The 72,089-nt window shown below is 37.1% G+C and overlaps 4 protein-coding genes and 1 long non-coding RNA gene across 7 annotated transcripts in view; 2 read left to right on the top strand and 3 right to left on the bottom strand.

Moving 5' to 3' along the window:
- The window catches only part of noc2l (NOC2-like nucleolar associated transcriptional repressor), a 33,075-nt gene extending 24,616 nt beyond the window's left edge, over positions 1 to 8,459 (bottom strand). The window contains exons 1-12 of the mRNA XM_065285854.1: positions 8,401 to 8,459; positions 7,781 to 7,918; positions 7,443 to 7,638; positions 5,373 to 5,504; positions 4,944 to 5,058; positions 4,766 to 4,859; positions 4,598 to 4,676; positions 4,399 to 4,509; positions 4,189 to 4,302; positions 3,227 to 3,415; positions 3,002 to 3,141; positions 2,374 to 2,485 (exon numbers count right to left, since the gene is read on the bottom strand). Of these exons, the coding sequence (XP_065141926.1) occupies positions 2,374 to 2,485; positions 3,002 to 3,141; positions 3,227 to 3,415; positions 4,189 to 4,302; positions 4,399 to 4,509; positions 4,598 to 4,676; positions 4,766 to 4,859; positions 4,944 to 5,058; positions 5,373 to 5,504; positions 7,443 to 7,638; positions 7,781 to 7,918; positions 8,401 to 8,420 (1,440 nt within the window). The 5' untranslated portion in view covers positions 8,421 to 8,459. The remainder of the gene's footprint in view (positions 1 to 2,373; positions 2,486 to 3,001; positions 3,142 to 3,226; positions 3,416 to 4,188; positions 4,303 to 4,398; positions 4,510 to 4,597; positions 4,677 to 4,765; positions 4,860 to 4,943; positions 5,059 to 5,372; positions 5,505 to 7,442; positions 7,639 to 7,780; positions 7,919 to 8,400) is intronic.
- Positions 8,460 to 8,685: 226 nt separating this feature from the next.
- On the top strand, positions 8,686 to 28,304 carry klhl17 (kelch-like family member 17). Of its 3 annotated transcripts, none has more exons than XM_065285855.2 (13): positions 8,686 to 8,913; positions 13,771 to 14,032; positions 14,351 to 14,416; positions 15,037 to 15,158; positions 16,570 to 16,791; positions 20,242 to 20,358; positions 20,448 to 20,661; positions 20,743 to 20,887; positions 21,499 to 21,666; positions 24,204 to 24,292; positions 25,592 to 25,665; positions 25,775 to 25,956; positions 26,374 to 28,304. In XM_065285855.2, exons 2-13 carry the CDS (start codon positions 13,819 to 13,821, stop codon positions 26,600 to 26,602), a joined length of 1,842 nt encoding a protein of 613 aa, XP_065141927.1. In that variant the 5' UTR covers positions 8,686 to 8,913; positions 13,771 to 13,818; the 3' UTR covers positions 26,603 to 28,304. The 3 variants fall into 3 exon arrangements, with proteins under 3 accessions (XP_065141927.1, XP_065141929.1, XP_065141928.1); XM_065285856.2 differs by lacking the exon at positions 8,686 to 8,913 and adding an exon at positions 9,635 to 9,775; XM_065285857.2 differs by lacking the exon at positions 14,351 to 14,416 and having other exon boundaries at positions 8,703 to 8,913.
- Positions 11,150 to 16,657, bottom strand: LOC135775555 (uncharacterized). Its single transcript, XR_010543905.2, has 4 exons — positions 16,517 to 16,657; positions 15,017 to 15,126; positions 14,261 to 14,403; positions 11,150 to 11,497 (listed from the first exon to the last, which is right to left on the bottom strand). It is a non-coding gene; the product is annotated as an uncharacterized lncRNA (long non-coding RNA).
- Positions 28,305 to 42,627: 14,323 nt separating the features above from the next.
- Positions 42,628 to 57,387, top strand: plekhn1 (pleckstrin homology domain containing, family N member 1). Its single transcript, XM_065285849.2, has 16 exons — positions 42,628 to 42,831; positions 44,615 to 44,705; positions 44,792 to 44,953; positions 47,157 to 47,237; positions 47,720 to 47,810; positions 49,770 to 49,903; positions 50,272 to 50,424; positions 52,655 to 52,735; positions 52,834 to 52,909; positions 53,083 to 53,228; positions 53,330 to 53,488; positions 54,560 to 54,793; positions 54,932 to 55,093; positions 55,374 to 55,595; positions 55,722 to 55,782; positions 56,534 to 57,387. Exons 1-16 carry the CDS (start codon positions 42,758 to 42,760, stop codon positions 56,716 to 56,718), a joined length of 2,112 nt encoding a protein of 703 aa, XP_065141921.1. The 5' UTR covers positions 42,628 to 42,757; the 3' UTR covers positions 56,719 to 57,387.
- Positions 57,388 to 58,250: 863 nt separating this feature from the next.
- perm1a (PPARGC1 and ESRR induced regulator, muscle 1a) lies at positions 58,251 to 67,498 on the bottom strand. Its single transcript, XM_065285848.1, has 4 exons — positions 67,357 to 67,498; positions 61,862 to 66,883; positions 59,127 to 59,240; positions 58,251 to 58,963 (listed from the first exon to the last, which is right to left on the bottom strand). Exons 2-4 carry the CDS (start codon positions 66,855 to 66,857, stop codon positions 58,869 to 58,871), a joined length of 5,205 nt encoding a protein of 1,734 aa, XP_065141920.1. The 5' UTR covers positions 66,858 to 66,883; positions 67,357 to 67,498; the 3' UTR covers positions 58,251 to 58,868.
- Positions 67,499 to 72,089: the final 4,591 nt, after the last annotated feature.

Raw genomic sequence — 72,089 nt, 5'->3', positions numbered from 1 at the left:
ATACGTATAAAATGTAATGCTTAAAAACTACAATCTCATTGGCTGATGACAGCAGGTAATTTATATGATCAATGTAACCATTACTAGATTGTGGCATAATCACCCTCATGGTAATTTCAAGCAAGTTTGACCAATATCAGTCCATTTTGTGTTTGTGACATTATGGGGTGGGGTTATCTGAATTTTATACTAAAATCACAATAATAGCTCAATAACAGGCCAACATGGAAATAATAATCCAAATAATAGTGAGGTAGTCTAGTCTCAGTACACAAAGCGTATATCCTTGTATATCCTCAGTAATCAGAATTTGCATCGCTTGCATAGGCTGTACAAATATAGACGTAGTGTCCGTGATGTCACCTACAGGTTTGTGAAGAGCTTAGTCGAAGGAGCCTGCCGCCGCCATCTTGGCACCACGTCACCACTCATGGATAACCGAAAATGGACAAAGAGTAGGCGGGACATGCGTGTAGCTAAGGTGCCTGGTTGCTAAAACCACACCCACCTAGCTCGATGGTAGTGACAGCAGTGGCAGTTCACCTGTCACTCAAGTGGCCACGTCCTTAATTATGCAGAACTTTAAGGCTTAAAGGATTAGTCCATTTTCTTAAAAAAAATCCAGATAATTTACTCACCACCATGTCATCCAAAATGTTGATGTCTTTCTTTGTTCAGTCGAGAAGAAACTATGTTTTTTGAGGAAAACATTCCAGGATTTTTCTCATTTTAATGGACTTTAATGGACACCAACACTTAACAGTTTTAATGCAGTTTAAAATTGCAGTTTTAAAGGACTCTAAACGATCCCAAACGAGCCATAAGGGTCTTATCTAGCGAAACGTTTGTCATTTTTTACAAGAAAAAAAAAAATGCACTTTTAAACCACAACTTCTCGTCTATCTCCCGTCCTGTGACGCGCCAGCGCGGCCTCGTGTAATTACGTAATGCCGTGGAAAGGTCACATGTTAAATACATGAAAATATTTTTTAGTTTTCTTGTCAAAAATGACAATCGTTTTGCTTGATAAGACCCTTATGCCTCGTTTGAGATCTTTTTGAGTCCTTTGAAACTCCGTTGAAACTGCAATTTTAAATTGCATTAAAACTGTTACTTGTTGGTGTCCATTAAAGTCCATTAAAATGAGAAAAAACCTGGTATTATGTCCTCAAAAAACATAATTTCTTCTCGACTGAACAAAGAAAGACATCAACATTTTGGATGACATGGTGGTAAGGTAAATTATCTAGATTTTTTTAAGAAAATGGACTAATCCTTTAATATAATTTAAACAGATAAGTAACAAAAAAGTGTACCTCCTCACAGTTGTCATGAAGGGCAAAATTGGCTATATATACCAAAAACATTTATATATTACATATTGCAACAGATATTTATTTAAGCTGTAAAGTTGGCATTTTAACATGGGGGTCTATGGGATTGCCTCCCTTATGGAGCCAGTCTATAACAGCCAATCGATGAATTGCAGTTTGGCTTCACGAGAGAAACCGGAAGTGTGCCCTTTAGTATTATATGAAGCTTGATAATTAAATACCTTTGAAATATTTTTTTGTGAAATAATGATAACCTACTGACCAGGTTTGTCTAAAATGTAACATTATGCATCTGGCAGAAGCCTTTATCCAAAGCGACTTACAGTGAATCCAAGCTATACCTTTTTTCGTAAAAAACAAAAAACATGTGTTCAACGGGAGTCGAACCAATCACCTTTGCACTGCTAGCGCAATGCTCTACCAATTGAGCTACAGGAACAAACTCATCATCATTATCTATTTTATAAAAATTGCACACAAAAAAACAGTACTAAGCTAACATTGACAACACAAACAAAATATGCTGTATCATTAGTAATCAGTATGTAGGGTTTAAATTTTTAAATAGTCTTCAAATTTGACACAACAAATATGAAACATTTTGGCGCATTCAATTGTACTCGGTCAGCTCTTCTTATAAAGTGATCTTTGTATCAACCCGTTACCTTTTCTATACATTTTCTAGGTGGACTATTAAAAAACAAGTGTGCCTTCTGAAAATTACATAAAGCAGCCAATCAAATAGGAACTGGCGATTTCAAGAAGCACTAGCCATTTTTGTGTGCAAAATGCATCAGGCAGTCAGTAAATGGATTGGTGGTGAGCCATGGAAGGCTAAGAGTTGAGAAGGCACAATAAAAAAACAATCTTTTTATAGCCAAAGGTTCGAAAATTGACGACTGTGATGACAAATGGCGTGGGTACAGTGTTTACTCATACCCAAACCATGACCACCCACATACACAAAACACCTGCTTGTTTCCTGCCTGGAATTAGACGGCGACTTCAGAATTATAGTGTTATGTAGTGCCTCTCTCACCTCTACCAGAAAGGGTAAAACAGGCACAAATGTCTTGGTGTTGGCAGACAGCAGGATGAGAGCTCTGGCGCAGTGCAGTCTCAGAGGATAATACCGAGAGATGGGCACAAGTCTGCAAAACACATAAACAAACACATCATGGAAACACTGATGACTTGACTTAAAAAATAAACTGAAAACAGTGCAAAATAGCTTAGTAATAGTGTGGTGTTTTATACAATTTTAAAAAGTTATATTTCTGTACTTTAGTGCTGTGGAAAAGTAATGTTGTTTTCTGAGTTTAAGACGGCATTGGATGCAACTGATCAAGCTCAGATGGACTATAAAATAAATATGAGTAATTGCTGCCACCTGCTGGTTAATACAGTTGTTGCATCAGTAACTAAAAATAAGTATTTTAATAGCAAATCATTTCAAGTCAGTTTCTTACAAAATAAGCTCCAAAAGACTTTGCATAGGGTTCACCATCTCAAATCACTTTAATTATATTTTTAGTGTTTTTTCTTCTTCAGAACCAACTCATTATAATGTAATTCGAAAGATTTGGGTTTGGAACGACATGAGGGTGAGTGAACAATAACCAAATTTTATTGTGGAGTGAATTACACCTTTAGGGGAAAAAACATACTTGATACAGCCGATGATTACTTGACACAACGGGTAGATCAGTGGCTCCAGGACCTCACTGGGATATAAAGTGCTCAACACCCGACACCATAGATAAAGACAGTGCACATACTGCCAGTTATACACTGACTGATATGTTTCCTGAAAACAACACGACATAAAAAGCTTAAAATCTCTTCAAGTAGTCTTTTCAATGACAAATCAACAGCGTGAATCATCTGATTACCTTTTTCTTCATATTCATGGCACTCCGGAGGTGAATGGCCAGCTGACGGATATAGATGAAGCAGTGTTGGTAGGACACCTGCGTGTCTAGCGAGTACATCTCTGTGAGAGTCCTTTGCATGAAATTAATCATCGGAAGAGCGTTGGGTGACGTGAACTTACAGTTCTTCACATAGGCGATGTACATTTGCTGACAAAAAAACACAACACCACCATAAATATTAAATAGTGTTTGATCTTTAATATTCAATTGCAAACCTCAGACTCTTTGTTTAAAGGGACACTCCACTTTTTTTAAAATATACAAATTTTCCAGCTTCCCTAGAGTTAAAGATTGGATTTTACTGATCTCCGGGTCTGGCGCTACCATTTTTAGCATAGCTTAGCATAATCCATTGAATCTGATTAGACCATTAGCATCACGCTCAAACATAACCAAAGAGCTTTGATATTTTTCCTATTTAAAACTTCACTCTTCTGTAGTTACATAGTGTACTGAGACCGACAGAAAATTAAGAGTTGGGATTTTCTAGGTCAATATGGCTAGGAACTATACTCTCATTCTGGCGTAATAATCAAGGAATTTGCTGCTGTAACATGACTGCAGGAGGCGCAATGATATTACGCACTGCCTGAAAACACTTCCCTGCTATTGAACGTTACTAAGGGTACTATTTTCTGTAATATCATTGTGCCTGCTGCAGCCATGTTACGGCAGCAAAGTCCTTGATTATTACGCCAGTTTGAGAGTGTAGTTCCTAGCCATATCTCCCTAGAAAATCACAACTTTTAATTTTCTGTCTTAGTACACGATGTAACTACAGAAGAGTCAAGTTTAAAAATAGGAAAAATATCGAAACTCTTTGGTTATTTTTGAGCTTGATGCTAAATGGTCTAATCAGATTCAATGATTCAATTCAAAAACCCATATATCTAAAACAATATAGATATGTTAAAAATTACCTTTAGAACCGTGTTTAGATAGAAATCCGGTTTGTGACGGCAGATTTTATTAAGACCCAGAAAGGCCAAAACCCTTACAGTCTCCTCTCCTGTACTCCATTGTTTGATCAGGCTCTAGTGTAACAAACAAGATCAGACACATCATAAACACTGTGAAAATCTTAAAAACTTTACCGGTTTCAGTTGAAAAAATTGCCTTGCACTGCTTACCTTGAGCAGGACTCTGCACTGTTTTGGCAGACACAAGTAGTACGGCACCATCTGGTTGGCATGGCGGAGAACTGCAGCTGTGACCGTGGATTGAGTTAAACTGGAAAGAAGCTTTGTAGAAAAAGAAATTCTCACACCACTGCATGTTCAACTTTACAACACGGAGAACCACACGAGTAAAACAAAAATAAAAGTGTACCTGGACAACACCAGCTATGTACATCTTAATATCAACCTGATGTTTCTGCCACCTGGGACTCGAGGATGGAAGTATTATTCTGAAATGCAGGTGGACACAAAGTTATATTAAGACTTCTGATAGACTGAAACGTATTGAAATACACAGGAGGAGGAATTGAGCTCATACTTCTTTTGATCTTTCTCTGGAGCTTTGAGATTTAGCATTTTATACAGCACTGCATGCATCTCCTTTATACAGAACAGGATGAGGGCATTGAACACTATAAATAAATACAAACAATATGAGCACATTTACAGCATATTTTATGTTGTGTAAGTGGGTGCCATTATTAAGCCACTCTTACCTGAGCTGTCTGAGATGGTGTAGCGACACTCAGCATCTGTATCACCCTGTGTTGTAGCCACAGCAGCCTTGAAGGCTTGTGTGATCTCCCTAAGCAAACGTGACGTGGGCTCTTTCTGGATGAAGAAACGTTAATAACACAGATCAGAATTCAAGCACAATAAAAACTGGCCAAAAATCCATTTGGTAAAAATGAAAGCATCAGTCACATAACAAAATTGTGATGATCATCCATATTTGATATTTTGAGTTCTTTGCATTATAAAACAGTTTAAATCCATGCATGTATACAACAACTATCATAAATACTTTTACAGAGGCTTTGCACCTAGTGATGCAAGCAGTTATACGGTAATTGCCAACAGCTCCCCCTTGTGTCTAAAAAAAACAAAATGCTGGATGCATCAGCAATACAAAGAGAAGTTTATACCCTCAGTCCTGTTCTCCAGTTCTCAATCATTGCTTCTGTGACTCTGGTGGCTTCTTTAGACTTTCCTTTCACCTTTTTCTCATCTAATACCTTATCATCATCATCATCATCATCATCATCAGAGTTGGCTTCCTAAAACACATAACACATTGATTGTTCTTATGGCAACACATACCAATAAATGGTTAAAAACAATGAAATAACAATAAATGGGTCATTCCTGTTATTCAGTATGTTTTATTTTCCCCATCATATATTCTTTAAAGGTGCAACCTTTAAGCTAATGGTCAGTGATTCACATCTAAATGTATGAATGAAAGTGTAAAATGTGTGTCACAAAACGATGCTGTTACGCATCATCACGCTTTTAAACGTGGGTGTATGGAAATCCTTGACCTTTCCTAGTGGGTAAACAGCGTATACTTGCGTATCTCGTAGACTACACCACTGGTTAACGGTTACCTTGGTGTCGTCGTCAGATAATAAATGAAAAATAAATGGAGCAGCGGGTCACATTGATTGTGAGGCCACCAGGATTTCTTTCTGTCAGTGCCGTTTACTTTCAAGTAAAAAAAATTCCACTGGGTCGGACCTTTCTTTAAAAAAAATTATTTATGCACGTCGGGTTTGGGCAAAAAGTGATTTGGGTCATTTTGGGTGAGGTACATTGCTTTGAAGCCGAAAAGACCTCTAATGTGGACTGAGCTGTTGGTTGCAATTCACAGTCTCACAGCTAGATGCTGCTAAAAGTCCCACTTTGCACCTTTAACATGGTGCATACACTATTTCAAAATTTAAATCACTATTTTAAAAAGAGCATCACATTTAAGTAAACATATATAATAACATATAACATATAAACAAATACCTCTTCGAAAATAACAAATGTTTTAGTTTCCTTAAAGGGGTGGTTCAATGGTATTTCAAGCATTCTGACTTATTAACACAGTTATAGAGTTGTTTCCTCATGCTAAACGTAGGCAAAGTGTCAAAAAAAGCAGTTGGGCGTGTTACAGAGTATTTCTGTGCTGAATGCACTTCGCCAGGGTTTGTACAAGTTTCGGAAAGTTTTTTTCAATTACTGGTCCAACTGACGTTTCAGAGGTTTTCTATACGTATCACTTCTTTATATGGGCACTTCCCCCGGAAAACCCCACCCACCCGTCAATCAGCGGGAGACGCTAGAACTTGCAAACATCATATCACGCTACACAGCTTTTTTTAATTTCAAAACTCAACAATGGCACGAAAGAAGAGGTTTGTTTTTGGATGCAAGGAGAAGAAAGCCAGCCTTATGAAAACAATGGATATAGTTTATTATTTTGCTTGTGGTTTTGATGCGCTCATTGCGCTGGATTTTCCCAAACCGGGTCATGAGTTGCATGCGTTAAGTAAGACTTCTGTCTTATGCTGGAAATAGGTGCGTGCATATTATATAAATGACACGAACATGTAGTGAATCATAAGTTATAAGTGTTGTATAGTGTTGCAAGACTCGTACTCGCTCCTCCCGCGGTAGTAACTCCTCTTTCTTCATTTTTGCATACATTATCGGAAAGAATCAATAAAGCTAATCTTTCTTTTATAAATCTGATTAAACTAAAGACTCTTTGGAGATATAAAGGATGTCATACTACTCTATAGGTACTCCAGATTAACATCAAAAATGCAGAAACAGCGTGTGTTACATGAGCTTTAAGACGAGGGGAGACGGCGATCATGGATCGTAAAGGAAGGTTTGGCAGCCAATCTGCATTTAACTTTGTATACATTAATTTTACACAGTAATGTTAGCTCAGTGTAGTTTTTGTTTTAGCCATGATTTAAACTAAGGTAATCTACTTGTTATTTATTTTTCTTGTTATCAGAAATAATCTACTCTTAAAGGACTCTATTGTTATTAACTGTTTGCGGAAGTTTACCGCAAGTTACGTTTGTTCAACAAAAGCCGTTTGTTTATGTTGTTAGCTGAAAACATCTATAAGCAGCATCCCTAATAATGAATGATGTTATGAATTACATAAAAATCAATCATTTGTTATATTATTACACAAGCAGTAGAGTACTGACCTCTAGCTTAGAGGGGAGTTTGTGGTACATCTTTTCCTCTTCATTATCCTCCTCATCTTCATCACTATCAGAGTCATCAAAGTTCAGGAGAGTCTGGTCATTTTTTTCTAAGTAGTTATAAAACTCTGGATCTCTGCTCTTGAGGTCTGATAGCTGATCCTTGTGCTCTGTTGCTTTGCCCTTCTTTTTAACAGACCTGAGACATAGATTATCAAAGTTAGAAAAACATCTCATATTATACTATTAATTCAAAACAAGGTGATCATTTGTAGCATTGGACAAATAAGACATTGTGACACTAAAATGACCATTAAAAAGAAACAAAACGTCCTTCTTACTTTTTCTGAGGTGCAGGTTTCTTACTCTCTTTCTTCTTATTCTGTTGTTGGGTTGAATCTTCATCCTGAGAATCATCATCCTCATCATAATCAAATCCTGACAACAGGAACTCATCCACACTCAGATCCCCCAACTTCCTGTACAGAGGCACATAACACATTTTATGAATACAGTATTATGTTAAAGCTCATGTGACATTCAATCAGATATGAAGATAGATCTGTTGCCAAATACTGGAAGTGTAAATTAGAAAATGTGTTTATTTAGACGCAATAGTTATGATGTTTAAGTTAACTCACTCTTTGGTAACGTTAAGCACTGGTAATCTTAGTACACAAAAACCATATATAGTGTGATCTACAATGAAACTTCATTACTGTTTATCACTGTTTTTACATTGTCTTTATTAATACAAAGCGATAAATCAATACTGAGATAACTTTAGCCCTTCGTCAGTGGTTCAAACTAGCCAATCGTTTTCAAATAATACACACGTAATAGAAAAGTAAAGTAAAACTACAGTCTGACAACTCTTCTAGAGTAAAATAAACAGGCACATAAACAAAATCCTATTTTATTGTAAAACGTGAGCTAGTTTAAATCGCTAAACATAACATACCTCTTATTTTTCCCTGCCATGCTGGATGAGAAACGTGCATAAGGACGCAATACCCACAATGCACCGGGGCGCGCAGCTCACTAGAGTTGATCTTGTGTTTAGCGTTACTCTAATCGCGGAACAAAACCGAAAAGTGGCATTTCTAGTGAGTAAATGGTTAGTTATGTCTACATTTCTGTTTGGTTAGGTCTTATCGTTTGATTTTTTCGTGTGACAGCATTTATTGCAACTTTGTTGGTACTGTTGATCTTCACTTAATAGTGTCACGACAAAAGGCACGAGCATTTGTGTCAAGCGTTACACGCTCAACAGCATATTAAAAGATTAGAAACGCCGATGTGTGCGGCGAGACAGACGTCTGTTTTGATGCGACATGTGATGTAGCATGTCAACCCACCAAACACGACAGAATAAACCCCCACATCAATCAAAATTAATCACAAACAGACAAAACTGGAGAGAGCTTCACACAGAAAGAAGCGAGTCTTGTCAAGCAGACACAGACGACGACAGGTCAGTTTGATCTCATGCAAACCAAAACATCTCAGATGACAATAAAGGCGACTTTTATTTGCATATGCTTATGTTTCTGGCTTTATGAAAATGTACGATATGCATACAAATGATTGCTTTTTTCCAAGCTGCAGTGTTATGAAATTGCTTTATCGCGATGTGCTCTTTGTGCAGACAGTATGTCAATGTATCTGAAAGTTTCAGTTAGAATAGCATTGATCAATCCTTCCTGTCTGATGTTGTAGTTTTATTAAAGCGTTTAAAAGATCACGTGTCAGCTGTCAATGTAGCTGAGCCCATTACGAAATTATAATACCATGTATTCATATGTAAGTGATTACATTAATTGTAATTTAATGTGATTTGGAATTAAAAGCTTAGTTCTATGTGTGATTGATACTGCACATAATACTGACAATTTAAGACTGAACCTCGTGATTTATACACACTTCGAGTGGTTTTTGTTGCGCTCGAAACAGCAGACAGATTTCCTGACATACACAATGAACAGTTTTTAAGGTGAGCCGATTTAATCGTTTTGAAGGTAGCTTTAAAACATTGCAATAACAGTATTATAATAATCCCCTGCGATACCTTGTGTATTACTGTTTAATTTAAGCAATTTTAATGATGCTTTGTTTAAGAGAAAATTGATTTCGATCGCAAAAATCAGGGCGACCTTAAATTGTGACGTCAGCGTTCAGCCCTCATGCGGCTTTCATTTACGTCAACACACAAACCCCCCATAACTGAGGCGTTATGCATGTTTTAAATGCGCTGATATCCTGGACCGCTGCACTGTAGGGCCAAAATAGCACTAAAGGAAACTGTAGAGAGACACGACTACAGTCCATCAGTTCAGGTAATGCAGGTTATATTTGCTGTTAATGTGCTGGATAATTTATATGGATAACGAGAGGAGGGGTTATAGAGATGCTCTGGATGGCACACAGTGTGCTGAGTCAGATTTAATGATACTGGAGCTGTTTGTAAGGATTGTATTTAACTGTACTGTAAGAATAGGAGAGGAAAAGCATTTCTATATTACTGTCTAGTACACTTCCAAAGGCGATAATGGTTTTTGCCAAAAATGCCATGGTTATTAAACTTATTATTATTATTGTATTAATACTGTATACAATATTAAGGGACCTTGAAATTGTTCTAACATGCTTTTAGGGTGTTTCTGTTGTTTTGATCTCTTTAACTGTTTTAAGGCAATTCTGTATCACAATTTTATTTATTATTTTATTTTTGCAGATGTTTTGCATATGTAAACCCAATGCATATGTTTAAAGTATATATGTTAATGTTAGTATGCGTAGTTCGATTGAGTACTATACTCTTAAAAGTATATGTAAAGTATTTCTGTAAGGTATATTTAGTTATATTAAATATAGTTGGACCATTCAGTAGGTTATATTTAGTTAGACCATTCAGTAGCTATGTGTAAGTTTATGCATGTTAAATGTTTAGCAAGGGGTCCTGTAAGGCACAACATTTTGTTCCTGTTGTATGTCTTCACATGTAGCGTAATGAAAGCTCACCTGAACTTGAATTATAGTAATAACACATATACATTTACATTTATCCATTTGGCAGACTATTTTATCCAAAGCGTTACAAGGTATACATTTTATTAGTGTATGTAATCAATAGGAATCAAACCCATAACCTTTGCAGTGCGCAATAAGTATACTGAGCAACGGTAACATTATACATTACACAATAATAGTTAATAACGGTTAAAACCTTGGTTATAATTTGGGTATATTTTTTGGTTATTTTTTTTTTTTTGGTTAAGCATCTCCTTGCAAAATACTGTATAACTTTTCAGCAATGCTGAACATCTCAGCTTGTTTTTTAGTCAGAGGCAACTTAACCTGAGGGTTTACCAAACTACAAACAACTATGTGTAACAGTTTCATCTCTTCTGCACGTTTTAAACAATTCATTAGTAACCTCAGGTTTCAGACCGCAGTGTTTGCTTTGTATAACTAAAAGATTTATACATCCGAAACCCTGTTGCCATTTTGTGGGTAGCCACATGGCTTCTGGCTGTAATACTGAGCCCATTACTCCATGGGCTTTCTGCGGTCTTTCACCTGTTGTCTGTTTTGTGGAGTAACATGAGTACTGCTGTACAGCTGCGGGGGGAGTATTTTTAGCTAAAACAACCCTTTATAATCAATTTATTTACAAAACCATTCCATTGTGCAATGTTTTATTTGCTTGTTTAAACAGTATCCACAGCTACACTTATTTTGGGCCACGCTTTTCCGGGAGAAGATGTGGCATTTTGTAATTCCATCTTTGTCACCCGTGAAACGGATTGCTATTTATCGCCCGCTTTAAAATGTCTCTCATATCCCGATCCAATCTTCCCACACAAATTGTATGACAGATATGAGCACACATGTTACCGTGGGCACTGTGGTTTCTATAGTGATGCTCTTGATGGAGGAATCATTGTGTACAGCTGGTTCTCACAGGCCTGGTTCCAGTCATACCATAGGACCCTTCAGCTGGAACATAGTTTCATTCTTGTAATAAATCTGTGCAGTGAGTTGGTCTATTTGCCAGCCTGTATGAATGAGAGAGATCAAAATTAAAAAGCATTTCAGCCCTCAGGCCAATCAGAAAGGCCATTGACTTTTAAGTAGAAAGCCCTACATAGCGATAAGCCGTGAAATGAGTGAAAATGTATTAATTTGTGAAGTGTTGTTTTTCATATTTAATGCTTGAGAGGTTCGGTCTGACTTACTTCCCCTATTATGATTCCCTAGCGTTCGTCTGTTTGTTTAAAATGTCGGTCTGTCTAACTGGCGGTCTCCATTATGCTGTATGGAAGGAAATAATAAATAAGCAATTAATTAATGTCTCAGTCTGTTTAATTGATAACATTTTATTAGTCTTACTGTATAAGTATTTAAAGATTCAATGAAATCGAGCAGTTTTTCTCCTATTTTTACATATTAAAACTTTTTTATAGTCAGTCCTTTTAAACCTTTAGAAGAAGATAGGAAGAGGCATCGCATTCTAGAGAACATTTGATTGTACAAAAATTGTTGTATACACCTATGTGTGGTCAATATTTTTGGTCCATTTTTCAAAAAGGTTAAAGAGCACCTATTGTCTGATTCACATTTTTAATTCTTGTTAGCATTAAATTTTGACGAATCTTTCAAACATGGCAAGGAGCGTCACATTTCCTGCTGACATCATGGTATTCAGGCCAATCACAATGTACAGATTAGCTGGCCAATCAGACACACATAGCTCTTAAAATTCGTGAGTTTAAGGAAGAGAGTAAAATTTGGAGCTACAAAAATGTACGGTATTTGGAAAATAATGTGTTTTTTTACCATAAACCATGCAAACACATTGTATTATACCAAATACACAAAATAATCTTGTTTTAAGCAATGAAATAGGTGCTCTTTAATAAATGTCAACCCCTGCATCCAAAATCGCATACTATGATAAGATAAAGTATCTACGTACTACATACACCATGTTGATACATCAAGTGACATACATCATCATAACAAGTGAGCTGTTAACTTAAACACAATTTAGCCACAAGGAACAACTGTTTTCCTTATGCATTTATCATTGTCCCAAAATATAAGACGACCCTGATAATAAGAAGACCCCTCCTTTTCAGAGTGTACCTTTTTGAAGACCAACTCTTGTCTTTTATAATGAAATAACAAGTCAAAGGGGAGCAGTTTGGTTCCCCACATTCTTCAATACTTATCATGTGGCATACCATTTATAACCTGCAGTCCATCTGGATGTAAAAACAGCTAGCCTAGGCGGTCCATTTTATTGTAAAAAACATGTAGACTATTAATATTTAATTAACAGTAATTGATCAGGTTGCTTCAGTCCAGGTTAACTTGTTTGTGTATATTTGGCGCCACGCCGCCACTTCTTTTACTTGTTTGATTGACAAGTAAAAGTCTAGAACTCGAATAAAAGATGACATTGTTTATTGAGCGGCATTTCCATAAAAAAATTATGAAGCCTTTCCTTCTTGCCAGTGATTGACTGCTGTCCTGGGGATCACGGGATAGTAAAGTGTCCATCGAAATTTTGCCATAAGTAGAAGGTCAATTGGGTACTATTTGCCTACTATTTTTCGAATCCTATGAACTTGTACATATACTACTCCCCTCACCTACTGATTTTCACTTACTATGTACACTCTAAAAAAACAAACGGTGCTATATAGCACCAAAACTGTTGATTTGAATCGTAACCATAGAAGAACCGTTTTTAGTGCCATATAGCACTGGTGAAGAACCGGTGAAGCACCTGTGTAGAACCATATAGGGGCCATATAGCACCACATTTGGTTCTACATAGCACTATATGGTTCTACACATGTGCTTCACAGGTGCTATATGGCACTAAAAACGGTTCTTCTATGATTACGAGCAAAGAACCACTTTTGGTGCTATATAGCACCGTTTGTTTTTAGAGTGTAGTATGGAAGTAGACTATTTTTCGACACAACTAAAATTTAGAAATGCATTAGCATATACACTCTTAAAAATAAACCATTCAGTCAAATGTTCTTAAGAAAACTATTTCTTTCTTGCCTTGTTGTAGTCTAAAGCAATTTTCCAACTTCAAACAACCTTTTGTGAAACAGAAAGATGCTGTAGATATGAAAGGTTTTTCATGATACCATTAATCCCAAAAATAGTTATTCTATGCCATTTTATTTTTAAAAGTGTGGTCTCAAAGCTAACCATTGGTGACTAAAAGCTACAAAACTTTGTTTCAGTTCTTTAAGAATGTGGTTCCTGTTTAAACACTGCTGACAGATGTGTTTCTTTCTCACTGAAGTTTCATAGAGTGAGGCCCAAGCATCAGCAGGCCTCAGTGAGCAACGGCATGATGGAGGGAGGTATGCAACTGCTGAACCGAGATGGCCACAGCATCTCGCACAACTCCAAGCGGCACTACCATGACTCCTTCGTGTCCATGAACCGCATGCGTCAGCGTGGACTGCTCTGTGACATCGTGCTCCATGTGGCCAACAAGGAGATCAAGGCGCACAAAGTGGTGCTGGCCTCCTGCAGTCCATACTTCCACGCTATGTTTACAAGTAGGTTGCAGTTTATCAATGAAAGTGATGTGTTGCAGCCATTATAAATTGAAATTACAAATATAGTTTACAAACCGAAACGGGGAAAGTACTTCACCATAAGAAATTGCAAATTTTACCTTTCATATTTGATGTATTTTTTTGCTCTCGCACTTTAAGTTTCTCACTGATTCCCAAGCATTAAGGTGTATTGTGTAGCTCAATGTTTGTTTTCTATGTGTACATTACCTCAGCTTCCCGTTCAAGCTTTTCCTTCCTGCCTTTTGTCATCTCCTGTTGTGTTTCCATGCTTTATTCTCTTCCCTGTCCTGGTCTCAGGTCAGCAGGTGCCTGGTCTTTCCTATTGCTCATCAATCCCGCTTCACCTGAGACTAGAGTGTGATGGTATGTGTCAGGACAGTGTGGGCTGGTCAAAGCCATGACTATTCTGATCTTACCATACACTACACTAACACCAATTAAACCCATTGTTTATGTCAAAACTGAGTTGCATAATCTACATCACATCTGGACTTATCTGTATTGACACCGAATAAGAGTCATGATAGGGAAAATGTTTGTTACAAAAACACTTTCGATTTGAAAGTCTGCAGATGAATACTTTTGGACCAGCATATTCAAAGCAATAATATATAATCTCTTTATAAAACAATGTGGGAGCAAAAATCTGATGTTTTACTGCAGGCAGACAGGACAAAATGTGTTTAAGTGATCACTTAAGTGCAAAATCAAATTGAAGTTTATTTCTGTGTGGGTAACTTTACAGATTAAAACTGAAAGTGAGTTCGAAGTCTCTTTATCTTTTTAGCTGTTGTAAGTCTGGGCATAACTCAATATACAGTGATTTAAAGTGACGACATTAATAATCTTTGCACAAATGCAGAAAAAAATGCCAGTTTATAAGACAAGCACAGCCACTTCACAACCTCTAAGAATAAAATCACTGTGTGTAAAGTACTGTCAAACCCAGAACCACTTGCTTACCTGAAAAATGTTCTGTGCAGATGAAATGTCAGAGAGCCATCAGACCCATGTGACCCTGCATGACATTGACCCTCAGGCACTGGAGCAGCTGGTGCAGTACGCCTACACTGCTGAGATCGTGGTAGGGGAAGGAAATGTGCAGGTACATCACCTTTACTGTCTTTTGAAAAACATAATGATTGTTTAGGTTTATCCACCTTATTTTTGAACGCGAAAGTAAGAGGCGTATTTCCCTTCTTTGTGCGAGACGTCCGTTAAACGCGCATTAAACATGATTTAAACAGTTATGGTAAATATTTACTACACCTGCCATGTATAAACCAGTGTATGGATGAAATTAAGAAGTGCCTTGAAATCATATGAAGAGATATTCAGTCATTTCGTGTTTCTGCCTGGGTGACAGGTCTTCAGTGTTGATCTGTAACAGCACAGAGGCATACCTTTACAATGGAAAAGTTAATTGACTGTTTGTACATGGAATAGACCAAGACTTTGTGTTTTTAACCTTTTCAGGCGATGGTTTAAAATGTCACAACTGTCCCTCTGGTGTGAGGTTTTTTAAATGGCAATTTTTATCAACTTGTTTGAGTTTTTATGGCAACGCATCAAGCTTCACACGGTCCAGCAGTCAGCATCATCTTTATCATTCAACACATTGTAACTTATTTGAACAAACCTTATTAAACATATTAAACTATTACATTTATTCAGTATTGTTTTCGTTTTATGAAAATATTATTACATTGCTTCTTACGCACTAGATGAAAACAAGAGCTTCTTTTTCATTTAAAACATAACAAATATATGCAAACACATTAAGAACTGTTATGAACATTGACTAATAAGCAGTTTATGTCATATATATTCTGTACTCTAATCGCATTTTTTAAATAGTATATAGTAGAAGATTAAATAATCCAGCTAAATCGGCATATTTTTTAGCATAATATTATTTTTGAACCATTATTGTATTTATTGTTCACTGGTAGTGTCTATGAAAAGGTTTACTGGATGGATGTGTGGATACAGATCATGGCTGCGTGTATGCCATATACACATTCATCTCTTGTGTTAAAAGAAATGTTTTGTAGAGATTTACTGCATTTGTACCAGCTATTATGTCAACCCCTAACTACACAAATTATATATAATATAATAAACATTAAAAAGCCATTCAAAACCGCACACTCTGGTCCCCCGCAATACGACTACCATTAGCTATAGTTGCTTACCAGAAGTCTTACTGTGGGGTCACACCAGATGCGAGTGCAACGTTTTGCGCGAGTAGATTACATACAAAGTCAATGCAAAGACGCGATCAGACGCGTCCTCGCGTTGTTTTTATCCAAAGTGACTTACATTCAAACAACACATTTTTATGAGTATGTGTGTTCCCTGTGAATCTAACTCTTTGCACAACTAACGCAAAGCTCTACTAATAGCTCTAATGACTGGCAGCTAGTTTACTATAATTTATACTTTAATTGCCACGCTTTCTACCTTTCTCCATCTTTATTTCATCATGTCCACTGTCTTGTTTTCACCCCGAGCAGACTCTGTTGCCGGCAGCAAGTCTTCTGCAGCTCAATGGAGTGAGAGATGCCTGCTGCAAATTTCTCCTCAGCCAGCTGGACCCCTCCAACTGCCTGGGCATCCGCGGCTTCGCAGACACTCACTCCTGCAGCGACCTGCTCAAGTCGGCCCATAAGTACGTCCTGCAGCACTTCGTAGAGGTTTCCAAGACTGAGGAGTTTATGCTATTGCCCCTGAAACAGGTCAGTGATCCTTATTAGGGCAGTAACACAGTGGAGAATTTACTCTTTCCCCGCCATTGGCGAGTAATCTCGTCAATTGAGAGAAAACACTTCCCTGCCAATGACATGTTTTTACGGCAATCTATATTTTTTGCTCTTATTCACTAGGTGGCGCTCTTCCCCAACTTATAAAAGAAGCATCTAAAGTTTTAAAAATAGTAAAAAAGCCTTTTTTTAAGAAACCATATCTGAAAGGTGATACAAAGAGAACAAATAAAGATAGGATAAAACGGGTTTTGTTTGAAAGCAGAGGTTCTGTTCTTTCATTGATTTGATATATTGTGTGTTTAAGAGGAGCATTTCTGGAAGGCATTACACTTTTGTAAAACTTTTTTTTTTTATGCTGGCGGGGAAAGAGTTAAAGGGATAGTTGACCCAAAATTGAAAATTGTTGTTACAAACCTGTATAAATGTCTTTGTTCTGATGAACACAAAGGAAGATACTGTATTTTGAGAAATGTTTGTAACCAAACCTTTCGTGGACCCCATTCACTTCCACAGTAGGAAAAAATACTATGGAAGTTAGGGCTGGGTATCGATTCAGATGTTCCAGATCGATTCGATTTCGATTCACAAGCTATCAAATCGATTCGATTCCGATTCTCGATTAAATTTTCGATTCTGGTTCTCGGGTAGGTTTTTATACTCGATTCTCGATTCAACTCAATGAATATAGATTTAATACACATACTATATTAATAAAAAAGAACAGTGAACAGCAGTTTACAAGTGGGTAATTAATAAAAAGAAATTAAACGCCACAACACGTCTTGCTTGCAAAATCTAAAATGCTTCCATTCCTCCGTTCAATGTTTGCGGAAATAAATTGGAAAAAAATCGATTCTACTCTTTGAGAATCGATTTTTAATCGACCACGTTTTAAAAATCGATTAATCGAAAAATCGATTTTTTTGCCCAGCCCTAATGGAAGTATATAACTTCTGTGGAAAAGTGAATTTAGATAAGCTCTTTTGCAGATAATGAATGGTGACTGGGTGTGTCAAGCTCCAAAACAACAAAGAAGTCACCATAAATGCAATCCATTTTTCCTTTTGCTGTAGCTGTCAAAGCAATTATGCCAGCATTGACGTCAATGAGATTTGAAGACAATACACTCTATGGCCAAATGTTGACTGTTGTGTGAATTTTTACAGCTTTATGAGCAACAGCTTAGGGCGCACTCATATTATCCAAACCATGCCCCAGCGCGATTGTTCCTCCTCCCTACTCCCCCAGATGCACGCACTGACACTGTACTTTTATTGATCTGTGTGTTTTATCGTTCTGTGTTTTTTATTCAGAGGCGTTTGGTGCGCAATGACAATCATATGCTTAGTTGACATTCACATAACCCTGCTGCGCGCATCATAAGGTTTTAATGAAGGCAGATGAAGGTGAGTGGTGGCGCAATTGAATATATTAGTGATATCTGTCCGATACTATTGTAATTAAATGTGTATAGTGCTTTCTGCTACATCTAGTATCATTTTAAATGTTAAAATCATAGACTGTAAAAAAAGATGGACGACGCGACGTCGCCTCCCACCATTGTAATAAATTGAAGCCAAAAATGTCCGACCACGGTCACCGCCATGTTACGTAAAAATGTCAGTTTGGAGCCAAGGCATGCGCAGAAGGAATCGTCCGTGGAGCCAGAGGCGGAGCCGCGGTATCAAAATAAATTAAATGGTGAAAGAAAATAGCGTTTCACTAAATGCGCTTCCTGATGCCCGCGACTTTAACCTGGTAAAATGTTTATTTCACAACAAAAGACAAACGTGATGCGTATGTATTTAACTGTCACTGGAGACCAAAAGAAACTAACGCAGACGCCCAACACAGTGACATGGCTAAAGTCCAACGTGCTGAGTTATGCTTAAATCCACCAGTTTAGTGGAAACGCCATACATGGTAATGTAGCGGAAATTTGTGTATTAACATAAAACAATGTTAATTTGGATCTTAGGCTATAAATTACTGTACAACTTTTGTTATTATTATTTCACGTGTACAAAAAAACTGCAATTTTTACTTATTATTTTGTTTAATCATTCACCTGATATGTGACGTCACACAACCGCCGGTGGCACTTCACCACTGTGGTGGCATTGCACCACCGTGGTGGTGCGGTGGTCATGACAACCGTCCCACCCCTAGCGGAAAGCCGGAAATTCTCGTCATTGGCAGGGAAGCTTTTCTCTTTATTGACGAGTTATCTCAGATTTACATTTCACTATAGCTTCTTAAGAAATGTTATAGTTCCCCCTAAAAATGTAACTTCTGTCATCATTTACTCACCTTCATCTTGTTGCAAACCTGTATAAATTTCTTTGTTCTGGTAAACACAAAGGAAGATATTTGTAATGAAGCAGGAAACAGAAGCACCATTGATTTCCAAAGTAGGATAAAAAACTGGTGGTGCTCAAAAACGGTTTGGTTACAAACATTGCTCAAAATATCTTCCTTAGTGTTCAGCATAACAACACGAGGATAAGAATTTTCATTGTTGGGTGAACTATCCCTTTAAAACTTTACACACTCACTAGTTTATTTAATTCGTTTAATAATAGATCTATTCAATTTATAGTAAAATGGGCCATGCATTTTACCAGTTCCATGACGCATAGATACAAGGGAAGCCGGACCACAACAATCCCTTTTGGCTACGGATATCTAATTATATATAGGTTACTTACACCACTTCCTGTCACACTGGCCTTGAGTATTTTAAAAACAAATCATCCGGCCTCTCCTGCTCTTTGTGTCTCAGCTGCCGTGTGATCGGAGAGACCTTGATCCTTTTATCACCGTGGCAGGAGAAAAGTGAAGAAAAGTATCTGACCTTCACTTCAGTAAAGCTGGACACAGCTTGGCTTTTAAACCACCCCCTCACTAACTTCAAGTAAAAAGCGGCACTCATCATCATCAAGCCATCAAAGCTAAAATGTCAGAGCTCATTGCAGTGACCGTGAAATAAATGCTCAGCATCAGCACCGTGTGTCACAGGAGGTTTCTTCAGTACGTGTCAGTCATCCTCTGGAATATGCATTGACAACAGTTTCAATTTTAGAACCCCCCCAGAGGAGAGTTTTGGGTATGTCCAGACTGCTGGTTGTGACTGCTTTAAGAGGTCATTTGGTTTAATGATATCTGCCTGCTGTTTAAATGCAGATTAGAGAGAACCATTAGCTCTTTCGCTCTCTCTCGCCTTCAACAGCTGTTGTAGGCTGGTGGCACCATATTTAAGCCTGAAGACATGAGAAATGCTTATTTCCATGTCAACTGTGCCCTACTTAAACAAATATTCAATGGTAGATGATGTTGCAGTATTGCGTGCAGATGGGTGGATTTTCAAAAAGTGCTGCGGTTGTTGATTTCTCGCAGTTTTAATTCTGTCTGATTCTCCTGTAGGTGTTGGATCTCATCTCTAGCGATAATCTGAACGTCCCATCCGAAGAGGAAGTCTACCGAGCCGTGCTGAGCTGGGTCAAGCACGACACCGATGGGCGGAGGCAACACGTGCCCCGGGTGAATCCATCAGCTTAACACCAAAGTATTAACGCTTTTAGAAGATTACGTCTCTGCGACTTTGTAGTGACTCATATTCCCTTCCCCAGCTGATGAAATGTGTGCGGCTCCCCCTGCTGACACGAGACTTCCTGATGAGCAACGTGGATACGGAGCTGCTCGTCCGTCACCATTCGGAGTGCAAAGACCTGCTGATCGAAGCGCTCAAGTATCACCTGATGCCCGAGCAGAGAGGCGTGCTCAGCAACAGCCGCACCCGGCCACGCCGCTGCGAGGGCGCCAGCCCGGTTCTCTTCGCCGTAGGTGTGTAAACATGGCTACTCGTGTGTACGCAAAGGATGCGGTAGTAAATGTTGTTTTAAACAGTTCATGTGCATGTCACAGGTGGGGGGAGTCTTTTTGCTATTCATGGAGACTGTGAGGCGTATGACACCAGGACTGACCGTTGGCACATGGTGGCGTCCATGTCAACACGGCGGGCACGTGTCGGAGTGGCAGCTATTGGAAATAAGCTTTATGCTGTGGGCGGGTATGTGGAGTCTGAGCATCATTCGTCAGAGTTTTTAAGAGTGTCGACTTTCTTTTTTTAGCTAAAGTGGTAACACTTTGCATTAAGGTTGTATTTTATATATATACGAATAAAATCATCCTACATCAGGTAAAAAACATTCTGTAATAATATAACCTTGAAATCTTTAAAGGGGACATTTCACAAGACTTTTTTAAAATGTCATGTACATATTTAGTGTCCCCAAAGTACATATGTGAAGTTCTAGCTCAAAATATGATATAATTTCAGATAATTTTTTATAGCATGTTAAAATTGCCACTTTGTAGGTGTGAGCAAAAATGTGGTTGGAGAGTGCAGATTAAGGGGCGGTATTATCCCCTTCTGACATCACAAGGGGAGCCAAATTTGACCTATTTTTTTCACATGTTTGCAGAGAATGGTTTACCTAAACTAAGTTACTGGGTTGTTCTTTTTCACATTTTCTAGGTTGATCGAAGCACTAGGGACCCAATTATAGCACTAAAACATGAAAAAAGTCAGATTTTCATGATATGTCCCCTTTAATATTGACTGAGTTAGGTCATGTCAAAGATTGAAATCAAACTTTACCCCAACTCTTCTTAATTCAGGTATGATGGCACTTCTGATTTGGCCACTGTAGAGTCATATGATCCAGTAACCAATGCGTGGCAGCCTGAGGTCTCCATGGGTACGAGAAGAAGCTGTTTAGGTGTGGCGGTACTGCATGGGCTGCTGTATGCTGCAGGGGGATATGATGGTGCTTCTTGTCTCAACAGGTATTTTTATTACATGTTGTGATGATATAACCGTGTAAAATTATTCCCTGTGTGTAGTGAAACTTTATAATAGATTTCAGTAGAACTGACAACACAAATGATGATACATTAGATTTCTTGGGAATGTTTGTGAATTTACCTCTTGAGATTTATTACAGCTGTAAACCACAATCCACAACATTGTTTCAGGAAGTAACTGACACATAGAGTCTTTATGGGTAATTTACTGGCAAATTGCAGTTAAAAGGTCATGTGTGAATATATAGTAACCAAATGTTTTTCTTTGAACATGAAGCGGTGTAATTTTCCACGTTTGTGTACACCAGGTTCCAGTTACACAGAATCAAAGGTTTATAGTACTTAAGTATTTTAGTTACATTTCCAAGCATATGTGTTTATCAAAGTGTTTGTCTTGGGGGAAAATTTACTGCATATTAAAATTTATTTAATACCTAATTACATAAATATTGTGTACTTTACTTTCTTGGGTAAAAGTACAAAAGTAATTTTTACTTAAGTAAAAAAAATACTAGATGTTTTATGTACTTAAATATTAAATATAAAACCAAAAACCTGAAATTATGAATTGTAGTGGAATAAAAATTATGATAATATGCTTTGGAATGTATGTTTTACAAAGAAAAACACTAATATAATACAAATACATGAAAATGTACTTTTATGTAGAATGTAAAAATACTTAAGTACTATACACCCAGGGTTGGCGCCAGAGAATACAGAATGAGGGGGCCTCCTGTTTCACTGGGGGGGGCACCTCGTTCATCTTATTATTTTATTATTAGTAGTAGTATATTATTATTATTATTACACTGTAGTATTACACATGGCACTGTAAAATGCTTGGTACTGATTGGCCAGTCGCAACATTCAAAGGTATTTTATTCCTTGAACAACCGCCTGAAACACAGCCTCACCCAGGTGCTGCGTGCGAGTCACGTTAACAGGAAGTTTAACACCTTCAAATTATACAGAATAAATATTCATAATTAATAACGTATATGAGATTGTATTTACATTGATTAAACCGAATGTTCATCTTTTGACTTTTAACTTGTTTTAACGCATCTGGCTTTCACCCATTATGAAACGTACGTGTTCCCAAAATAAGCTAATAAAAGACATAAAATCTAAATGTTATGTCTATATATTTACTCATATAGAAACTAGCCGTGAAATAAGCGGGATTATTACAGCCGGCCAATTTGTTGTCGCAAATAAATCCCTCACTATAGTAAAACCATAACTTATCATGACGCTAAAGTGCAAGACTGAAAAACTCACGCAAATCATAAAGACCAGTACATAACCAAATAATAGCAAAAGAAAACAATGTCACTGACATTTCTAACACCAGAATGAACTATGCATTTTACCTTTAGAAGAGCTGCAGGCGACGAGAGGACTTTTAAAAACTTTTTAAGAGGGTCCTTTTAAAATTTCTTCGTCTTGCTCAAATGCCGAGACTTAGCCTACAAGTGTACATTATTTAGATAGAGAATGAGTTCTCACACATGGCGATTGAGACCCCGAGCGTGACATTAACTTTCAGTGCAGACAAAACACTGGGGATAGCTTTAAGAATTTGTGTTGTTCAAATGTAGTGGCTGCGTGTATGTAACTGGCTGACTATGTTAGCATTGCATTGTGGGTTAGTATTTTAATTATTATTTTTTTATTAATTATACTCCTAATTTTAATCAGTATCCATTGTATAACCAAATTTATTTGCAGCACATTTGTATTATTTTGAGAAGTAGGGGGCACAGTGACTCAAGTGGCCGGGCCATGCCCCCTAGGGCCCGCTCGTGGCACCGACACTGTATACACCTCTGCACAGAATTAAGTATTATGGTGCAAAACAACAAAAAATTATGTCCACATATGTGGACATCCAGGTCTTAGCAGGTTAAAGAGATAGTTCACCCAAAAATAAACATTCTGTCATCATTTACTCACCCTCAAGTTGTTACAAAACTGTATACATTTCTTTGTTTTGCTGAACACAAAGAAAGATATTTTGAGCAATGTTTGTAACCAAACCATTTTTGAGCATCATTGATTTCTATAGTATTTTTCTTATCTACTGTGGAAGTCAATGGGGCTTCTGTTTCCTGCTTGATAACAAATATCTTCCTTTGTGTTCAGCAAAACAAAGATATTTATACAGGTTTGTAACAACTTGAGAGTGAGTATATAAATAATGGCAGATTTTCATTTTTGGGTGAATTTTGCGTGGCGGCCCAAAGAAACTGTATGATATAAAACATTCCTAAACTTAAAATTTGAATTAAACAAAACATATTAAATATAATACTGTTGGTTGGTAGCCTTATTTTTCTGAGGTTTAATTACTCAGAATGTATTGATAAGTTCATGTATTTTATAAATTGTCTTAAAACTGTTGGCCCCCTGGCACCATCACACGGCCCCCAGTTTGAGAACCGATTTAAAGATTTTTAACAGTACATTATTTTTTAACTCTCTGTCTCTTGCTTTCTCTTTGATTTTGTCTATAGTGCAGAGAGGTATGACCCCTTGACCAGTACCTGGACCTCCATCGCTGCCATGAGCACCAGGCGACGATATGTCAGAGTGGCCACACTAGGTTAGTTATCCAGTACATGTTTCTCTTTGCCCTGTAATACAAGCAACAAACTACAAAGCACAGTAGTTGTAACTGGTGAATGTCCTCTGTGTTTGCTTTAAAATTGAATCTGTGACCATGAATGTTATTAAAGGCGATTTTGTATAAGCTTTGATTGCCTGGTCCGAACCCGAGTTCGATTACTCCCCCTTTGCCCGCCGGTCTCTTTTCACATTATATTATTTGAGTCGAATTTGCGGTACACATCAAGCTGCAGCCCTGCACCGATGTTGTTAGGAATTGGCTAAAAATAAGAATTTTTTTTGCATCATCTTTGTTATTTATTTAGACCTTTAGTTTTGTTATTAAAGAATAAATACAGAAACAAATGTATTTTCCCAAAGACAGTGTAACTGTCTGCTAAAGTTTGTGGAGAATACAGTTATTTTATCTAGACAAACAACTTTTGAAAGCCTGTAGATTTTCCCAGTTGATAAATGACTAAGTGTACCTTAGTCGGAGAGTCAAAACAACTGGAATAAAAAAAAAAAGAGTAATTCTCAACAATGATTGGCTAAGAAGACATAACATAAGAAGAGATGGAGTTGTGGCAAGGGAAACCGCAACTGCCGAAATAACGAAATCTCACCGAATTAACTCTGTTTTTATCCTAATCCTACCCCAAACCTAACCATAAACCCAACATCTTGAGATTTAGGCCATAGCTGTATCCCTTCTAGCCAAAATCAAGAATCATTATCGTACATTATTGGATTTTTTTCATTATTGATCATACAGAGGTCAAAATTATGGTATAAATATGTTAATTATTGTACATCTGGCAACACTGCTGCCTCCACAGCACAGGTCATGTGTCAAGAACCAACCAATCAGCTTCACTCTTTACGTATCAACATTGGGTGATGTAAACATTAGATCATTCCGTATTATGAAGGAACAGCTGATCATAGCTGTACAGGGATACACGGGAATGTCAATGCACACCAATAAAAGAAACAATGCGTGGAGACACTTTACTGAATCTATAGGGAGTGCAGCTCAATGTTGCTAACCAATGGCACACACAACCGGAGTGCATCCCCCAAGCGTGTTGGAAAGGAGGCGGAAAGCGACATTGTCACATTTTCTGCACGGTTTTATACACAAAATGTAAACCGCCTCAGACTCGGTGCAGTGCGTAGGTGGGTGCACACTCGAGTTCACATCATCCAAACAAGCCGAACTCTGCCGTCAATCCGACCCGGGTGCGACCCAAAAGTGCTATTGTGAAACCCCTCACTCTGTTTTTGTCCTTTTTAGATGGCAGTCTATATGCGGTAGGTGGGTACGACAGCTCTTCACACTTAGCCACTGTAGAAAAGTATGACCCACAGGTAGGTGATACTTTACTGTCAGTGTTAAAAGTGTTTCCATGGCATACTTGGCAAGTGTTATTACAAAGCAATTGACTAAGGTAATTATTACCTCAACTTCTCTTTCAAGAGTAATGCGTGGACTGCCATTGCCAACATGTTGAGCCGGAGAAGCAGTGCGGGTGTGGCAGTATTGGAGGGCATGCTTTATGTGGCCGGGGGCAATGATGGCACCAGCTGCCTAAATTCTGTGGAAAGATACAATCCAAAAACCAACACCTGGGAGGGAGTGGCTCCCATGAACATACGCAGGTTTGATAGCTTTCAAAATATGTTGGTAAATTATGAGTCAGTACATAGCAGTTTTACAAATGGGGATGTCAAAATGACAAGTATATCAGTAACAAGTCGATACTGAAATGAAAGAGTAATGATTTCTACAGCATTGGCGGCACCACTGTGTGTCAAAACATTGGATCTGTGCCTGATACGTGAAAACCACAAGCATTTTTTTATCTCATTTGTAAATTTCTATTACAAATGCATTTATTTATTAAATTTAAAATATGTGTTTTTTTATTTAAATTATTTATTTATTATTTTAATTTGCCATTGTACTTAAAATCGTGACATTTTATTGATATTGCTATCACCTATTGCAGTGATATTGTGTCATACTTACAAAACTTGGTCCAGTCTTCAATGCAGTTTTATTTCCTTGATCTTCAGGAGTACTCATGACTTGGTTGCCATGGATGGCTGGTTGTACGCCGTTGGAGGCAATGATGGCAGCTCCAGTCTCAATTCCATAGAGAAGTACAACCCTCGTAGCAACAAGTGGGTGGCAGCCTCATGTATGTTCACACGGCGTAGCAGCGTGGGAGTCGCTGTCCTGGAGCTGCTCAATTTTCCTCCGCCGTCCTCTCCCACGCTTTCCGTCTCCTCCACAAGTCTTTGACATAGGGTAAAGACCCGGCTTAGCTCCAGCGGCCTGCCTTGCGTGGCCAAGAGGCGCAACTGTTCGGTGTGAACACCGAACGACGAGAAGTGTTTAACGGGGCACAGCGCCCTCCCTCTGCCTGGAGGAACATGACGGCATTCCACAGATCATGAGGATAGATATCGGGGGAAAACACACTCTCACACACTTTAAACCTCAACATCCCTCACCCTTGAGAAAACCTAGTGCTTGAAAGTGCAAAATAATATTGCTCTGCCATTTTGCGGTCACTTTGTGTATGATGTAACTAAATTGGTTTATGTTTATGATTTTTTTAGATATTAATATATATACAAAAAAAATTTACTTAAGGAATGTAGCTCTTGACAGGATCTGCCGCGCATGTTTACATAAATTGTGTTTTGGCAGACAAAATATTGAAGTAGTGCTGCTGTGCCACACTAGGTGGCAGTAACGCGCAATGCTGCCCTGTCTCACGATTGAATCGCATGGACATGTAATAGAAGAGCTGTAAAAAAGTTGGCAAAACGGTGGCTGGGCGCTATGTACACATATGTGTGATCAAATCATGTTGACAATAATATATATTTTATGTATTTTCGTATTTATTTATCTATAATAATGTATGACACTCAGAAATGTTTGAAGGACCACCTCTGTGTTTACAGAGGGAAGATATACAGTATTTTTTTTTTTTTTTTTGGAGATGCTTAGTATATTAGAGAAGCACTGGTATTATGAAGCTCGGTATGAAATGTGTTTTAGAAAGTGAATCAGGTATTTTAGTGTTGTGTTCAGTTGTTAAAAAATGAAAAGTTGTTTGCGAGTTGAGCTTTATATGTGTATAAACGTACAAATTAACACACATATAACCAGGTGAAATGTCATTGTACTTATAGTACATATAGCCATACTATTTAAACTATAACTAACTGTGACATAAAATCTGCACTTTCACACATCTCGTGTTTTTGAAAAGGGAACTAATTTCGATTAACGTACAGTATATGGATATCCTGGAAATACTAAGAGTTTAATATCAAGCTCTTATCAAATTGAGGATTTTATTTCCATAAATGCATATGCATTTTCTAAACATTGCTTATTTGCCAGGGTTGTCCGTTTGTGTTGTGATGTCATTGGTAACAGCAACTACCAATGCATCTTTTTACCTCAAGACTCCAGGTAGATTACTAATGATAGCACGGCTCACCCCAAAACAATAGGAGATTAGTCACTGCCATTTCACTTGTAGCATAGTATTATATGATTTCAAAACTTCTGAGAAGTTATGATTTGTTTTCCTTGTTTTAAGGACTTGATTTAAAGAATCTCGTTTGAGGTCGGTGTATGTGTTGATGTCCAGGAAGATCAGAGTGTTCACATTTTGTAATGGTAGTGAGTCTTGCACTTTGATGACTACATACATAAAACACAGGTCAGCCATCCAGCTACATATCCGGCCATGTAAAAATATCATGTATATAACCAAATATCTCTCAGACTTTGTGCAATGTTAGTGTAACTGTGGCTTTTGTTTTTTATGGTAATGTTGTTGAATGTGTCCTTTATTTATATTGTGCTGGTTATGTTTAGCTGTATTTAAGAACAAATTTGCACTAACGTCAAATGGAGCAATACAGTGCTGTATAAAAACACAACACTACTGTAAATGAAATAAAGCTGTTTTCAGGTGAAATATGAGTTTGATGTGAACTGTTCTACTTGTAATACATACACACATATTAATGGGTCATTTCAGTGTGTAGTACATTTCCCTGTCTAAATTTTTAAAAAAAATTAACATACAGTACTGTGCAAAAGTTTTAGCCCACCATCACCAGCTTTGTTGTTTTAGCAAAGTTTTAATTTCCATCCATATTTACTTTTCACTTTTTTAAGATAATAGAGGAAATATGTACACAAAATTAAAAACAAAACAATTTTCAGAACTAAATGTCTTCTTCAGGCATCAGTCAGTATTTAGTGTGACCTCTCTTGGCACGAAACACATCTTGGGCTTTTTTGAGGAGATTGAAGTCCTGAAGTCATTCGATTAGAATTAGAAATTAGGACTTAAATTTACCTAATTCTATTTAGGTTTTAAGAGATCCTGCAGTGTCCTGCTATTGCTCAAGTGGAAAGAGGAGTTTACCCTAAAACACTTCGGCTTATACTTTTACACTGTTTTTAATACTACATACACATTTCCTGTATTTTCTGGTTGTATTCTAATAAAGAGACTGAGAAATAATTATATATAATCACTATACAATTGCAAAAACAACAAATATAATTCTGGCATGGTGGCTCAAGACTTCTGCACTTCTGTACATTAAATATATGATAAATATAACAATAAATATTAAAAATAATTTCATTATAAATTATTATTTACTTTACGTATAAATATGTTTGTAAAACTTTAATATGGGCAACACATTTATTATTAACTACAGATTTTGCCTCAATAAACTCGTAATTTACTGCTTATTAATACTTAGTAAGGTAGTTGTTGTAGTCTTTGAGTGTAGATATCAGGTTGGATTAAGGGATGAAGAATATGGTCAGGCATTAATTTGTGCTTTATAAGTACTAATAAACAGCCAATATGTTAATAATGTACAAGCTAATTGATAGTATTCAGTCACGTGATGCACCAAGGGTGTTGGAGGGCAATATTCTATATAGTTTCAAGCCATGAATATTTAAATCACCTTTCAACAGAAAAAAATTTGAGTTTACGTTTTGAGCACATTCACAGAACCTGGTTCTGTATTTTCACTAAATAGTCATAAAAAAGCGCCAGATTCCTATCAGACCTGTGCTTTGGAGATGTTTACATCTATTTTGTGGAAAATTCCTCTTCTTTATACTGCCACCAGGATTATATATTATTATATCATATTAATGAAAAACATAAAGTTCAGTCTAAGCACAAGTTTAATAATCATATAGGGGCAGTTTCCCAGACAGGGCTTATCCTAGTCCCAGAGTAAAATGCATGTTTGAGCTGCCTTTATTTAAAAAAAAACACTATGTACTGATGTACAAGATGCACACAAATATTGTTTTTGTAAATGTCCTGATATAACTAAGGCCTAGCCCGGGAAACCACCCCATAGTACAACAAATCTAATTAAGATTCTAATTAATCTAACAAAACTAATTCATTAAAATATAATAAAAAGGTGCAAAAAGATTTGCAAACATTGCATTTTCACTCTTTTCACATCACTTTTGCATTTTCACAACAACTCTTCAGCTAACTTTAGCAGTTATTGAAATGAATTAAATGCTTTATTGTCATTGTATTTTCCTGCGAAATTAGGAGTGCTGCTCCTGATTTGTGTACAAGACGTATAACCACGAACAATAAACTAATAACCAGAGACAATAAACATATAACCACAGACAATAAACTTGACTATAAGACTGTACAGTACACTTTTACACATAATACACAGAGTGAAAGTCACATTAAGCAGTCAGAATAATGTGACCATTTAAGTAAAGTAACCGTTGATAGTAATAAAAAGTTATAAGTAAGTGTAATTATGTAAATACTCTGTTACAGTTACAGGTAAACAATCCAGGTAAGAAAATTACGCAAAGATATGATTTATGGTTAAAAAACAATGATTATTATATCCAGTGTTTACCTAAGGTTGCCTTTGATGAAGTGGTCACTGTAAATACGAGATGGCTGCAATTGTTTCCCCTCACTGGGGCACATACGTTTATGACACAAATTCCCCCTTTCTGGGTTTTCTTCTCTGACGGCATTCTGTAGAAGCATAGCCCAGGATTATCTTCTCGTAGATAAGTGCATTTTATTGCACAACAACTATTTAGTATTTAGGCTAAACAAAAGAAATCACAACAGCAGATAGCGCATTCTTGCCCTCCAGCCTAAGTGTTTGATGTCACATGAAAACGATCAACAGACAACTTGTTAAAAGTGAAAATAGGCCCTCATACTATAGTGTTAAAATAAGGAATAAAATAAAAATAAAATAACCGCACCAGTTATTATTACAACAATGAGTATTCAGTATGAAACTTAAAGGGATATTTTACCCCAAAAATCTGTCATCATTTTCTCACTCTCATGTTGGTACAAACTGGTATAAATGTATGTTTTCTGATGAACGCGAAAAATATATATTTTGAGGAATGATTGTAACCAAACCGATCATGAGCCTTATTTACTTCTATATTAGAAAAAGTGATTCTAAGAAAGTGAATGTGCTCATGAATAGTTTGGTTACAAACATTCCTCAAATATCTTCCTCTGTGTTCATCAAAACAAAGAAATTTATATAGGTTTGTAACAACATAAGGGTGAGAAAATTACAGAATTTTCATTTTTGGGTGAACTATCCCTTTAACTTTTAAACAGTCTGAATTAAATTAAAAAGCAATTACAATCACCCTACTTTCCAGTCCCTAATTATCAATTTTTTCAACTCTTTATTTTCATAAGTATCTAATAGGCTGCACAATATATTGAATTTACCAAAAACACGCAAAGGTGCATATGGCGATATGAATTTATATCGAAATAGTTTGCAATAGCTGAATAATTTACATTCTGTCAAAGATTACACTGTCAAAAATTTGCTGTAATTATGCAGCTGGTTGCCAGTAACTTACTGTAGAAGATAAAGACTGAAAATGTTTTATGTTCATTTAACTTTGAACAAACTGTTGCCAGTAAATAACACAAATGTAAAATCTACAGTAAGTTACTGGCAGCTAGTTGCCAGTAATACTGTAATTTCTACTGAAATTTTTTACAGTAGTAAAAGTTTAACAGTATGGCACATAAATGAGTTCTTGTGTGTGCTCTAGGGCAGTGGTTTTCAAACTGGGGGCCGGGGCCCCCAGGGGGTCCGTGAGATAGTGCCTGGGGGGCCAAGATTCATGACATTTTATGAAATACATTAATTTATCATGAATTCTGTGTAATTAAACCTAAAAAAATAAGGCTACTAACCAAAAGCACTACTTTTTTTGTATAATTTAATGTTTTTTTTTTTTTAATTAAAATGCTGAGTTTTAGAACAGTTTTTTGTCACAAATTTTTGAAAAAGTTTGGGAACCACTGCTCTAGGGTGACCATACAAGCCATTCTTCCCGGATGCGTCCTGTCCAGGATTTTGGATGCGTCTTCCTGAAGTTGTATTTGTTGACTGCATAATCAAAGGTTCTCACATTTCAATTAAAAACATAAGACATACAATCAGAGTTTCATTCTTAGCCTAAAATGTAATGGTTGCTTTTCTGAAATAGAACCTGAAATAATAAACCTCAGTGACGTATGTGGTCAACAAATACAACTTCCTGAAGACGCACCCGAAATCCTTGCCAGGACGCATCCGGAAAGAATGGCACGTGGTCACCTTAGTGTGCTCTGATGTGTGGAAGATTATCAACGATGAGAAAGAATTTGTTTTTTATATTTTTAGTATTTAAACAAAGAGTTAAACATTTGATTTTTACCGTTTTCATTCAGCTGATTTCCGGGTCTGGCGGTACCACTTTTAGCATAGCTTAGCACAATCCATTGAATCTGATTAGCATTGCGCTAACAATCAGGAACTTTGCTGCCGTAACATGGCTGCAGGAGGCGCAATGATATTACGCAATGCCCGAAATTAGTAGCCTGGTAGAACCATCCTCTGCTATTTTGCTTCGCTTCATAGACAGAGTCTGGCTGGGCATAATTGACAATCGTTTTCCTTCTCATGGGAGGGGCTTGTCTGAAGTTTAAAATCATTGGTCTAAACGTAAGCCAATCACATAACGTTTGGATATGATGTGCGTTATGCGCCAGCTCAGCCGCATCAAATTTCTGCTGTAAAACACACGCATGATGTGAAAACAAACCCATCGAGCGAAATACCGAAGTTAACATGGCTATGAACGACTTATGCAGATTATGTAAAGTAAATCGGGCCAGAGCTAGTTGAACACTATCCTTACGGTGTCTTTCCACTCACGTCTAAGTGGAGGAACGCCCCTCTCTCCTCTCAAACTCTTCCACCAGACAGCCATAACCATATGTAAATTAAATCTTCCTACCTTTTTTTCTGGTTAATCAGGAACGTCACCAAAGAATGTTTGCCCACGCGTCCTCCACCATTAACTGTGAACAATGAAATTTCCTTCCATGATATCTCGATTGTTGTGCACGTCAAGCTGTGCTGCACACAGTTTCTCGCTGACGATCGATAATAGTTGATAAATTAAACTTTTCCCAAAACCTGTCGGGAGTAGGGCAACAACATAATCTCCATTCAAAATGTTTAACAAACACTTTTCTTGTTCGGGATTAAGTTGGCAAGTGCCGGTTCTCCACAACAGAGCAAATAGCTTTCTGTGCCTCCATGTCCACTACAAACTACAACCGTACATTCGGCGCTTAGCGTCTACGTCACGGCTCTCAGCCCGCCCTCTGTTCATTGATTCGCCGGTTGTTTTGAAACCTGAGGAAAACGGTTTGAATGGGAGGTATCTCAGACTGAGTACAGAAGCGTAATGAAATTTAGCGGAAGTACAAAGTCTGACGTAGTCAGGCTACGAAATTAGTCCCCTGCTACTGAAAGTTACCAATGGGACTATTTTCAGCTGCTACGTAATATCATTGCATCTCCTGCAGCCATTTTACGGCAGCAAAGTCCTTGATTATTACGACAGAATAAGAGTATAGTTCCTAGCCATATCTGCTTTGAAAATCACAACTTTTACTTTTCTTAGTACACGATGTTACTACAGAAGAGTCAAGTTTTAAATAGGTAAAAATATAGAAACTTTTTGGTAATTTTTTTAGCGCGATGCTTATGGTCTAATCAGATTCAATGGATTATGCTAAGCTATGCTAAAAGTGGTACCGCCAGACCCAGAGATCGGCTGAATGGATTCCAAAACGGTAAAAATCAAATGTTTAACTCTAGGGGAGCTGGAAAATGAGCATATTTAAAAAAAAAACTGGATAGTCCCTTTAAATTAAATGATTTGCCTGAGCTTCACAAGTCAATATTTTGTACCCCATTATTAAAAAACACAAACATAATTTTTCGTTAATAAGTTAATGAGTGACACCAATGTCCTTATATCACAGAGACTGTTTATGTTTTCTAATTTGTTCAGCAACTAATAAATGAGCAAAAACATCCACAATGATTTTGGGATCGAGAGCCAGGCCGCTCTGAAGCTCATCCCATTAGAGTATCATTTGAACCCATTCATTTTCCCAGTGACTGATCTGAGCAGACAGCTGCTCGCTCTTTCACTTTACCCTCCGTGACCTCAGCCACACGGCACGCACACCTGTGCTGTGCACTTACGCACACATACAGACACATTTGGGCAGTACATCTGATATGAGCGTGATGTACGTTAATGACGGCTTGAGGAGAAGATACTGTATGACTATGTAACATTGTGCCATGTTATTTTGACATGTGTGTATTACCCTCGATAACCATTTGTTGTTAGGCAAGGCCGGTCTTTGAATGAGAGTAAAGGGGTTGACCTGTCTTATATGAGGGGTCATTGTGCACGTCTCAAACAGAGACTGCTCTTTTGCGTTCATACTGTATGAGAGCTTATAATGAGTTGACATCCTGTAAAGGCAGCTGCTGGGATAACTACACACATTCACAGAGCTCTAGTATCAGACTAACCATTTACCATAAATAAACTACAAAACTTGCGTCATTCACCTGAGCCAACAATAAGGCATCCATTAAACCCAAATTAAAAGCATAACATTACAGAATATGCACACCATATTTCAAGTTGCTTATTTATGTTTACATTTACATTGCTTTATGCATTTGGCAGACACTTTTATCCAAAGCGACTTACAGTGCAATACAATATATACAACATTGGTCTCCAACATAGTGCCCACGCACACCAGGTTGCCTGCACGAAATATGTGAGTCGCCCAACAAAGCACATTCTAATAATGGCCTAAATTTTAATATTTATTTATTAAATATTTTGTTATATTAGCTTGGCTTCTTTTATTTATGCTAACATTTTAAACAATAATAAAATGTTAATTAAAATCAAGTAAAACAAAAAAGTTTAAATTAACCTTATTAAAAAAAAGCCCTAGATTGTTTTATCCATTATGGTAGCCCTTGCTCACAAACATGTTGGAGACCCCTGGTCTACAATGTTCCTTGGGGGCGAACCCATGACCATTTGCGCTGCTAATGCAATTTTCTACCAGTTGAGCTGCAGGAACACAATTTAACATGTATGCATTTTGCAGATGCTTTTATCCAAAGCAATTTTTAGTTTATTAAGGTTCTTACAGGTCACAGTTTTTCTACAGGAACCTCATTAGAATTTCTCTTTGTAAATGTAGCTTTGTGTACAATGCCTTATTTGCCTATTCACTCATTTGTAAGTCGCTTTGGGTATAAGCGTCTGCTAAAAGAATAAGCGTAAAATGTAAACATACTTTTCTTTTAGTATAGTAGTGTCTCACTTTAAAACCAGTTCTCCTAGTTCTTACATTGCGTTATTTTAATAAGGTGACTAGCAGGCTCAAACATGCTTGTCTAGTGTCCTCATACTGGCAGAAAACCTTGTAAAAGCAAATCTAAACAACGCTTTAAAAATTGCATTAGGGTACAATCAACATGATCTCACAAAGTTCTGTGGGATAGTCATGGAATTTTTTGCTCATTTTTGCGTGGCATTCTCACGGATCTCCGTATTTTTCCGTGGCACTGCCACAGACTTTCTTTTCCATGGCATTCTCACGGATTGGTTACTCAACTGCTTTTTTATATTTTTAAACCATTGTTGCTTCGGTTTAGGGTAAGATTTGGTGTTTGCGTTAGTATATCACTTTAAGCATTGGTTTATACTATTTTTTTTGATGTATTATTTTATATTTTCTAAACTTTAAACAACTGTCACCTGGTGTTGGGGTTAGAGTTGGGTTTGGGTAGGGATGTCATTTTATGTAAATCTAACCCTAAACCGAAGCGAAAATGGTAAGAAACAGTTGAGTAACCAATCCGTGAGAATGCCACGGAAAAGAAAGTCTGTGGCAAAGATGTGTAGATCCGTGAAAATGCCACGGAAAAATTAGCAAAAAATTCTGTGACTATGCCACGGAAATTTGTGAGATTAGGTTGGGTACAATGCATATATAATAAACACATCTGAACTGTATTTATTACATACACATTGTCTAAGATTTATTTAGACCAATAAATAGATTTTATTACATGGCTCGTTGGAATGCTTTATTCTGATTGGCCAGTCGCGACATTCTCAAGCAGTGTTGGGGGTAACGCATTACAAGTAACACGCATTATGTAATAATATTACTTTTCTGAAGTAACGAGTAAAGTAACGCATAACTTTATAAATCACCACATTAATATTTAAGTTACTTTTTTAAAAAAGTAATGCAAGTTACTTTTCAGTCTAATTAAATCAATTTACAAATAAAGTAATGTACTGAATTAAACTGAACATATTAACATAGAATTAGGCACTTTGTGCGCCTTAGGGGGAATAGTTTGAGTCAGAAACAGAGATGGCAGCCCAAAGCTTGACATTTTTGCGATCATAAAAACACCTGCAAGGCCTGAAAGAGATCAAGCCTCAGCCAAGTTAGAAAAAGTAACGCAAAAGTAACTTAAAAGTAACGTAAGCATTACTTTCCATGAAAAGGAACTAAGTAACGCAATAAGTTACTTTTTTGGGGAGTAACTTAATATTGTAATGCATTACTTTTAAAAGTAACTTTCCCCAACACTGTTTGCAAGTTACCAAATAACAACTGCTTAAAACTAACACACGTTAATCCGGATGCTGCAATTCATTTTGACAGGTATAGTTTAATATTACACATAAATTAAATATAAACATGTGTTTTAATAACATATATGACATTATATTTACAAATAACTAAACCAAATAGCGCATTTGTGACATTTGAACGTCTTGTCTTATCTTAAATTAAAGATATCTTAGTTTTTCTCACAGAAGCTCTGCATTCGTTAAAAATGAGCAATAAAATATTTTTAATCAACATTTAATGTTTCTTACCCTACTAAAATAAAGGAAATAGCTGTGTAATAGGCAGCCAGTTGTTATCGCGAAATAAGCGCCATTATTGTGACACAAGGCCCTTTGCTTCGCATCGGGTCATGATCACAATATCGGGGTTTATTTCTGCGATAACCTATATATTAACCCTTACTTAAATTATATTTTGTATAAATTATGCTAACTGAATGTGTCATCTGCACACGGTCTGAATTAAATATCTGAAATGTTTGAAACAAAATACAGAGAAAAAATATAATGAAAAACATTTTTTACAAAACAAACCAAAACTGTTCTATTCTTGTTCAGCAGACAGTGAAGGTTTCCTATTTTTTATTGTATATCGTGTGAAACCTACCCTGCCTTATTGTACACAAGCTTAAGACGTCTTTGTAAATGACCAAAAAGCTTATGGTGAAAAGTCTTTGGTTAAGCCATAACTATTTCAACAACAGGTTTCTATGATAAATAAACTATACAACAGACACTACAGATACTTGTCTTCTCTGATAATGATACCAACTGTGATACACAGTGAAACTAAAACCGTCTGGAAACCCCTTGAGGAATTTTTCAGGACCTGCATATTTTTCAAGGAAGCATTTGGGATGACAAACATCACCTATGACATCCTTAACATCATCATCATCTCATCAAGAAATTCCACAAAATAATTCACAAAAATATTACGCCTGTTTGATGTGTCCCTTCAAAGTCTGGTTTATTCCACCTCTTACACCCTGTTTTTTGTACTGTGAGAACTCTGACACCTGTGGCTCTCTCTATCACACGTTGTCCACTGAAAACAGACAGAGGTGTGAAGTTAGCACCCTTAATGCACCCAGCGAGTCTGAAAAAACATTGCAGAGGGACTTCCCAGACAGGACCATCCCGAAAGCATTGCCTAATGTGCAGCCCTGACCCATGCCTGACACCCTGAGTCACAGCGTACACACACAGACTGCCGAGAAGAGAGTATATCAGTGCACACGGAGCCGAATGATGTTCAGTTAAAGGATTTATGACTGTGGTAGTAAGTCTGATTATTTTTGTCCTGTCATAATAATGTGTAACACATTATGCCACAGCACAGCGTGCTGAGGATTTTTCTGTCTGTGTTTTTATATTGTTGTAGCAGTATGGGTGCTTTTAAATTCAGGTGAAAGTATTGTTGTAATGAGTATTTAGGATATGAATCATACGTGAACAACTACTGAGAATTGAATATTTCCCTCTATTTGTTTAGGAAACAAGGAAATTCACAGGCTTAGCATTCACTCCCTACAATCCAAACTGGCCTTAGATGAGGAAATAAGTCATTGTTTTGAGTAAGATCGGAAGGAAAGCTGCTCTCACAAAAATGTTGTGAGCTGTTTATGTTAGGCATTTCTTCCATATATTTTCAATTCTCTTTGTGCCAATTTGAAATATACACTCTGCAAATAAAGGCGCTTCATGGTGCCATAGAAGAACCCTTTTTTGGCACTTTTTCTATAGCCTAACCTTTAACATCCGAAGAATCTTTTTGTTTCAAAAATTATTTTTGGAAAAAAGGTTTACAAAAATTAAAAAAATTGGTTCTTTAAAGGGACATTTCACTTTTTTTTAAATATGCTGATTTTTCAGCTCCCCTAGAGTTAAACATTTGAGTTTTACCTTTTTGGAATCCATTCAGCTGATCTCAGGGTCTGGCGCTAGCACTTTTAGCATAGCTTAGCATAATCCATTGAATCTGATTAGACCATTAGCATTAGGCTAAAAATAACTCAAGAGTTATAAAGAGTTATAGTTCTATTTAAAAGTTGACTCTTCTGTAGTTACATCGTGTACTAAGACCGGCTGAAAATTAAAAGTTGTGATTTTCTAGGCAGATATGACTACTCTCATTCTGGTGTAATAATCAAGGCGGCAGGCGTAGTGATATTACACTACTGCACTGGTTACTTTCAATAGCAGGGTACTATTTCCAGGCGCTGCGTAATATCATTGCACCTGCTGCAGCCATGTTACGGCAGCAAAGTCCTTGATTATTACGCCAGAATGAGAGTATAGTTCCTAGCCATATCTGTCTAGAAAATTGAAACTTTTAATTTTAAATGGAAAAATATCAAAACTCTTTGGTTATTTTTTAGCGTGATGCTAATAGTCTAATCAGATTCAATGGATTATGCTAAGCTATGCTAAAAGTGGTACCACCAGACCCAGAGATCAGCTGAATGGATTCCAAAATGGTAAGAATTAAATGTTTAACTCTAGGGGAGCTGGAAAATGAGCATATTTTAAAAAAAATGTGTAGTGTCCCTTTAAAGAGATCCTTTTACTGAAAAGTTCTTTGTGGAACCAAAAAAAGGTACTTCTGTGGTGTCACAGCAAAGAACGCCATTTAGATTTTTTTAAGGGATGGTTCTTCTATAATCCTGTCATCATTTACTTTAAACCTCCTTGAGTTTCTTTATTCACTTGAACACAAAAGAAGATATTTTTAAATGATGGTAAAAACACAGTTGATGGTACCCATTGACCCCCATAGCAGGAAAACAAATACTATGGAAGTCAATATGTACCGTCAACTGTGTTTTACCATCATTTATCAAAGTATCTTCCTTTGTGTTCAAGTGAATAAAGAAACTCATACAGGTTTAAAACAACATGAGGGTGAGTAAATCATGACAGGTTTTTTATTTTTTGGTGAACAAATGTAACCTTTAAAAATATATATAATTGGAGGTCCTTAGCAGTAAAGGTTAAAAACACTGGTGTAACCTTTAAAAATCACCCACTGACACCTGCATATATTGATAGGATGAAAGATCTGGCATTTACCACCACAGTGATGCTATCGAAACTCTCCATCGGGAACAGATAGAAACTCATATGACGCTAGTTCAGATTTTCCCAGGCTATGTCAGATGCTGAGTTTTTTCTTTCCATAAAACTGCAATTTCCTTAAGGAGCCTCAGTGCTTGCTACACAGTGAGCAGCTCATGACTCATCATGAAGCTCGTGCGTGTTTAGGAGAGCAGGGAATAATAAATTTTTTCCATGACAGCCTCGAGCTGATACAGACAAGAGCTGTGTGATGCATATTTGTTTCATCCCAACTCTCTTCCCCATAGTATTACAAAGAAACAGATAAATCAGATTCCTGTTTAAGTGTGTATATTGGAGTTCAGCAAAAATTCATCAGAGCCAAATACACTAGTAAATGATGCCACGCGACAACTTTGTTGTTAGAGTTTCTCAAACAAATATATGTTGAGATGGAATGTGACAGTTTGGTGCCTCTGGCTGGGCCCCGCTCACACTTCCTGGTTCAGCTGGTTTGATCAGCAGCCACCCACACAGGAACAGTGAATGAAAGATGAATTTTTGTTGTCAGAAAATATGTCATGGGAATGAAATCCAAACTATTATTAGAAAAACACAGAAATGCTTGGAATTTACTATAGTAGTAAGCCAGATATGTCAACGATTTGGAGAAAATTTGGAGAAAAAAGGTCTAAGAATCCCAAACGGTCTTATACAATCAATCATCATTAAACACAGACAGGTTACATCAAAGCCAGCGGTTGTAATTTCATTTGTTAAAACTGAATACTTTGAAGCAATCTGCATGTCTAACAGCTCTGGCTTGTATCTGATATACAAACTCTCAGCAGGATTGGATTAGACTTCGGCTGCATACAGAGAGTGTTGCTCCTTTAATTTGATTAGATCATATCTCACACATTTGCAAACATGCAGGGGCTCAAAGCAAATACAAATGAATGAAACGCGACTCCCTGCTCAAACATACACTTTAAAACATACGTAGTTTTTAATTCATGGCTGGATAAATATTGGACAGAACACACCGTTGGGTTATAAACAAACACACAGTTTGAGGGGTTGTTGTTACCTAACAATGACTTTAAACAACCCAGCTTATTAACCCAAAGGTGTGTTTTATCCAGTATTTACCCAGCAGGAGTATACCAGTATACCAGTTGTCCTTCTTTGCACTTAATAAACATTATATGATTTTTTTTATGCAAAAAGGTAAAATTATAATAAATAGAGCACTGAAATGATTTAAATCCATTAAAATAATTTTTTATATAGTATTTGTTGTGTAAGTATACGTATTGTAGTAGTAATAGTATAAGTATTTGATTATTAGGTTGAAGGTTTTTAATTTGTCACATACATATTGCATACATGCAATTTAATGGAGTGAGATGTACACTGTAAAAAGTAAAAGTTGGATCAACTTAAAAAAAATACTTCAATTGGTAATGCCTACAAATTAGAAGTTCTTTCAAATTACATTGTTTTAAAATTATCAATTTAAGTGAAAAATTTGAGTTTAAATACTTTTAGTAAAAGTAATTTTAAAACGTTTTTTTTCACCTTAAAAAGTTAAAAACGTTGTTTTGTTGCTCATATTAACGTTTAATGTCATTATTCAAATTAAATTTGTGTGCAAAACAATTCTTTTACACATCTACAGTTTGTTAATTTGCTTATAAAATATGATTATATCAGAACCCTAAGAATAAAATTAGAACAAATCAGTGGTTTTATGTATTATATGCAATTCGGTATTAAATATTACACAAAAAACAAGCCGTTGCACTGTAAAAAGTGTTTTAAGTTAGCTTAACTTAAAAATTACTTCAATTGTTTTTTTATTATTAAAATGTCACACTTTAAATGATTTTAAAGTGTTTAGGTGTTACCAACTGAAGTAATTTTTCAAAAGTTTTTTACCTCAAATGTTTCACATAAATTGAGAAAATGTAAGTAAAAAAAATAATAAGTATGAAGTAAATTTTTAAAGTAAATCCAACTTCCACTTTTTACAGTGGACTGTAAAAAAATATATTCAGCATTTTTGTCAAATCAATACATATTTTTGTGTTACTTTAACTTATAAATTCAAGTTGATTTTTTTTATTACATTTTTTAAGTTATGTCAACTTTTTTAAGCCAAAACTTAAAATAGTAGGTTAAACTGACTTGCAAAACCAAGTTGTTTTAACTTCGTGCTGCATTTTTTTTACAGTGTGTGGGATAAATTATATTAAAATGTTTATATCTGACCTAACAATGAGTTGAAACAACCCAAAATTTTGGGATAAAACCAAAATATCTGTTTGAACTTGAATTTTTAAGTTTAATCAATTAAAGATTTACAAGTCATTTCAACTATCTTGACAAGTGATGAGTTGCTGTAACTTATTAAATCAAGTTCAATTTGCTTGAGTTTTGTCAACAACTTACAGCAACACATCACTAGTCAATACAGTTGAAATTACTTGCAAATACAAGTTGATTAAACTTAAAGATTTAAGTGGAAAAAGTTTTTTTTTACAGTGTAGATTTAAATACAACACAATGGGTTCATCCCTTTTGTTGGATTGCTGGGTATATACTTTATATAATATTTTAGCTCATTTTAACTGATTCTCATGTAATTCTGCATTCACATTAAAATTTAGATTAAATAAGAACTAATTTGAACAAACTGGTTCAGAATAAAAAATATACACATTGCTTTTGAAATACTCATTTCTTTAAAAACACAGCACAAAAACAAATAAACACAAGCTTTCAGCCATCTTAACTGCATTAATTATTTTGGGTGCAAACAGCAATACCCTCTATTCAAAGGATGTCCATGTCCAGACATGTTTGTAGTGCCACACCACCAGGCTCCATTCAGCCCTTAATACTCTTTCATCATGTGGTCAAGCATTCAAATCAATGCCATTTGTCCGCTATTAGGTGTGAAAAACTACACGTCCCCCTTTGTCATTTAGGATTTATTTAGTGAAGGCATCTCAGGCAGAAGGTGTGAATTTCATTGCTCGGCCCCTCCCCACACACCTCACAGTATCTCCTCCCACTGACACACTCCCTGTGTTATTCACTCCTCTCATGCGTCTGCTGGATCAGTATCAGTCTCGCCGCTCTCATACACACACGCGCTCGCTCCACACAGATTGGATTACACTGAGGATCGATCTTGCAGTCAGACACACTACTTCATCAAGAAGACACGCACACTTTCCCAGGATCAACATGGGGAGTAGTATGTCATGTGTCCCCCAGCACAACTTTAGGTTTTCCAGCAAGAGTTTTATACGCAGGAACAGGTAAGAAAAACTACTTTATATAGAGATATAGAGGCTTTGCACCAGCTAGCTTAAGTATATTGTAATTAATGATGTATTGTTATTATTGATATTTCACAGACAAATGTGAGTTTGCTGTCATGAGTATACATTGTAAATCTAATTTATATTTCTACAATAAAATGTAGGTATTTAGCATATGTTTTTATACTTAAACAAATGAAAAGTAATGAAGTGATTCATCTAAAGGAGGCAATACAATATAAAATTAAGGAGTATAGGGTTTTTAATATATAAAGTATTTAATATTACTGTCAAATATGCATTTTAGCTGTTTTGAATATTGTGGGATGCGGTTGCTCACTGTAAAAATGATATCAAATCAACATATATTTTTATGTTACTTTAACTTAACAAATTAAGTTAAACAATTTCAACTTGTTTTTATAAGTTATGTCAACTTGTCACAAGTCAAAACTTGCAAAATCAAGTTGTTTTAACAGTGTATGATCATAATATACTACTATATTTCTACATACAGTATAAATATAGTGATCACACACATCAGATAAACACGATAAACAGGAGCTTAATTCAGTGGTGTAGTGACGCTGTCTGTAAATCTCATTAGCTCAGTGTCAGTATCTCAGTTCCCAGGCTTTACTGATACACTCATCTGCTAAAGTGTAATGAAGTTAAACCACATCTATTTCCAGTGTAGCCTTTAAGGGAGGGAAGAGCTCTCATGTTTCTTGGGATTTTGAGAGAATTGTGTTTATCCTACAGAAAGTAATGCTATTGTGATTAAACTGCAACTAAACTCATTGTAGTTTGCTGTTACTCTTCTATTTGTCAGTAAAACCTGCAGTTGGCCTATTTTAAAACAGCTTGTGTCTCTTCTCTCATGGGTCTGGTTTGCATACGCTCTGAAAGCAAGTTATTGGGTTTAGTTTTAGTGTTCAGAGTCCCAGATCATAAAAAAAGGCTTTGTGTTTTTACAGCCATTAGATCAGATCAGAGTTCATCCTAACGGGCCCCGGCCCTTTTAAAAGCCCTATCAGATTTGAAATAAATCCAACCATTAGTGGCGTTTTTAATGAAAACTGAGGAAAATATTTGGCACTGCAACATGGCCTGCTTTCTCACATGCATCCAAACGTGCACTTTCATACTTTCATCTATTTTACGAGCATGTTCTGTGTGCCTACAACCTGAATGAATTCTCCGGATGCCAAACATGTTCATCACCGAGCCCTAGTAAATCACCGATACTTCCCATCATTGTCTGCATGAATGCGCCCAGTGTTGTTATGCTAATCGCATTCAAAGCAGAGACAGATTTAACAAAGAGAGAAGAAAAACGTGAAGCTGTCTTCCAAGCTGACGCTGACTTCCTTCGCTTATCGCTGTGCAGGAAGATCTTCATTATATAGATCTGACACTAATGATTATAAATGAGGGTCACGGGTAACAAAAGACATTTCATGAGCTGAGCATTGTGGTTTGTAACATAAGCTTTATTGTTCCTGCCCTTTAAATGCTGCACAGACAGATGTAAAACTGATATGTTGTGCCAGCTAAGGGGCAACTGAGAAAGAATGGACTTGTAATGGTGATGTAATCTATTGTGTGAGACACTAGTTAGCTGAATCTTCTCAGACAGCTTGACTCAGGTCAGAGTAATTAACGGATCATTCTGAGTCAAGATAACCCTGATGTGGGGTCACTTTTTGCTTTTTTATGCCGTAACCTCAACAAGCTTTGAGTGTTTGACTAATAAGCATGGTCTCTGTTTTCCGAGCAGCAGCCGTTTGTTCCGGAAAAAGTATCCGCAGGAAGGGCAGGAGAAGTCTAACAGCATCATCAACATTCTCTGCACCGTCACCCCTAGGAAGGTGAGGAATTTTTCACGTATAATAAGGAGCATGTGGAAGAGTGAAGCTCTTACAGGAATTTAACATTTAACACTGTGTTGATACAGGAAATGTCACCCAAGGATCTACAAACTATTGAGAATATCAAATGGGACCCTCCCTTCCACTACGATCCCATCAGCGGATGGAAAAAGAGCAGCATCAACGTCAAAAACTACGGCAGAATGATTCACAGCTCCAAAGTCCGCTTTCGTTTCCTGCACTGCCAGGTAGGAATGAAATCATACTTGACATACTTAACATACACTGATCACACCAAAAAGTATTTGGATACTTAATGCCACGGGTTAAAATAAATAGACAAACACAAATGGACTTTACAAGCTAAATATTTCATGAAAGCTTTACATGATGATAATTATACACCGTAAAAAATATGGTGTGGGTATGGCCTAGGCACTCCCTTTGAACTTGACAAGAACTGACTAAAGGGATAGTTCGCACAAAAATGAAAATGTTGAAATATTTGAAAATGAAAAATTTGAAAAAGCAGGAGCACCATTTTATCCCATAAAATACTATGGAAGTCAATGGTGCTCCAAAACTGTTTGGTTACCAACATTGCTTAAAATATTTTCCTTTATGTTCAGCAGAACAAAGAAATGTATACAGATTTGGAACAACTTGGGGATAAAATAAAAGTTAATAATGACAGACTTTCATTTTTGGGTGAACTATAACTTTAAATGTCCACTAAAATGTCCTTGTTACTGGAAAATGGCTTGGAAAGTTGTAAGAAAAAGTTATTTTTATCATAATATATCCGCAGATGCCACCTGGTCAAATGTTTGTTTTTAATGCATATGGACATTTTAAAATATGAGTGAGGTGTCTTATTTGGGGCACTGCATATCCCAATCAAACTTTTTAGCCAACAAATATTTTGAATAATTATTCCTGCACTTTCAGGAAAAATTCACTTTTGTACCTAAAAGGAATATATTGGTACCTTATAGGTACAGCAAACGTACATATCCTTACCACAGTGGTACATATTAGGACCCTTTTTAAAAGGTCCTCTGCCATTGACAACTTTTGTACATTTTTTCTGACAGTGTACACTGCAAAAAAATTATTTTCAAGAAAAAAATTCTTAGTATTTTTGTCTTTTTTGTTAAATTAAGATGCTTTTTCTTGATGAGCAAAACGACCCAAGAAAATAAGTCTAGTTTTTAGACCAAAAATATAAAATTTAAGTGATTTTGTGCATAAAACAAGCAAAAAAATCTGCCAATGGGGTAAGCAAAAAAATCTTCAACATTTTTCTAAATTCAAGAATTTTTTTTCTTGTTTTATGCACAAAATCACAAAATTTGATATTTTTGGTCTAAAAACTAGACTTATTTTCTTAAGGCATTTTGCTCCTCAAGAAAACGCATCTTAATGTAAGAATTTTTAGATATTTTTACTGAAAACAAGACAAAAATACTAAGAAACCTTTTTCTTGAAAATAATTTTTTTCTGTCAGATCTATCAATAAGCGGCTATTTTATGACATGATTAAGACGACCTAAGCAGCTGTGATGGCCATTACTCATCATATATGAGCTAACACACAGAAAACAGGTGAATGTTACAGGATGTTGTACGCTGCTTGAATGAAGCTCTGTTAGAATGACGTACGTTTATTTGCTGATTAATTGTTGCGGTTCAGTTTGGGGAGTACAGAGCGTGTCAGGGCACGCTGAGATGGGTGCTGTTGAAATGGCTCAGAGACAGAGAGAGATTACCTGGGGCAGAAGTGTTCTGATCAAACCACAGATAGATCGCACACACAGTCTCTGAAGCGTGGGAATCGCATTCAGTTTGTTACTATGAGGTCATAGCCGGGAACGAAATAAGTGCGAATGTGAAGCAACGAAAGCGAAAAACCCCTATAAATAAGGAAAAATCAGATGAGGGTGGGGTTAAGGAGAACAAACTGTACGAGAAAAGTTACCTAACCGTATTTTTGTTGCATGTCCTGTAACTTGTGGTAAAGCAGAGTCCTGGATCAAAGAAAGGAAATGAGCTGGCCGAAATAAATCAATGTCAGTGGTTTTACACTAAGCCAAGAGATGTTAGAGCAAACACGCAGTGCTCAGAAATATTGACATGAGACAATGCTTACACAATTGCATTCAGCAACTGTTACAGGAGACTATTCACCAAATATGCATAAAAATCTTCCTATTGCATTTACGCATTTAGCAAACACATTTATCCAGAGCGACAAAGATATTATATGACCTGTACTACTAAAGAATAAAGTAATGCAAAGATATTTTTTTAAACACAGACTAAGGGAAAGAGTTTACCAGAGATAATCTGTTAATCCGTCGGTGTTATTCAAGTTTATAAGGAGGAAGATTAACACAGGATCATCTATGATTGTGTTGGTACTGAAGTAAAGGAATGTGTCTCTTTTCTCAGGATGTGCATAACTGCTATCTGGACCTGTTTCAAACACACCTCCATTTCGTCTCCAACAACACAACTGGACTCACATACCAGGTAAAAGATACTTTGCATAACATCTATTCATTCACAATAAACACCACGAACAATGCATACCTCAGGTCAAAACATAAACGACCTCCAAATATGTCAATGCTTGTATCATTGCCTTGGGCAAGAGCCAACACTGAGAGGCTTTTGAGTCATAGAAGCGGAAATGATTTTGGGCCTTTATGGTTATGATATAATAAACGTATGCTAAAAATGGCACACTACAGTATTACGTTAAATCTGTCTCTTTCTGATGTGGTGATTATATAATGCTTATATTTGTGCGTCAATGGGAGGTGACAATGGGAGTCAATGTACATTATTGCTGATGGAGGGTTGTGCAATGCTGTTTAAGTAACAATCGCTATCAATAGCAGAAGTGCAAAGTCTAAAACTCATTATTTATTTAGATATTAAAATTTAACAGTCAAATAAAAATGCAAACTACATATTTTTAAACAAACTGTTATTTGTTTTTGGGAATACAGGGGACACTTCCACTTAAAGAGCTCACTATTTGCAAACTGCAGGACAGAAACAGCTTTGGTGATCCGCAGGAATTTGCATTCCAGATAAACGGTGAGTGTGCTTGATAATTTACCGGTGTACAGGCACAGAAAACAAGGAACGAAACACAAGATAAAGAGATAAAGTGAATTTGTTTGTGGAGATACAGTTATGTGCATATATGTGACCTGTTAAATCCAGGCTAAAGTCTCATAAAAAAGGAAACCAAGGCGATTTCAAACCACGGTCTTTGGAAAAATCCAATTTTATGGAGAAAACACTCAGCAATGGTGTTGAATGATAAATGTCCACATGGTTTGCCTTAAAGCATATTAAAAACACCACATAGACATATAAAAACAATAAAAACTAGATTTTCACCACAGGGGACTTTATATGTAGGATGATTTTATAAACAGTAATCACAAAAAAGTTGGTTTTCCATAGGCAGGATCAAATATTTGATCAGTTGAAAGTTTATTTTTCAAATTATTTTGTTTCTTTAAAGGAGACATATCATGAAAATCTGTCTTTTTCCATGTTTTAGTGCTACTGGGTCCCCAGTGCTTATATCAACCTAGAAAATGTGAAAAAGATCAACTTAGTTACTTAGTAACTTAGTTTTCTGCAAGCATATGAAAAAACGAAATTTGTGAAATTTGGCACCCCCTGTGATGTCAGAAGGGGATAATACCGCCGCTTAATCTGCACTATCCAACCACAGCACTGCCATTTAGTGCAGAGATCAGCTCATTTGCATTTTAAAAGACACACCGGCACATTTTTGCTCACACCTACACCTAAGTGTCAATTTTAACATGATATTATAAATTATCTATACGATATTTTGTGCTAAAACTTCACATATGCACTCTGGGGACACCAAAGATTTATTTAACATCTTAAAAAAGCCTTGTGAAATGTCCCCTTTAAAAACCGTATATATTCAGGAAATTGAATCATTGTTTATTCCTACTCTTGTTGCTCTAAATGACTTTGCGGGTAGGATTTTTGACTCTTTACCAACAAACAAACAAACGTTGGGTGACACATGCATCGTAAAGTTATCCAAACCACTTCCTATGTTCGGACATTCCAGACGTTCAAAAGCACTGAGGCCAAACCAAGGCTAACTCGAGCCTCCTCCATTTGCCGCAAGTCAAAGGAGGGTGAAATTGTCTTTAGAGCCCACTCTTGTTAGATGACAGGTGCGCTTGAAGTCACTCATCTGGAGAAATACGAGGGTCCTTTCCCTTTTCGTTTATGTCACAGTTAAACTACCACACATTCCAGAGCAGTGGACCTTAACACGTCAAGTTTACTTTTAAAATCTTTATGAGAAATACGACATGTTTACTTTACTGGTTTGTCATAATGAGCAATCCACAAAACGTTTTCCCAAAATGTATAAAGCTCATGAGTCTATGGCTGTGATTAAATTAAAAGGAATCCAAGCTGAACCATTTCTGATGTTAAATCCCATGAATCCTCTTATTCGGCACTGTTTTAGATCAAATCCGATTTTACAGCGATATCCTTCACCTCATAAACCTCTTTAGGATTGATGCGGGTTAAAGAGATGACATCAAAGAAGTGATAAGACCTCACATCTATGCATTCTGAGATAAATGACCAAACCTTACACACACGCACAAATGCCTAAAAACACATCTTACAGGAACTGACTCTTCAGGGCAGGTCTAAGTAGCTGATATCTCTACTGATAAAAGTCAAAATGCGGGCCTGATAAAAGGGAGATTCCAGATTTGATGCATTCTTTCAGAATAGCTTATCTCACACAACCGCATGGCATGCTGTAATGTGAAAAGCCCTTTCTGTCAAGGGTCACAAATGCCACAAGATCCTAAATGACATTTTGACGTAAAACAGACTTGAGGCTAACAGTGCAATGTTTGATACAACAGCACAAAATATTCAGCAACCTGTTAACCGCACATAACAAGATCCAGATGGTCACTGGTCATGTGCTCATCTGACCTAACCTCTAACCCATGTCTTTGACCTTTGCAGGGGTCAGCTTAAATCCTATCATCGTCTACTGCTCAACAGAGGAGGAGATGAACAACTGGTTCGGCCTTTTGAAAGAACAAATTGAGGAGAATGGAGGCAATGCAATCGTAGAAGAGAGATACACTAGAATCAAGGTAATAAATTTGCTTAATCTGCATGACCTGTATTTACAGTCCTGTAATCAAATTAAACATGTTATAAAAGAGCCGCTAGTCTGACTAATGTTGACTATTGTTCTCCAGTAAGATTTCATAAAAAGGTGTGGTTTCTTTTGTGGTCACCTAAGTTGGATTTTAAAAGGCATGTGTTATGACTCACGGCACTGTTGCAGTATATGAGGTCAATGAGTGAAACATCTACATCCCTTAATTACTCAAAAACATGCAATCGAGCAAGCAATAGACTTCTCTGAAATCCGGATCTGCTCCTTTATTTCTCCCATTTTGTCACAGGACAAATTATGTTAATTTTGAACTTAAATTTAGTATGGCTTCTTTTAAAGGTGCAGTGTTCGGAGGAGACCACCATAGGAAAGGAGGAGTTGAGGAACTCCATCAGTAAGGAGCCCATCTACGAATGGGAAGGCTCTCAACGTGAAAGTCTGGGACCTATCACATACGTCACTAAAGTAAAACTCCAGCACATGCCGTGTCAGGTAAGACCTGCACCAGTAATGAAAAGTTACCTGTTTTTTTAAAGGGTCAAATGATGGCCCTTTCATTGGTTTTGGTGGAGCTTCAATGTTTTGAATCTCTTAATTACTTTAAAGACCTATATTTAAATAGCCTTTTATATATCTTTATGTCATTATGGGCCTTTTATTCTAATTATACTTCAATGCTTTCTTGAACGGTGCGAAGCTCAGTTTACATTCAGGGTCACAAAACTCTGGGCTGGTCACTTTCAAAACCACTCATTAGTCAAAGTCGGCTTGGTTTCGAGAGGTCTCCTTGAACTGACAAAGCACGGCAGTGTAGACTACAGGAGCGTGATGTAATCAAATATCTGAACCTTTTCCCAGAGAGCGAGAGGGAGGAGGGGCGAGCAAAATGATAGTTCTCCTTAAGATGACTGTGAAAAGTATCAGCTAGTGAACGGGGTGTGTAAACCAGTTGCCTTCTTCAAGCACTAACTTGACTCACCCAACAGCTGTCCTTAAACACACCCTGAGTCAAAGCGAGAAATATAGGAAATCACAGCTTTTGACAATGGCTTGCAAAACGACGAGATTTCTTATGTCAATCAGAAATGTTGTTAACGTAATGCATTAATTAACATAAACAAAAAATTAGCAATATAGTTTCTTTAGTATTTATTTATCTTTGTTAAAGGCGGGGTGCATGATTTTTGAAAAACACTTTGGAAAAGGGAGTCGGGCTGTATGTGTGGGGCGGGTCTATCAAAAGAAGGTCCAGATTCTATTGGGGTAGGGGTGTGTTTGATTAGGTGATTTCAAATGTCAACACTGGCTTTCAGAGATCATGCACCCCACCTTTAAAGTCCCTGTAAATGCAGATATTAAATGTGTTTGGAGTTTGTGACACCACAGATACATGTGTTTTTAACCACCCAACCAAATATGAATGATGAAAAAACACCAAGTAATTAAAATAAGGTCTAAAAATCGTGGAAAAATAGGCACAGCTCTCAAGCAATGGGGGCGTGTCCCCTGTCTGCGCTAAACCATGCCCACTTGTGTGAAAGCTGCCGTACCTCTCTACTTTCAAAAGCAGCTGCAACCTGAATGGATGCTTCCAATTGTTTTAGGGACGCGGCCATGCACGGTGGCTCAAGTGCGTCATCGAGCCCCCATTTTAACCCTGCCCGAATAATCCTAAACTCAGAAGTGGTGAAAAACTGTAACTCTGCAATTCAGTACTACAAAGTAGCAATACACTGCAAAACATGACTTTCTTACTTGGTATTTTTTTTTTAAATTTGTTTCTAAACACATCATAAATGCATGTACACTGAAAAAAAAAATACTATTTTTGTCTTGTTTTCCGTACAAATATCTAAAACTTCTTAAATCAAGATGTATTTTCTTGATGAGCAAAATGACCTAAAAAAATAAGTCAAAATTTAAGAAAAAATATGCAATTTAAGTGACATTTTGGTTAAAACAAGGAAAAATATCTGCCAATGGGGTGAGAAAAATCTTGAAGTAAGTTAACTTTTTTCTTAAACACTTAATTAAAAAAAATGTTTATCACCCCATTGCCAGATATTTTTGCTTGTTTTAACCACAATTTCACTTAAATTGTATATTTTTTCTTAAATTTTGACTTATTTTTTTAGGTCATTTTGCTCATCAAGAAAATACATCTTGATTTAAGAAGTTTTAGATATTTGTACTGAAAACAAGACAAAAATAGTTTTTTTTTGCAGTGTACATGCATTTATGATGTGTTAAGAAACAATTTTCAAGATTCACTTTAAAGGGACTTTAAAGGAACAGTATGTAGGATTGTGGCCAAAACTGGTATTGCAATCACAAAACTTGTGGCTTAAACTGGTATTGCAATCACACAACTGGTGGCCAATACACAAAATGACAACATAAACATCAGTTGAGGGCTGCAAGTCCACTTTTTAAATGACAATATCCTGGCCAGACCATTGTTGTCAGTGATATAAGTATTTAAAATGAAAATGATTTCTTAATGTCTAGTGACATATCGGCCATTTTATGATTAATTGATATAAATTTCTTACATACTGTTCCTTTAATGTTTGTTGTTAATTGTTCATTCATGTTAGTTCATTGTGCTGAAATTAACATGAACAGATTTATAAATGCTATAGAAGTATTGTTCATTGTTAGTTATTGTTACGTAATATATATTCATTAATGTTAACACGTTCGCTCATATTTTTGCTCACAGGAGCAGTATGACCGGTTGCTGGTGATGTACCCTAACTATCTGATCATTTTATCAGAGGAAAGTGATGGCCTCTTCTACAAGGTAAATAAAACCTAAATCCCGCCTCAAAGGTTTTCCAGATAAACCAGCAAAAGCATTCTGCAAACCTAGTTCGAAAATAATCTTAAATGTTTTTACAGGGAAAACTTCCTCTTAACATGATAACAGTAACAACACCCTGCCAAGACATCAAGCCTAACACGTTTATGATTGAAGGTAAGTTTACAATCCTACAAATCAGTTTTTTATAACAGGATGTTACTATACTTGGAAAGATCTTATATGTGCCATAAAATCAAGTTTGAATGTTTGGTATATTATTCATGCCGTTTCCTGTTTATGCACACATGCACGTTTTTAACCCTAATGCTTGTTGGTTTTGTTGTTAGGGAAACTGATTAATCCCATCGTCGTGTCCTGTCCCGTTAAGAGCGAGTTCAACGACTGGATCCGGTATTTAAAAAACGCTGACGTCCCCATCCTGAGCCCACCTCCCCCCGTCTATGACATAATTTACACTCCAACCCAGAAACAGGTGAGCACAACCGCATTAGAAACTGGAGGTGCAATGGTGTAAAATCTGCAAGGTCACATGTTAATACTGTGAGATATTCACTCTCACCTTGTTATTTTCAGGCCCCCGAGTTTGACAGGTGGAGCGGCAGCAGCCGAGAAGCCGCCGACCCGCATCCGCCAATCCGCTTGCCAGCTCAAGACAAGCGCAGATCCCGAGAGCTCCAGCTGCCCGCTAGTGATGACAACTCTGTTTCCCCCGGTTACACCGAGCCTCTTTGTGTAAGTGCCTGTCACAGTCTGGACCCATTAACATCAAGCTGTGAACATGAGATTTGCCCAGCTGCAACGTGCTATTATAAGGAAACTAGTTTTTTTAAGTGGATTGTGCTACTCTGTTTGATTGATATTCTGTAGACATTTGTTGTGAAATCTGGTGAGGTCGTGGTTATCCGCAGATTTACAAGCAGTTGTGTCACCACATTATTCATCAAAGTGACTCGAGTGTTTATTTTGGTGGAGCAGCACACGTGGTTGTGAACAAGATGGACCGTGTTGCATTTGAACGGTTAATAATTAACTTGTGTCTACACCATCTAAATGACTCTAGAGGATTAGTACCGAACACTGACTTTATAAACATCAAAACATTCTCAAAAATGATAAAAAAAAAACATATTTTCTTAAAATGCATCATTCATTGCATTCTTCAATTATTTAACCACCAAACTTAAAGGGACACTCCACTTCACGTAGTGCCCGAAAATAGTCCCCTGCTATTGAAAAATACTAAGGGGACTATTTTCGGCTGCTGTGTAATATCATTGCGCCTCCTGCAGCCATGTTACGGCAGAAAAGTCCTTGATTATTACGCCAAAATCAGAGTTCCTAGCCATTAGCCTAGAAAATCACAACTTTTAATTTTTAGGACACGATGTTACTTCAGAAGAGTTACGTTTTAAAAGGGAAAAACTCTTCGGTTATTTTTTAAAACGCGATGCTAATGGTCTAATCAGATTAAATGAATTGTGCTAAGCTATGCTAAAAGTGGTACCGCCAAACTCGGAGATCAACTGAATGGATTCCAAAATGGTAAAAATCTAATTTTTTACTCTAGGGGAGCTGAAAAATGAGCATATTTTTTAAAAAAGGGGAGTATTTATGTTATAAGAGTGCAGTCGTGGCCTAATGGTTAGAGAGTCGGAACCTGAAAGTTGCCGCTTCCCTCCCTCCATATTTATTTAACACGGACAGACCATGCTCACAGAAAACATGCACGGTCAAGTTCTTTCTGTATTTTGAAAATATTTGCAATTAAAATCATACCGTCTTCTGTGCTGTCTCTTCCAACAGTTTATATCAAGCCGGCCCACCTCCACAGACACACAATACTCTGCTCATCTGGGCATCCGGAGCAGCAGCTTCTCCCATGCCAGACCCACACCAGGCCACCGCCCGGTATCGTTCCATAACTCCTCCCCCTCACAGTCATCATACCTGTCCACAGAAGGGCCAATGTCACCGGTTTACAACACGCCCTACAGCAATGGCCCCGTTCAACGAGTCGAGAAAGCCCCACTAGTGAAGGTAATTTGATCTTTAACAGTTTTGGCTTTAAATAGGGTTTATAAGCGGTATGCAAATGACACCTCTGAAATTTGCATATTGTTCATTCATGGTTCAGGAGCAGACATGCATAACATATAAATGTCTTCCTTTGTTCAGTCAAACAGCTGGAGCACACCGCAGACATCTGGCAGACACCAGCTCTTAATTCCCCACCGGCACTCAGACTTGGTCACCAACCGAAAACCTCTCTCGCCCCTTTATGATGACCCCAGCACCCCTGGAATGTATCCTCTGGAGGAGAATCCTGCTCAGGCCTCGGTAAGTGGGTCAGGTTATCAGATCTGCTCTCTCAATTTACATCAGTGCCTTTGGTGACCAAACACACACCAAAACAAGGGTGCTGATTTGACGAGCTAACCATGGAAAGTCCCCACAGACTACATGGTTTATTGATTGCTCCAGATGCATAATGAAAAAGGTAGCTGAGCGAATAAACTTTGTAACAAATGCTGGGCTCAACTTCTACAAGTTTACACTTGCAGCCAAATAGATCAGGTTTAATTCACTAATTGCACATCTATATTTTCTTGTTAAACAGCATTCGTCTCGAAGCTCCATTGAGCAATCGTACCCCCCTCTCCTTCCTTCCTCATTCCGACTGCGCACTCCTCCCCTCGGGAGGAAAAACAGACAAAGCCCGGCCCAGGACCCTGAGGTGGCCAGCAGCCAGTGGTCGGAGGAACTTCGTGCCCAGGCTGTTTCAAGGTTAAAGATATTGCCTGCACCAAACCGACAGCCAGGACATAACCACATCTCTCAGGTAACCATAACTTTACTCAAAAATAACAAACCAGTGTAACTAAGATGGGCTGAACTGCTATTGCAAACAACATGCAGCATTGATCTACACTAAGAAACTAACTCCATGTTATGTTGTCTTTCACAGAGAGGTTTCTCAGGACACACAGTCATGGAGACGCAGCAGATGTCTTACAGTTACTCACTAGGTAAGAATTTTTAGCATGTTTAAGAGTTACGGCAGTACAATGGCACACAGATATACATGTTTCATTGACATAGATACAGAACAAGATATGCTAGACGTGCACCTAGTTTTGCAACAAGACCTACAGGTAGATCATAATCTATTTTAATAGACTAATCAACAAAATTATTATGTTGAATAGTTTGTTTAATGTCAATTTCTAATGCATCTCCGAAGGAAATAATAGACTGGAACGATTTCCCACGCTCTTGTGACAGAGCTAATAGGATGGTTTTAGGATGACCTTTGTCACCGCACGCACAAGTTTTTGTTGGGTGTGGAAGCTCAGGCACAGACATCAGAGACAGGCAGGATATGGCAATAGAAAGTGCATGTGAAGGGCCATGTGTATGTGAGTGTGTAACGCAGGCTGTTTTAAATGCCAGCACTGCAGGTGGCACATGAAGGAAAGACGAGTGAAAGGAAAGAATGACCGCTGTGAGTGATTTAAAGCTCACAAGTGCAAGATCCTGCGAGACATCAAAGACCTTCAAGTGCAAAACCAATACATTAGATCTCACATCTTAAATTAGGACATGAAGATAAGATGGCTCAGAAGGCTCAGTTTACCAACTATATCCTTGGCATTTTGATTTAAAACATGGATTTTAACACATTCAACCTCAACATTGGGTTTATAGTTCATAAGCAATCATTTTAAAGGTAATAAAAAAGAACAAAAGGACTAAATGAATTTCTCTTGATACTCACAGATGACAACGCTTACCTTCAGCCAGTAGAACCGGATGACCAGGAAATGGACTATGATAACATTTGGGAGTTTGAGCAGGATAATGGGATGATTCAGCCGCTGCCTGGAACTTCACCGCACCGGACACCGGCTTACTACGGAGCTCGAGGCCTGGGTGCTATGACAACACAGCAGAGATGGTCATAAAAGAGTACAATGGGTTCATGCCCGTCCGGACTTGCACACATAGCAGACTAATCAAAGCCACGCACAAACACAATGGGCATGCCTTTACCGGGATCCAGCATGCCCAAGTAAATGGCACATTCACAGCTTATTTACACGTGAATTATTCTGCACATACAATTTCATTTGTTTTGAGGTGATGGTTTAAGACTGCTGTACTAGATTTAATATTAATTCCTGCTGTATGCATTCATTCAGGTGATATTTGTGTAAATCTGAAAAAAATAGTTGTCCATTTTTTTCAAAAGGTAGCATTTGGGAGTTTTTGCATTTAGTGGATACGAGTCCTACTAACTTTTTGATATTGTAAGTACAGATTTTCAACCAAATGTAAATATATTGTTCTTTCTTATTTAAATGTATTTTAATTAAATTTAAGTTTATATATTTGCTGCCATTCTTATTATTGTTAATATTATTATTATTATTATTATATTTTAGTGCGATTTTTTTACAATATGTTAAATCAGAAAAAGACTTCTCTTTTTTCTGTAGTGGTTGATGCTGTTTCTAAACAGTGTCGAAACACAGCTGTAACTCTCCATCTGACATTTGTAAATATAAAAGTGTGGTTTATTTTTCATTTGGAGTGATTTTTCTATTTAATAAAATAAGTTCTGAAGACCCGTGCCATGTCATTTTGTGTAACTTTTTTACTATATTCTTTACAGTGGGGTTTTATTTAGTATAGACAAACAAATAGATTCAAATTATTGTCATATTAAGTTTAAAGTAAAAGAGTGTTGGGAACGGTGTGCACTGTGGAGCATGAAAACTCAGCACCCTGTATGGTAGCCATGCCGTTGCCTTTTATGCAACCCTCTGCTGCCACCTGCTGGTTACAATTAAAAGTGCAAAGTTAAAAATATAGCTCACTTTAAAATGAAAATTATGTCATCATTTACTCATCCTCATGTTGTTCTAAACCTGTATTCTTCTTTTTTCTGATAAACACAAAAAAATATTTTGAGAAATGATCATAAACACACACAGCAGTTAGTGACCATTGACTTCCATAGTAGGAATAAAAAAATATGATGGAATTCAATGGGTACCGTCAACTGTGTGCTTACCATCATTTATCAAAATATTTTCTTCATCATTTATCAAAATACTACAGTACCAAAATATTTTTTCCTACTATGGAAGTCAATGGTCACTATCTGCTGTGTCTTTACCATCATTTCACATCAGAAAAAATAAATTCATACAGGTTTAGAACAACATGAGGATGAGTAAATGATGACAGAATTTTAATTTTAAAGTGAACTATTCCTTCAATGTCACCAAAATAATAAATTCTATAGGAAAGAAGTATAGCAAATAATTTGAACTTGACCTTCTATTTAACCCCAAATACACCTGGTTAAAACACACAAATAAATAATAATGTTTATTAAAAAGTCAGAAATTGCCTGATCACTGCCCTCTAGTGGTAAAAAATATGAATAATTAACACTACTACATGCAGGTGTACAGACAGACATAATGAAACACTCTTTAGGACTTATTTAAGACTTTAAAATAAATAATCAGTTTTATTTGAGGTAAAACAGACAATTTAAATACATTCTTGGCATAAGCTGAAATATATTTAAAGCAGGGAGCACATTGTGATGTAATTTTAACAAATATCTTTGAATTAATCTTTTTATTACTTACATATTTGGCCCCTAAATTCCAGCATTTCAGTGGTATCATAGAACATGAACTGCCCCCAAATTACTACATCCATCTGTCATCATAACAGTTCTGTAAGCATCTCACTATCATATTAACCAACATGCAAGTGCTCTTTTCACAAACACACATTTTTGATAAAGGGCTTTGGTCATTTCAGAAATAATAACATTACTTGTTTAGTATTGATATGCTGATGAGGTTTTACTCAAACAAAAGAATATTATCAACAGTAGGCTACTGTCACTGACCTGAAGTTACATTTATTGTTGTACTATATAAAGTGTTTACGTTCACAATAGTAAAGGTAAATAAGAGTATTTTTTAAATGCAGTCTAGAAATTTGAAGGATTACCTGCATGCATGCACATTCACTACCACCCTTTTGAATTACATGGAGAAAGGGTTAGGTCTGCTGAGCTACAGAAGAGTTATGCAGGCTCTATCTGACGCAGAGAAGCCTCCTCCCTTTTGTGTCTCCGTAGGTATCGTATGGCAGAGAGGGCACTGATGTTCGCCAGAAGAGCTGAACAATAAAGAGCACACATTCGTCATTATTTTTCTTGATAAAAATAATTTATAACTTGCAATGTTTTGTGATACAGAGCATATCTGATGCAAGTTTAATTTTCTCTGTCAAAAAGCATAAAAATTTTATCTTTGAAAGCAAGACAAAAAAAATTACACACCAGCTTTCCAGGTGTCTGCTCCAGGATTGGCTGATTTCAGCACCCAAGAGGCAAACGCAATACAAACCAAGCACATGTCAGCCTGTCTAAGAGGCAAGAACGGGGCATCCAACCCTACAAAAAAGGCAAATATGTGCCATCATTGAAAATCATTACTTTGTATATTATTATTTATTTATTTCTTAACACAATTCCAGCATCTGCGGCTATATTTATGGCCAGAAAATGTTTATCTAAACACAGTAGGTCCAGATGTAAACTCATACTGACACAGGGAGAACATGCGAATTCCACACAGTAAAACCTCTTAACCCAGCCGAGGCCTAAATCATGAACCTTCTTCCTGTGATACCCACTAAACAACTGTGCCACCATATTTTTATATTAAAACAAAATAAACTTGCTGCAAAAAACAACAAGAAAATGTACTTTAGCAGTGCAATATTACTATTAATAAATAAACAAAACAAAACAAAAAAACATATACAGGTCGTTTATCGTATGTATATATATATAATGCATTACTATTATAAAATATTATTAAATGTCTTATTGCATCAGTGACAGTCTTGCTCAAGAAGTACCTCAAGAGTCAACAAAATATCAATAACAACAAAAACGATTATTAAAGCAGTCTGGTAAGGTTTTTCTATTTTCATCTGGACTTAAATTATGTTTTGGTACACAGCACAATTATGAATTTTGGCACACAGTAGATTTGAAAAGCTGCCCAGTATGAGTGAAGAGTTGCACGTACAGCCATTCCACAGACCAGGGCATGGATCTACATGTGACTACATACTTCAGTCAGCAGTAACTGACAGAGAAAGAGATGAGAGTTGATTCTATTCGGATGGGATTAGTGTTATATAGAGAGGTAAGGGAGCTGATAAATATAAATCTGTCCTGTTTGTCGTAGTTCTGAAGTGAATAATGGTCAATGAGAAGAAACCAGCGATTTAATTAATTTCAGATATATTATTCTTAGGTTTAACATTTCTTGCATAAGTAATTCACATATTCACCTTAAAAAGTAACCTGGTTGCCAGTCAACTTAAAATAAAAAATTTATTTTGAGTTAATTAATAGTTTTAAATGGAATAAACTCAAAATTTTAAGGCAACCAGGTAAGTTACTTACAGTGCAGGCAGGTTAACAAATATGCAGCAAACCTACTTATCAGAAATATTCAGAATAGTACGTCACATCCAAGTAAGGCTTAATATCATAAAACAAAAACAAAGAACCAGTGTATTTTCCTATTTTGGGGTCTGTTTTGCCAGTTGCTGATCCCCACTTGATGCAAATAAAGAAAGAGGTCTGGCAGATCAAAATAGACATACGGATTAAAATAGACAGAATAGTGATACGTTTTGAACGGAACAAGTATCTGATACCTACATAACGTACAGGTCATGAATAACAGGTGTTAGCAATGAGCTATTTTAGTGTGTAAACTGTTATAGGGGCGGTTTCCCAGACAGGGTTTAGATTAAGCCACACTAGGCCTTACATTTAAGTAGTTTTTACAAACATACCTTACAAAAACAAAACATTACTGGTGTGCATCTTCAGACATTACAATAGCACTGATATATTTTAAGATACATGCACTTTAGTCTGGGACTAGACCTAAGGGGTTGTGCACACCAAAGCTTTTTTAAACGTCAGCTGTTTTTTCATCTGAGCGCCAGCTTTCTTCAGCTGAGGGCTTTGGTTGCTGTGATACTTCTGCTTTGTTTATCAGTCGTTGTGCGATGCGCAGGTTGGTTGATGTGGTATTTGTCCCGCCCCTCCTCCACTGTGATTGGATGGCCGTGTGAGAACTGACATTGATGAGCTGAGCTCTTCACCCAAAGTTCAATATTTTTCAACTCTTAGCATTAAAGTCGCCATGAAACGGAAGTAGCGATTGCCTTATTTTCCCCGTGGTGACGTATATCCGAATGAAACGGCTTTTGAGATGAAATAAGGCAGGGCTGGATTTGAATTTGTCCATCGAGATCTGATTGGATCGTTTGAAGTTGGGTCGTGTTGCTAATTGCTAATCACTGCGATCTTCTCCCGGACCCCGCCCACCTGCCATACTTTTGACCGGAAGTGAAGAGAGATCGTTTTGAGGAGGGGAGGAGATTTGCATTTTTGATTAAAGATTATGAGCACACACGAATTTTTAAAAAATAATGAAGCTCACAGATAAGTCATTTGTTAATAATACCACACTATTAAAAATACATATATAGTTTTTCATTTCAATTTCATTGCGACTTTAAGCGCTGGGCGCAGAAAAAATGCTGAGTACCAGCTTTTAGCACGGAATAAAAACGCTAGCTGCTGGCTTTTTTGAAAAACGCAGAGCTTCCATTGGAAACAATTGAAAACATATGCCGGCCGTGGGTGTAAAAGCTTTGGTGTGCACGACCCCTAATGGGGCATACACACCAAACAAGAGTTCAACGATTTGCGCAAGTAGAAATACATACAAAGTCAACGCATGTGATGTGAATGATACGAATTGGGCAACGCGATTGCCGCGAAAACACGCAATATTTGCCTCAGACGTGCCTTCGCGCAAGTTGAAAATATTCAACTCAAGAGGAAAATTTGCATGACACAAAGTTAAATCCTGCAAGTAATCTAGAGCAAGCAACTCATTTAGTGTGTACGTAGCCTGTCCAGGAAACCGCCCTTTAATGTGTACAGAAAAATTTGTAGTGAAGTATCTGAGGTCTTACTCGGATCAGCAATGACTGTCTGCATCTCCATACATTTCTTCTGTTGCTCAGTCAGCTGCAGCAAGATGTTGTTCTCCAGGTTGAGGTACAATGTATCTGGGAAGGGTTTGTCATCGGGGCCCATCACAGTAACAGACTTAATTCCTTTGCGTAATGGCTTCACAGGAGTGAGAGCCCAGGAGTAAGACTTCTCCTCAGGGATTGAAGGAGCAGTGCGTCGAACTCTTCTAAATGAAAAAAGATTTGTCCAGAAGAAGCTGCCCTGAACAGGATTTGAGTCCTCACACGTGTCCAGTTTTGCCACAGGACAGTGGTTGGTGGACTTTTGTGTCACCACCTTGACTGGAGCATTGTCATTATCATCTTCATCTGAATGGACAGGGGAATCAGGAAAGAAATAATCGTACGCCTCTGGGAACTGATGGTTCCTGGAGCGGGAGCAGGAAAATACGGGAACGGCTTCATCCTTTTCACCTGGCTCATCTTCAAATGGATAAGTGGACTTATGTGTCTCCACCTTGGTTGAAGCATTGTCACTCTCATCATCTTCATCTGAATGGACAGGGGAATCAGGGAAGAAATAATCGTACGCCTCTGGGAACTGATGGTTCCCGGAACGGGTGTAGGAAAATATGGGAACCATTTTATCTTTTCCACTTGACTCATCTTCAAACGGAGAAAAAAAGCTTCTAGGGTACGATTCAGCATTGTCTGCAGGAGAAGGACAACGTTGTGGTTCGTTATCACCTAAAAAATATTGGATTATTTCAGAAAACGAGATACCACCGCTATCCACTTCCTCATCGTCAGACAAGCACGTTGTATATGAAGTGTTCACGTGGTAAAAAGGATCCTCTACTTCTGAATGTATCGAATGTAAAGAAGGATTTCTCAGCATTTGTCTAATAGGTTGAGACTCCAGAGCTTGCAGGTTCTGCACGCTAATATTCTTGCAGATTTTTCTGAAGCACTGCTGAGTGTTAGATTTACAGAGATGTTCGGGAACTATAGTTTCAGAACTTACGAACAACACATCATCACCCACGATCGCTGGATCTGAATCATTTTGCCATGTCACACTACAGGGGCTGCTAGGAAGCTCACATGATGACTCCTCTTGCTTAATACAATCTGGAGTTTGAAGTGTAAAGTCTTCATCTAAATCAGATATGAAAGACATGTCTTCACTCAAGCGGTCTGGTTTAGAGTCATCTGGTTGTGTAAAGTAACCCGAGTCTGCAGCATCAGTAGCGTCTGCGATGCTGCCATCTTCTGGTTGGGTCAGAACACTGGGGTGCTGGGCATTGGCAATCATCCGCAGCCGCAAAATGTCATTGATGGTTAGCTTTTCCATTTCATTCCAGAATGAGGAGATAGCATACACAGGGCATGGAGTCTGATTTGGAGCGTTGAGTACTATACTCTCGAGATCTATACTTTTTGAGTCTGAAACATCAGCTAAAGCATTCTGGGTTGAATCCTCACTAAGCATCTCCATTTCTTTTTTATGATCACACGTGCTTTCACTTGATGTGCTGGTCAAATTACATAATTCACCAATACTCTTGTCTTCTTCACTTACACTGTTGTGTCCCTTAACTTCTGATTCTTCTGTTGAATTTCCTGGTTTTATGATTGCGGTATTCATGTTTAATACCTCACTACTGTTACAATTTGTGCTTTGAATGTGACTTTCATCCTTTCCATGATCAGACACAGAAATGTGTTCAGGCATTTTCAGACCACATATATTTTCCCTGGATCTGGTGGTTTCATCACTTAATTCACCAATAATCCTCTCTTCCACAGCATGGTGTAAATTCACATCTTCATCGACACTGTTGTGTCCTTTACTTTCTGATTCTTCTGTTGTATTTCCCGGTTTTATGAGTGAGGATTTCATATTTAATACCTCACTGCTGTTATTTATGTGTTGAATGTTGCCTTCGTCATTTCCATGATCAGATACAGCAATGTCTTCAGGCCTTTTCAGATCATCTATAAGTTCACTTGATCTGGTAGTTTCATCACATAATTCACCAATGCTCTTATCTTCTACAGCATGGTATAAATTGGCATCTTCGTTGACACCATTGTATCTCTTCCCTTTAGATTCTTCAGTTGAATTTTCTGGCTGAATGAGTGAAGTATTCACGATTGATATCTCACTACTGTTATTTATGCTTTGTATGTGTCCTTCATCTTTTCTATGATCAGACACAGCAGGATCTTCAGGCATTTTCAGACCATTTATATGTTCACTTGAACTGGTTGTCTTATCACTTAACTCTCCAATACTTTTCTCTTCCACAGCATGGTATAAATTGGCATCTTCAGTTCCACTGTTGTGTCCTTTACTTTTTGATTCTTCGGTTGAATTTTCTGGATGAATGAAAGAAGTATTCGCAATCAATATCTCACTACTGTTATTTATGCTTTGTATGTGTCCTTCAAATGTTTCATGATCAGATACAGAAGTGTGTTCAGGTATTTTCACACCATGTATATGCTCACTTGAACTGGTTGTCTCATCACTTAAATCTCCAATACTTTTCTCTTCCACAGCATGGTATAAATTGGCATCTTCAGTTCCACTGTTGTGTCCTTTACTTTCTGATTCTTCTGTTAAACTTTCTGGTTTTATGAGCAATAAATTTCTATTTAATACCTCACTGTGGTTATTTATGTGTTGAATGGGACTTTCATCATTTCCATTATCAGACACAGCAGGATCTTCAGGCATTTTCAGACCATTTATATACTCACTTGAACTGGTTGGATTATCACTTAACATGCTAATACTCTTCTCTTCGACAGCATGGTATAAATTGGCATCTTCATTGACACCGTTGTATCTCTTCTTCCCTTTAGATTCTTCAGTTGATTTTTCTGGTTGAATGAGTAAAGTATTCACAATTGATATCTCACGACTGTTATTTATGCTTAGTATGTGTCCATCTTTTCCATTTCCAGACAGAGCATTATTATCCGATATGTTCAAGCCATGTATATGTTCACTTGATCTGGTTGTTTCATCACATAATTCACCAATGCTCTTATCTTCTACAGCATGGTATAAATGGGCATCTTCATTGACAGTGTTGTATCGCTTATCTTCAGATTCTTCAGTTAAATTTTCTGGTTGTATGAGTGAAGTATTCACAAATGATATCTCACTGCTGTTATTCATGCTTTGAATAGGACCTTCATCTGTTTCATGATCACATACAACAGCATTTTCAGGCATACAACACTTAGTCTCTGATTTTATCTTACCTAATGGACTGTCTGTGCTTATTTTAAAAGTTTGCATGTCCGTAGGAGGAACGAGTTCTCCTTTTTGTGAAAATGTTTTTGGACTGTTTCCATCCAGGCAAGATTCAGTTTCATCTATGTTCTCAGTCATAGAAAAATTGCTTTGTTGTGTGTCAGAAGTCCACGTCATCTTCCATTTGCTTGGTGAGCTTTGTTCACTGTTAAATGCACAGCAGTCAATCTCATTTCCCATACAGGATACATCTTTACATGCGCCCTCAGCCAGGTTTAAAGTGACTGAAGAGGAAAGAGGCTCTGTTGAATCAGCCGCAGTGGAAATGTTAGGAGATAATAAGGATTTCCTTTGACATCCTGTAGCAGATTTATCACTTTGAGACTCTGATAAGGTTTCTTTAATACTTGGTGTGTCTCTTAACTGTAAGGCAGAATCAGTTTGTATTGGATTTACTTCAACATAATTTTCTTGTATATGTAGTACTATATCCATCTGGGGTAATGTGGACTTCTGACAGACCTTTGCTTTCAACTGTCCATTGTTTACAAGAGATATATCATTTGTGTTTTTGGAAATATTGTACATACTTGTACACCCGACTTGAGGCTTTGCGTCAAAACCAAAGTTGGTGAAAGATAATGGTAAATTATCATTATTGAATGATACTGATGACATTTTAACTCTTGGGAGTGATGAGTGCTCTCTTTGTAGGAAATGTGTAGGAAGACTGTTTATCACTTCTCTCTGACTGAATCTCTCTTCCTCCGATTCACTTTGATGAACCCGGAACTGAGCCTCATAGCCTTGACCCGGCTCCCCCGGTTCACTACTCATCCTCTTTTTCTTCCTCCTCTTCCTCCTGAGATTAGAAGGTGACACTGGAAACTGACAGACTGGTGAATCGTTTGAATCAGAAATGTTTCCGGTGTTCAGCTGAGCAATGCTTTCTCCTGCTGGATTTAAGTCGGTCACATTTGTCCAGTTAGCCATTTTCGGTTTGTCTGGTGGCTTTGTTTCAGGTTTCTGCTTAAGCTCTGTGCTCTCTGTGCAGCTGAGATGATAACACCTTTTCTCCTGCTCCTGTTTCATTCCTACTGTAATTAGTTGAGATGACAATGACCCCCCTCCAACGACCGGCTCTCTTTCAGTGGAATCTGATGCACGTGCCTGTGCATTAGTAAATGTGGCCATTATAGGTTTTTCCAAAGCTGTACTGCCCCAGGTATCAGCCTCACCCTGCTTAGTGATCTCACCTTTAAGACTGGCTGCATTTCTGCCAGATGGACAAATACCTATAGACTGAATAACCTGCTTATCAATCAAACCCGCCAGATGGTCCATCTTCTTACTTTGGCAATTTGCCGCATGGCTTTGTTCATTTACAGTGACACTTTTTAACTGCTCAAAGAAAAGATTGACAGTCTGAAGGTTCAGATCCTCCTCACTGCCAGAGAGAACCTGCTCTGGGCTACGTATCCCATATTTGCTCAGGTAATTGTCTACAGGCAAACCCTCGCAGTCCGGAGGACCGTCTAGATCAGCCTCCGCGGATGCTGGGAGTCGGGTCAGGTCCAGGAGGTGGGACCCCATCTCATCAATGTCACTCATGCCAGAATCCTCTCGGCTGGCAAGTCCTGGAGAGAGCAAGTTGCAAGCCTCACATTCCTGATAAAAAGTATCCCAGTCTTGATCGGAGATGTGCAAGCTGTAGTCAAAGTCGTCCATTGAGCAAGAACGTTACACAGTCAGCTCTGTAAAAAAAGAATCAATAAATGTCATGACATTAACAGATAAACAAAAATAGGCACACAGTATATATCAACTGAAAGACATTGAGTGTTATACTGATAGTCAGAAGCTAAGACAACATTTTATTGAATCTAAAACAGATTTGTAAGTCTAAATATATTCATTTAAAAGTTTAATATCAAAACATTTTAAATCTCAATAAGGTTTAGGTTAAGCAGATAAGCAAATCTTAAATTAAACTCAAGATATGTTTACAGTAGGGCCTATGCATAGTAAAAGTTATAAATCACTTAATCACTTCCTATGAGCCTTATAAATTTTATAACAAACATAATCACATATTTATTCCTTAAAATTTTCTACATCACCTGTAAAGTTACTTTAAACCTTAAATAAGAGACATCTTAGTTCAGTGATTTTTGCTCAACGTGCGCAATAATACTATATCAACACAAAGCAGAGTCATGTTCATTACCTGTTCAGTGGTGTGGAGTGCAGAAGTCCTTGAGCAGTTAGCCTTAACACCACTTTAGTAGTGTCAGGCACAGTGAGTGCCCTTTGAGGTGTCCTTCCGAGTAAGAGCGGTGTGCCACAGGCCCTATGATTCATTATAAATAGAACAGCGTTTGACATCACGTAATACACGCAGTGCTCTCTCTCTCTCACTCTGTGGCCTCTCAACAGCACCCCAAACATGTGTGGAGATCAAACAACATAGCTACTTAATTTATAGGGCAGTAACAATTCTGACACAGTATATTTCACAATTGTTTAAAGCAATGGAAAAAGCAGAACATTACAAAGTTTGAGAGTTTAAAGAGTAACTAAACCCTAAACCAACTTTTTTTAGTTAATGATCTGTAAGAATGATGCTTTATTAGTGCCGTTCATTGATTTTAGTAAGTTTTTTGACATTTGGATATAAAGTGTTTCAATACTACACCGTAAAAAATTAATTGTTGGCTCAATGAATTATTTTTTAGTAACTAGTTCCACAGAAATTTTACGTTCACTCAATTTCTGTCTCCAAAGTGTTACCTGGATTGATGTTTTTTAGTTGGCCCAAACTTGACTCAAATATAAAAAAGTATGTTGGCTCAATTAGTTTTATAGTTCATTCAACTAAAATGTTTTAATCAGTTGAATCTTACAGCAAATACTCTGTCAATTAAAATTTAAGTATTCACTCAATGTTTTGTGTGTTACTTCAATTAATATTTATTATTTGGGATTTTTTTATAACATTTTAAAATTATTTATCAAATAATTTATGCTGGTGTTGTTAACAAAATAATTAACTTCAGTCACATGAAAACAAAAGCTTTTTATTCACTTATTCACTTATCATACAGACTGAACATACAGAATTAAGTCTTCTATAAATAGAGGGCATTAAACAGTCCAAAAAGCACTCTGAAGCCAGTCAGAACATCTCCAGGGCCATTTAGGAGACTTTCTTCAGCCCTCTGGTCTGCCTCTCCGCATCATCACAGCTCTGGTTTGATAAACAGAGGAATATAAACACACACACACACATACATAAATAACATGTTTAATATAATAAAGCTTGATTGTGAAATACTTTATTCCCTAAAATAACGTTAACGTTAGGCCAAATTTCCCTCAGACATCACACATAATTAAACACTATTGGGTGGTTTTCTCGGACAGGGCTTATCACCGACTAAAATAACTGACATTACTTAACATATGAGTAATGTACTATTGTTTTGTCTCAAAATGCACGCCAGTATTGTATTTTATAAGGTTTGTTTGTAAAAATGTCCCAATTATAATAAAGACCGAGTTCTAAACCCTGTCCGGTAAACCACCTAAAGGCTATCTTTACTAAAATAGCTCCAATTTACTTCGGACACATAACATAACACACTTTTAAATATATCTTTACAAAAATATCATTAAAAAAAACATCGAGTATTTGCGTCTTTGCCGATTAATATATTCTAAAATTAACATTTAATTACAACCACTTACCTGACGTGAACTTGAAAAAACGGCTGATGACTTGTGTCCTGTGAATCAGTAAGTGATTCCAGCTGTTGCGTGCGGATTGATCTCAGATGAAATTACCTGTGATCCAGATCCTTCCGAGTTAAGACATTTTAAATAAAAAACTCACGCACATACTGTACATACACAAACGCGCGCGAGCGGGTCGCGCGCACGCAGGCGCGCACACGGGTACACACACGGGTATATTTAGAAGTTTTATCTAAGATTGTTATGATATTGGGACTATTTCTCCATCCGCTCCATCAGCTCTGAAGTTCAAATTCGCATGCTGTCCGGTTATAACAAATGTAAAAGATATGAAACATCACTCAACAGCGATATCAATTAAGTGCAATCCTAAAATATGATTTAAAACATAACCCTTTCATTGTTAAGTATGAGAAATTAAAATGAATTAAATCACGTTTAAACGCCACAGAGATTTCAGAGCCAGCAGTCGATTTCTGATGCGCTTGCCGAGGTGAGGCTGCGCTGGGCGGGTGTGAGCGCTTAAGCACCGGTGATTTTCTGGAGCTCTTCTGGAGCTCATCTCCGTCTGAAAGTGTCCGAGCACACTTTTAAATAGACACTATCTTTATTAACTGACCGCATATTTAAACTTTAAGCACACACATTCACGCCTGAACAACTCTTACAATTACATTTTGTGACCAAATAACAGTAATATTTTGAGCATTTTGTTGTCAGGAAAAATAGCTGTCATAAGTCCACATATTAACCTGATTTGTCTTAATTAGTTCAGTCAACACTAGCCATTCTGAATGTTGACTGGATTTGAAAATAACCATTCCTTTAATGTTTTAAACACAGAATTATCTAGACTTAAAATAATATGTCTTCTCAACTAGCTCAAACAAAAAAATTGGTTTAACTTATATATTTTTGCCCGTCCAACATTTCATTAATTGGATTTTTTACAGTGTACAATATATGGTGTAAAAACGTCTGAGTGCTGCCCTCTTCAGGTTGAACGGTGGCTACTGCAGTTGAATTTTCCTATTGGATGTTGGTCCAAGAAATAACTCGTGACGTAAGCAGGTTCAAGCTTACCACGCCCTTGTTACGATCTCACCACACACTTAGTTCGTCCCCTCTATCTCCGTTGGGATCTGCCCACTTTTCTTGCATTTTTCAAATATTGAAGTGGGTGGAGTCAGGCTCTGACCAGGGGTTTAGTTACTCTTTAAGCCACCCAAGCTGTGTCTAAGTAAAAAACAACAACTGTGCAATACTTAAGGATGTGTAAGTAATTAAATAAGGATATTAACCAACAACACTACATTGAATAATTTAATATGTTTTGATTAATAAAATTTTTTGGGAACGTTTATGTCATACATTTTCTTGGGGGGGGGGGCTTAAAGGGATGCACTGTATACAAGGGGGGGGGGGGGTCGCACGCTAAAAAAGTTTGAGAACCAATGTACTGTGTGCATTTGATGAAAATAAATTCTTAAAAAGTCAAGCTGCTGGCTCATAAATCGCTCCATGGTGGCTGGCTGCAGTACAAGTCATAAACCACGCCCTCTCCATGCAAATAAATGGGATTCAGTTCAAAATAAAAAAAATAATGACACTTCCAAGAATTTTTTTTTCGAAAGATTGGCCCTTTAAGGTAGTTGTTATCATGCCGATATATGTTCAATTGTTCATTTTTGTGATAAGTTTCATTTTAGCTAGTAATTTGATGCTATAGAAACGGGGCATGTCGTTAAGATTGACATCTGTCATTGACAGCTTCTCTGAAGGGACTCTTGGAGGTTCGAGGGAAGATTAAAGATATAACAATACAAAAATATTTCACACAGACAAAATGAGTTGTATTTAACTTACCTTATTTTCAGCCAGTCAAATGAGACGTTTAAGGGGCATGGTTGAATTGGGCGCCCGAGCGTTTGGATGGAAGTTTAATACTGCGGCTCCACCTCCGGGCTCCACGGACGATTCCTTCTGACGTTTTTGCGTAACATGTCAGCACCCATCGTCTGACATTTTACATTCAGTTACAATGGAAGGAAGCAGGACTTGTGACTTGGACTCGAGTCGACTTGAGTCGCTATTTTTGTGACTTGTAACTTGACTTGACAAAAAATAAAATACTTGAGACTTGACTCGGACTTGGAAGTTAAAGACTCGGGACTTGACTTGACTTGAGACACGATGACTTGAATGACTTGAGTGTTAATCACATCATGTTTTCAGTTTAAATATAAAATATATAAACTATTTAAAAAAATAAAGTTGACCCAGCGCAGGCTGAGAATGGCGTTGTCATGACAGAATCACGACATTATCATCAGTCATGCCCTCTCGTACCTTACGTACACCACACACCACAGAACAGATATCAACATGTCAGCCGGAGGGGTAGCGGGGGTCATCTCTTTCGGCTTCAACAAGATGGCAAAAGAAGAACAGTGCGTTGCAAGACATGCAACATTAAAATCACGGGCAGAAAACCTCCAATTTCTTCCGTCATTTGAAGAGCCATTCTGCCCAGTAAGTGCTTGTCAATTTGTTAATATCAGGTTAGTTGTTAGTTAGCTTATGTAATAATAGCTAAAGTAGCCATTAACCCTCATCATATCGTTTTGGGGACAAATGTGGGCAAAAAATTTTGATTTATTTTTTAAAAATACTTCCCTTGAGCGGTACGAGACTTGGCTACTGTTTCTATGTTTGCCACCTGAACACACACACACACACACAGAGAAAATGACTGGATTCAACAATGTTAGGGCCACCTCACATATCGCATCTTTTGCACACTAGTTTTTTCCAAATGTAGGCGCGCGAACGGAAGAGATTACAATTTTGTTTGATTCCATGATGTATTTTACTGAACATGAGTATTTCTTTATATCTTTATATTCTATATATCTTTATTAAGTAAGGGATAATGTAGAGGCAGCCGGTAGTTATTGGGAAGTAAGCCCCGACAGTGTGATCAGGACCCGACGCGAAGCGGAGGGTCTTGTATCACATTGAAGGGGCTTATTTCCCAATAACTACCGGCTGCCTCAACATTATCCCGCTTATTACACGGCTACTTGCCACATAAGAAAAAAAACTGGACATGAATATGAATTTGAAACATTTTATTGGCATATTTGTTTTAAATTAACATTTTTATCCTTCCGCGAAACTTTGCACAGATGCATAAAATTATCGTAA

This window comes from Paramisgurnus dabryanus, chromosome 21 (genome assembly GCF_030506205.2).
Source record: "Paramisgurnus dabryanus chromosome 21, PD_genome_1.1, whole genome shotgun sequence".
Taxonomy (NCBI): Eukaryota; Metazoa; Chordata; class Actinopteri; order Cypriniformes; family Cobitidae; genus Paramisgurnus; species Paramisgurnus dabryanus.
This window is presented reverse-complemented; position numbering and strand designations above follow the sequence as displayed.

Coding starts and splice junctions, on each gene's coding strand:
- klhl17 (XM_065285855.2), top strand. CDS start 13,819: ATGATGGAGGGAGGTATGCAACTGCTGAACCGAGATGGCCACAGCATC. Junction 16,792..20,241: donor TGCTATTGCCCCTGAAACAG/GTCAGTGATCCT, acceptor ATTCTCCTGTAG/GTGTTGGATCTCATCTCTAG. Junction 20,359..20,447: donor GGAGGCAACACGTGCCCCGG/GTGAATCCATCA, acceptor TCCCTTCCCCAG/CTGATGAAATGTGTGCGGCT.
- plekhn1 (XM_065285849.2), top strand. CDS start 42,758: ATGGGGAGTAGTATGTCATGTGTCCCCCAGCACAACTTTAGGTTTTCC. Junction 53,229..53,329: donor ACACTCCAACCCAGAAACAG/GTGAGCACAACC, acceptor TGTTATTTTCAG/GCCCCCGAGTTTGACAGGTG. Junction 54,794..54,931: donor AGAAAGCCCCACTAGTGAAG/GTAATTTGATCT, acceptor TCCTTTGTTCAG/TCAAACAGCTGGAGCACACC.
- perm1a (XM_065285848.1), bottom strand. CDS start 66,857: ATGGACGACTTTGACTACAGCTTGCACATCTCCGATCAAGACTGGGAT. Junction 59,241..61,861: donor GACAGTCATTGCTGATCCGA/GTAAGACCTCAG, acceptor CCTTTTTTGTAG/GGTTGGATGCCCCGTTCTTG. Junction 58,964..59,126: donor AGCAGACACCTGGAAAGCTG/GTGTGTAATTTT, acceptor TTTATTGTTCAG/CTCTTCTGGCGAACATCAGT.